At 46.7% G+C, this 66242-nt stretch overlaps 10 protein-coding genes and 1 long non-coding RNA gene across 12 annotated transcripts in view; 6 read left to right on the forward strand and 5 right to left on the reverse strand.

Moving 5' to 3' along the window:
- LOC134029635 (protein jagged-1) overlaps nucleotides 1–3510 on the reverse strand; it is a 27163-nt gene extending 23653 nt beyond the window's left edge. The window contains exon 1 of the mRNA XM_062473889.1: nucleotides 2709–3510. Coding sequence (XP_062329873.1) covers nucleotides 2709–2852 — 144 coding nt within the window. The 5' untranslated portion in view covers nucleotides 2853–3510. The remainder of the gene's footprint in view (nucleotides 1–2708) is intronic.
- A 3893-nt stretch (nucleotides 3511–7403) lies between these two features.
- Nucleotides 7404–10097, reverse strand: snrpa (small nuclear ribonucleoprotein polypeptide A). Its single transcript, XM_062472243.1, has 7 exons — nucleotides 9943–10097; nucleotides 9514–9589; nucleotides 9231–9403; nucleotides 8919–9095; nucleotides 8617–8784; nucleotides 8408–8496; nucleotides 7404–8319 (listed from the first exon to the last, which is right to left on the reverse strand). The coding sequence occupies exons 2-7, from the start codon at nucleotides 9584–9586 to the stop codon at nucleotides 8160–8162; spliced, it is 840 nt and encodes a 279-aa protein (XP_062328227.1). The 5' UTR covers nucleotides 9587–9589; nucleotides 9943–10097; the 3' UTR covers nucleotides 7404–8159.
- Nucleotides 10098–10219: 122 nt separating this feature from the next.
- actmap (actin maturation protease) lies at nucleotides 10220–14256 on the forward strand. Its single transcript, XM_062472242.1, has 8 exons — nucleotides 10220–10413; nucleotides 10592–10783; nucleotides 11034–11102; nucleotides 11290–11414; nucleotides 11551–11680; nucleotides 11888–11958; nucleotides 12052–12387; nucleotides 12791–14256. Exons 2-7 carry the CDS (start codon nucleotides 10602–10604, stop codon nucleotides 12378–12380), a joined length of 906 nt encoding a protein of 301 aa, XP_062328226.1. The 5' UTR covers nucleotides 10220–10413; nucleotides 10592–10601; the 3' UTR covers nucleotides 12381–12387; nucleotides 12791–14256.
- On the reverse strand, nucleotides 13187–26301 carry itpkcb (inositol-trisphosphate 3-kinase Cb). The gene is made up of 8 exons (XM_062472240.1): nucleotides 26165–26301; nucleotides 23457–24759; nucleotides 17771–17870; nucleotides 17276–17489; nucleotides 16342–16546; nucleotides 15520–15621; nucleotides 15358–15429; nucleotides 13187–15148 (listed from the first exon to the last, which is right to left on the reverse strand). The coding sequence occupies exons 2-8, from the start codon at nucleotides 24591–24593 to the stop codon at nucleotides 14933–14935; spliced, it is 2046 nt and encodes a 681-aa protein (XP_062328224.1). The 5' UTR covers nucleotides 24594–24759; nucleotides 26165–26301; the 3' UTR covers nucleotides 13187–14932.
- Nucleotides 24829–25965, forward strand: LOC134028611 (uncharacterized). The gene is made up of 3 exons (XR_009931560.1): nucleotides 24829–24944; nucleotides 25044–25134; nucleotides 25226–25965. It is a non-coding gene; the product is annotated as an uncharacterized LOC134028611 (long non-coding RNA).
- A 1187-nt stretch (nucleotides 26302–27488) lies between the features above and the next one.
- On the forward strand, nucleotides 27489–30929 carry lamtor1 (late endosomal/lysosomal adaptor, MAPK and MTOR activator 1). The gene is made up of 5 exons (XM_062472939.1): nucleotides 27489–27768; nucleotides 28608–28753; nucleotides 28833–28910; nucleotides 29017–29140; nucleotides 29424–30929. Exons 1-5 carry the CDS (start codon nucleotides 27727–27729, stop codon nucleotides 29514–29516), a joined length of 483 nt encoding a protein of 160 aa, XP_062328923.1. The 5' UTR covers nucleotides 27489–27726; the 3' UTR covers nucleotides 29517–30929.
- Nucleotides 30204–33928, reverse strand: lrrc51 (leucine rich repeat containing 51). The gene is made up of 4 exons (XM_062472938.1): nucleotides 33521–33928; nucleotides 33196–33401; nucleotides 32902–33050; nucleotides 30204–31313 (listed from the first exon to the last, which is right to left on the reverse strand). The coding sequence occupies exons 1-4, from the start codon at nucleotides 33570–33572 to the stop codon at nucleotides 31181–31183; spliced, it is 540 nt and encodes a 179-aa protein (XP_062328922.1). The 5' UTR covers nucleotides 33573–33928; the 3' UTR covers nucleotides 30204–31180.
- An 855-nt stretch (nucleotides 33929–34783) lies between these two features.
- Nucleotides 34784–45892, forward strand: numa1 (nuclear mitotic apparatus protein 1). Of its 2 annotated transcripts, XM_062473829.1 has the most exons (24): nucleotides 34784–34835; nucleotides 34967–35052; nucleotides 35162–35238; nucleotides 35326–35414; nucleotides 35506–35580; nucleotides 35666–35756; nucleotides 35859–35988; nucleotides 36233–36369; nucleotides 36471–36582; nucleotides 36661–36778; nucleotides 36866–37006; nucleotides 37430–37543; nucleotides 37655–41929; nucleotides 42048–42257; nucleotides 42484–42641; nucleotides 42744–42881; nucleotides 42987–43122; nucleotides 43418–43643; nucleotides 43736–43872; nucleotides 44071–44343; nucleotides 44454–44552; nucleotides 44645–44971; nucleotides 45083–45115; nucleotides 45412–45892. In XM_062473829.1, the coding sequence occupies exons 1-23, from the start codon at nucleotides 34794–34796 to the stop codon at nucleotides 45113–45115; spliced, it is 7224 nt and encodes a 2407-aa protein (XP_062329813.1). In that variant the 5' UTR covers nucleotides 34784–34793; the 3' UTR covers nucleotides 45412–45892. The 2 variants fall into 2 exon arrangements, with proteins under 2 accessions (XP_062329813.1, XP_062329814.1); XM_062473830.1 differs by lacking the exon at nucleotides 45083–45115 and having other exon boundaries at nucleotides 45414–45892.
- A 31-nt stretch (nucleotides 45893–45923) lies between these two features.
- nlrc3l (NLR family, CARD domain containing 3-like) lies at nucleotides 45924–53241 on the forward strand. Its single transcript, XM_062473831.1, has 13 exons — nucleotides 45924–46124; nucleotides 46351–46394; nucleotides 46606–46767; nucleotides 46878–46979; nucleotides 47105–47294; nucleotides 48310–48457; nucleotides 48598–48690; nucleotides 48884–49236; nucleotides 49493–49702; nucleotides 51060–51235; nucleotides 51354–51630; nucleotides 51760–51972; nucleotides 52219–53241. Exons 2-13 carry the CDS (start codon nucleotides 46363–46365, stop codon nucleotides 52588–52590), a joined length of 2328 nt encoding a protein of 775 aa, XP_062329815.1. The 5' UTR covers nucleotides 45924–46124; nucleotides 46351–46362; the 3' UTR covers nucleotides 52591–53241.
- Nucleotides 53242–53621: 380 nt separating this feature from the next.
- Nucleotides 53622–60392, reverse strand: naalad2 (N-acetylated alpha-linked acidic dipeptidase 2). The gene is made up of 20 exons (XM_062473833.1): nucleotides 60199–60392; nucleotides 59680–59791; nucleotides 59209–59398; nucleotides 58609–58710; nucleotides 58409–58534; nucleotides 58005–58085; nucleotides 57665–57770; nucleotides 57421–57514; nucleotides 57183–57278; nucleotides 56672–56757; nucleotides 56094–56213; nucleotides 55913–55995; nucleotides 55769–55832; nucleotides 55620–55687; nucleotides 55423–55514; nucleotides 55077–55167; nucleotides 54694–54958; nucleotides 54521–54602; nucleotides 54203–54295; nucleotides 53622–53912 (listed from the first exon to the last, which is right to left on the reverse strand). Exons 1-20 carry the CDS (start codon nucleotides 60278–60280, stop codon nucleotides 53723–53725), a joined length of 2223 nt encoding a protein of 740 aa, XP_062329817.1. The 5' UTR covers nucleotides 60281–60392; the 3' UTR covers nucleotides 53622–53722.
- Nucleotides 60393–61730: 1338 nt separating this feature from the next.
- LOC134029544 (NADPH oxidase 4) overlaps nucleotides 61731–66242 on the forward strand; it is a 17664-nt gene continuing 13152 nt past the window's right edge. Inside the window, exons 1-7 of the mRNA XM_062473694.1 lie at nucleotides 61731–62109; nucleotides 62443–62538; nucleotides 63351–63461; nucleotides 63844–63925; nucleotides 64961–65058; nucleotides 65153–65180; nucleotides 65714–65786. Coding sequence (XP_062329678.1) covers nucleotides 62053–62109; nucleotides 62443–62538; nucleotides 63351–63461; nucleotides 63844–63925; nucleotides 64961–65058; nucleotides 65153–65180; nucleotides 65714–65786 — 545 coding nt within the window. The 5' untranslated portion in view covers nucleotides 61731–62052. The remainder of the gene's footprint in view (nucleotides 62110–62442; nucleotides 62539–63350; nucleotides 63462–63843; nucleotides 63926–64960; nucleotides 65059–65152; nucleotides 65181–65713; nucleotides 65787–66242) is intronic.

The following is a 66242-nucleotide window of genomic DNA, read 5'->3' on the forward strand; positions in this document are numbered from 1 at the left end:
CCACACACACGTACATTAAACGCTCAAATACACGCACTCCTCAGAGATCAGTTTCTCGATACTCCTGTTCATCTCACGTTATCTTTCTAGATCATCCCCCTCTCTCTCTCACTCGTTCTTATTTATCCTCCTCCCTCTCTTTGTCTCCTCTGCCATCCACTCCCCTATGTCACATCCTCCTTTCACCTCTCCATCCAGCTCCTTTCTTCTGTTCTCTGTATCTCCGCTGCCTCTTTTCCCTCCCTCTCTCCCAAGGGAGGTGTGCAAACACAGGCTCTTTCTCTCCTCCTCTTCACGTCTGTGTCGATCAGGGAACGGTTGTTCACTTTTGCCCTCTGTCACCCTCTCTGCAGCCGCTCCTCTTCAAAAAATGGTAGCAGTTCTCTTTGTCATCTTTCACACTTCCAGAGTGCTACGGACACGGGGTTGTTAAAGCTAACAAGCTAACAAGCTAACAAGCCCCAAAGAGAGAATCAAACAATATCACGGAAGGTGTGTGTGTCCATGTGTGTGTGTTCATGAGCACAATATTCCACCACTGTGGGCACACCAATTGTTTCTGCTCTCAAAGAGCCCCGTCCTCATCTATAAATAAGCTACCCCATTCCTATAGGATCAAAGTCAAGCTATAATAAATGACTTTAATAACGTTGCTCACTCTGCAAGGACTAAGACCCAAGCTACAACCTGACCATGGCCCAAGTTACAACCTAATGTAAACCATGTGACCTCAACCGGCGTGAGAGATCGGCCTTTCAGCCAGGCCCTTTGTTGGTGCTGGCCCTGGGTCCCTCCGCCGCCCCTCTCCTGGACGGTCTTACTCCCCAACATCAAAAGGCCTGTGGAGATACAGCGCCACTCATCACCCTCCATCCTCCTTTCTTCCTCTCCTCTTTCCCCCCCTCTCTCCACCATTCCAGGAATACCTGTGTTTCAGCAGTGCTCCAGGGACAGGACCTGCAGGAGAGCCACGGTTATTAGATCCTCATTAGAACCCAAACACCGGGCTTGACCACACCCTGACCACAACCTGACCACAACCTCAACACTGGAGCCTCCTTTGGCTACTCACGCTGACTAAAGGCTATTCACATGAAGCCTGCTTAGTAAATGACTTAAAAAAGACATGTTCATCAAGGTATATTACCTGCTAGAAGAAAATAAAACTGCATCAATGCTCCACTGATTTCCTACATTATAAATGGGCCATGGTACAGTAGCTAGACTTTTTTTACATACTGCAGTGCAGGGGAAGGTAGGCTTCTAGTGGTCTGTCAGGCAAGAGAGAGACAGGGAGAAAGGGAGAGAGAGAGAGACAGACAGACAGAGACAGATAAACAGAGAGAGACAGACAGAGAGACAGACAGAGAGACATAGAGAGAGACAGAGAGAGAGAGAGAGAAAGAGAGAGAGACAGAGAGAGAGACAGAGAGAGAGAGAGAGAGAGAGAGAGAGAGAGAGAGAGAGAGAGAGAGAGAGAGAGAGAGAGAGAGAGAGAGACAGAGAGAGAGAGAGAGAGAGAGAGAGAGAGAGAGAGAGAGAGAGAGAGAGAGAGAGAGAGGCAGAGACAAAGACAGAGAGAGAGGCAGAGACAGAGACAGAGAGAGAGAGAGAGAGAGAGAGAGAGAGAGAGAGAGAGAGAGAGAGAGAGAGAGAGAGAGAGAGAGAGAGAGAGAGAGAGAGAGAGAGAGGGGTGTGGAGCTGACTGTATGTTCACACGCCCTCAGTGTTTCTCTATTATGCCCCCTGTCCCAACACACACCCCTAACCCATACAGAATACACTCCGAACATAGACCCCTGTGGAAAAGCAGGACACACACACACACACACAGACCATGCTCTCCTCCTGGTCTGATGTTGCCCCAGCTGTGGGAGCTCTGTCAACCCATCTGGGTGACCTAACCAGGCCAGTGTACCTGCAGACAGGCAGGTTGGACTGGAGCAGGGTGCACGTTGACTCCTCTGCCCGCCTGCCTCTACAAGCCGTGTGTATAGTCAATACATGGTTGTGGAACTTAACTTGAATGTGTTGAAGTGTGTTAGAAGTCATCGTTCATAATGGGCTTCTTGAAAACTCGTATTATAAGCAAATCATCATTATGGTACAGGCCAATGTGTGACCATTTACTGAGAACAAGTATTCAACAAAGGCTGTGACAAGGTGGCATCTGGCGTTAAACACTCAATAAACAACATTTGATGTAATAAATCAGTATTCTAAACTGATGTAGCCTATTGTTATAGCTCATTAGCATTCAATTATGACGACTGCGTTTTCAATTTTTCTGCCAAAATAGACCAACACGGAATATGCTGTTTTATCACAATGAGACAATAGTGCAGTTACACAAAAATTAGGTGGAAAAAGCTGAGACTTCGCGGAGAACAATACCGTAAAAATCACGTTTTCGCGGGGTGTCGGGCATCGATTTTACAGAGAAAGGATATACGCCCATTGAGCAACAAGTGCATAGCCTCGTGCACACAAGCCCAACATCAGGTAGGCCAGCTGAAGTGCCATATTATTACACAGGCGCAGTAGCCTACGTTGGGACGTATTGGCAAATTAAGGACAAAAATTAAGGAGCAACGTTCACAACGTTACTGTTTTCATTAGGCTGTGAGGGGGATGAATACACCGCCAATAACAGTCAAAGAAGGGTTAACGAGCCCTCCGAAAATAGATCTTAATTAGTGGCGGCTTACCTGTGGTTGCAGTGCAAGGATGACGAGAAGAATCACAGTCCACGGCTGGCCCCGGTCCCGATTCATCTCAGTCCTCGCGCTGCTCCCTGCTCCTCCACTCTTATGACCAACCGGGTTTCGCCCGTGCGCTCTTTCTCTCCCCATATCAACGTCACGGGTTCGAGGACTTATAACGACGCGATGTCCCAGATATCCCTTATTGGCCTCAGCTATCAGAACGCCAGTTCATCGTGTTGGACGTAGAAAGCATATCCTACACGGACTGTATGGACTGTTACCCGCCGTGAGTAGGCTGACACCTGCCCGCCAGCCACTACAAGCTTCTGGTACTGGCGCTTCTCCCACTTGGTGCGGTGTCCAGGGTGGGCATCCACGGGGGGGGAACACTCCCACAGCCACACACCAGCTCGATCTTCCTTCCACCTGCCGTTAAGAAGCTTTGAATGTCCGTCTGCTGGCTCACTGAGCTCTCATCCCTATTACTCACTCACTCTCTCTCTCTCTCTTACTGGCTCTGCGCAACGTGCTACTCGCACTCTGCTCCTTCAAGGAAGTCCAACAGACACCAAACACACGCGCTCTCTGGTAGTAAAACACTATTCTCGTCTATTGCTCAATGAGCGAAAAAGTAACAGGCTCAAGTCAGTCACAACTATGTTTCATCCAACGTTTATGTCCATAAAGTGCCCATCCGCGTGCAACCCAGCATATGGTCACTTCTCTCAAAGTCATCTGATAAGAAACACGCCGGAGAATCAGTGATTATCCGCTCTGGGAGCGACACAATAAAAAGAGTCGGCTATTTCAACCGGAGTTGAGTGTGTGTGTGTGTGTGTGTGTGTGTGATATCTAGTGTGTCATGTGTGTATGGCGAGGAGGGTGTGTCTTTAGGCAGGGGAAATCCGCCAGTCAGCCAGCTTTTATGTGCGCGCTCTACATCCCCCTCAAATTTCAATTTCCCTTGAATGATTATACATTAGGATTTAACTAACGTTTTCTATACCTTTTTGGAGTTTAATTTTTTTATTTTATTATTGCACATTCATCATTGCGCATACATTGCTTGTGGCTTGCATGGTACTGTGAACATGATATATTAAAAATCACAGCGTGTACCCCGGCTTTGTATTAGAATAATAGGCCTAACCCACATTTTAAGGCCTCTAGGTTAATCCGGCAGAGATCAAAGCGCCGCAGTGCCAATTAAATATCTGTCGCTGCCCTCCACTGTCACTTGAACTGCAGCCCTGGTCGTCTTCCTAGCCCGAATTTATATTGCGCTGCTGCACAATTAGGCCTAAGGAACCGCTTAGGCGGTTACGTTCATTCACAAACAGGCGACAATCTGGACTATGGGCAAAACAAAGCCTAGCACTAAATGGTTGAGCTTGGGGTTTAGAGAGGACCCCACGATATTCAGAGTAGTCCCATACGGGTGGCTGAGCAAAGTAGTCTGTGTTTATGATGTCTTCTCAAAACCGAATTAGGTCTACAAATGATTTAGGACTGTTTCGAATATTTTTGATTAGATGGACAAGGCACATCCCAAAAACAAAACGTGTCAAGAGCGATTAGTGCTAATGCCTCCTGCAATTAAACTTGCTCAAACACCTACAGCACATTCAACCATTTTATGCTCTGAACCAAGAACAAATGGGTAGGCTATGTCTTGAGATAAAAGAGAAGAGTGGGCAGGGTCTTTTTTGCATTTTGGCACAGGTTCCATTGCATATTTTCCATGTCCAACTAGTTCCTGTCTGATTCCATAGACCCAAGACCACCACACAATGTGTCTGCTTCAGTCCTGTAACATAATGAGCCAATTTTAGTTACCCTCTCCTCCCCCTTCTCTCCGCCTCCCCTCTTTCCCTTCCAATCCCAGGAATGGAATGACTTGTTGCTCACGATGATGTCCCTAGCAACCAGCGGTGCCTCCGTGGCCTCGCGCTCTTTACTGACCCCTGCACAGAACAGAGGGCTCTTGAGAAGCGCGCTGCACTGCTTTGCATAATGACCCGAGAAATCCGGAGAATTTAAATTAAGAATCCGCCGAATGACAACACATGCAGGTCGTATTGGCACCTGGTGCCTTCAAGAGTCTGCCATCATCATCCGCCACTATGGTGACTGACCCCACCACACTGGACTCCAGAGTTTAGTGGTTGGCGCCATCTCATGGCAACAGTGAAGTTATTAAGTGGCCCCTTAACTGTCAATGGTTTCTATAAACCATGGATGGATTTTCTAGAAGGCAGAATAAGAGTCCTTCAATACATTTTGTATTGAAGGGAAAAAAACTAGCATACAATAGGATGGCGTCCAACATGGTGATCCACAACAGTCACACATGCTGAGATGTCCCAGTTGATCTGTTTAAATAAATGTTTTACAGAACACCAGTTCAAATGTAGTCCTCAGTTTTCATTTATACCTGCCGTTTGAGATTCATTGAATTTTTTTTCTTATTTTATATAGATGCTCTTGGCTTCTTTCAGAATATGGCAGCTCCCAAGGAATTTTATAGCACACACCAAGTGTGTCTTTCCAGTGTCCCACTAACATCAAACTTTCCTTGTAATTACTTAATATGCTTCACCATTTACAGTAGAGATAATACTGTTTATACTCTGTTTAGGTATTTGGTGTCTACTGTGTATATTATGGTGTCTGTCAACAAACTAAAAAGGTGATATTGAAATACTGTAGAGGCTATAACGGTGCACAACAGGCTTACACCATGAACACATTAATATTAAGGTTGGTACAGTCGATAGGTGCCACAGCAGAAACTTCCGGTATGACTACACATGCTACAAAATCAGTAACACGGCAAGGACCATACGTTTTCATGAGAACCATGGGTTTAAACAGGAAGTTCTGGTTACACTAAAAGGGCCCAAAGGTTAGCACATAGCTTTAATATGTCAGTAGCAGCAAAGTATGTAGAGCCATTTAACTACTCAATCTCCACAGATCTCTTCTGTAAAAGGTAGTGGAAGAGTTGCCATGGCATAGACAGGGATAACTGCCACTGGAACCAACTTGTCGTTATTAATGATGGTCTGCATCTGTAATCCCATTAAGTACAACTATTTAGGAGCAGGAATGTCAAGCCCTACTATTTTCTCCACATTGATTTTAAACGAAACAACCTCATTTAAATCTTTATGGACATCCTCTTATTTGTGCTAAATAACATTTCATGCCATAAAAAAGGATAATTGGGGATCCCATTCCTTCATTTGGAAATCATTTACCACACTAATACATAAAAGTTGAAAATTGCAATTAAATAAGTATTGCCACACATGCTGTGCTATTTTTGGTTCAACTTTGTGTCCTGTCATACTTATTTACTTTAATCAGAGATTTCCTATATAGTAGCATGCCACATTGTTATCCAATGACACTAACAAAGGATGAATAGTAGAGGAAAAAGAGGATATTAACTCCTTGAGGGTTAGTCACTAGCCTTATATATGGGTGCCTATCAAAAGAAAAAAACAATGACCACATCTTACAAAAATACAAGTACTAAACCTTCTGGCACAGTGACAGGTACGTTGCAAAGCATTGTGGTTGTTTTTGACATAATGATTTTAAGTGTTAATCTAAAACCTGCCTATAAGGAATATTTTACTTTATATATTCAGATGCACTAATGCATCAGCCAAAAAGGTTGGCACAGCTTATCTTTGGAATTCGATTGATGTTTTTGATCTTAAATCCCGCTGACGCTCTGAGAGATGTCCCACGCATGGGTCTGTGGATAAGCTTCCTTTTAGTCTCCCGACTGAAAGGTTGCAGTGTTGGTGAACTGGGAGTCGCTCGGCATGTCGCCAAGAGCATGGGACACAGACGCTCACACACAACACCCTGGCAGCTAAGGTCAGCGCTTTCTCAAGGCAAAATAAGGGAGTGTGGAAAGGCATGGGAAACAGACAGAAGAATGTGCATTCTGTATACACTGTTAAGCTGACCTGAGGATAATTATTCAGGGCACAGTATAAGCTGACAACAGGGGGCCTTGTGTGTGTCAAGACAGTTAATGGTACAGGCCTAAATGAACCATTTTAACCTTAATTCAACAAGTCATTCAGCTGTGCCTAGTAAATCCAGAGAAGGACAGAAGGCCCTCCTACTTACAAGCATCATCACTCTGAAAAACGTTAGTGGGTCTGATGTAAGAAGAAACAGCCCCCAAGGAGTATCTGTAACAATTGGTTCCATGAATGGCAGGCAGACTTTATGTTGTTAGCGCCAAGGTCCATCTATTACATGTGAAACTAGGAAAGCAAGAGGGGTCCATGTGAAAACCCTTTTCTTAAACTCTTGAATAGAGTAGAAGTTTAGGAAATAAAACTCTTTTAACGACTCAAACCCAAAGTTCAAGTATGCGTATACGAGAAGTTGTATCGTCACGTGACCCAGCGGTTGACTAGTGGCCATCGCCCTCTCCTGGGTCGCATAATCACTGCAGTCACCACATGCAGACAGCAGCTAAGAGTTTGGGTATCCTGGTTCTGTAGTAGAAGACGTGCCGGCTGGGGTTTTATACACGGGGAGTGCCGGGTCCCTGAAGTGCAGGCAAAGGATCATGCGATGAAACAAACACTCCAATATATCCAGGACAAAATGGGCTATTTCCAATCTTTTTTTTTAAGAACATTAAAAAAGGAAAAAAGTCTCAAGAAGTAATATAAAATGTTTTAATCAAAACAGAAAAGCGCCAGGTACAATGTCTGGTGAACCAGACGCTGGGTGCAATGCTTTAAAACAAAGAGTTGAAAATGAAAATATACTTACAAACCCTACCAGATACTTACAGACACCAGAGTTCATCGCCATGGAAAGCCTGAAGATGGAGACCTTCTCATAGATCTTATATAATGTAGTCGGCCAATGAAATGCTGACACACAACACTCCCCCCTCCCCCCCCCCCCCCCCCACACACTACTAGCTTGCTAAATTAGATGTACTTGTGACTAAGAAAACGGATTTAAAAACCTGCCCTTTACCTAATAGCCTGTAATCTCCTCTGAGAACTATTGTATAGTAAGTGTCCAATAGATCTGAGAGGGGACGACATCGCCAGGAGGACGATGGAATGATATTGCTGTTAAAGTCTTAAGATTCCTGTAGAGGTGAAACAGTGTTGAGGTTTGTCTTTCTGTAGCATTTGACATCAGAGAAGACACACATCATTAAAAGAGGAGAATGAGATCAGGAAGTTGTGCCACGTGCCTGAATTGAGTGTGTGAGTGTGTGTAAGCAAGTGGTGATTCAGTCTTGGGCTGTGATTACGTTCCAATAGCTCCCCCTGGTTTGTCCGTGACTACAGCTCATCTGCATGTGCCTTCTCTGAGGTGTGTGTGTCTGTGTGTGTGTGTCTGTGTGTGTGTGTCTGTGTGTGTGTGTCTGTGTGTGTGTGTGTGTGTGTGAGAACCAGGCTATTTCTTGGCAAAGGAAATCTTCATGGCGTTGGTCTGGGTGATCTTGAAGCCTTGCAGCGCTTCTCGTGCAGCACCTGCCTGTACCTCGTTGTCAAACTCCACAAAGGCGATGTCGTGGCGACCGGGAACCAGACGTACCTCTTTGAACCCTGGGAACCTGGGAAGGAGAAGCAAGCATCCGTATAAGTACTGTACATGTACCACCTATATGGTCAGAGTGCGATGACATTAAAGCAGGTACTGACTGGTTGAACAGCATAGACAGCATGAGTTCGTTGGTCTCCTCTGGGAGATTGGTGAGGAAGAGGATGTGATTGGGTGGGTTCTCCGACACCTGGCATGGAAGACATGTTATATTTCCTTATCAGAAAATCGGTGGGAACTGACGACATATTCGGTAACACCAAATGAAAGTGGTAAATTTGACTTGACATCTCACAAACACGCTCCTTACCTGTTGGGGCATTTGCCCAGGCATCTGTCCTGGCATCATCTGGCCAGGCATGGCACCAGGGGGCATCTGGCCCATCCCTGGAGGGGGCATCATGCCAGGAGGGGGCATGTAAGGGGGCTGGCCAGGCATTGGCATCATACGAGGAGCTTGGCTCATAGGAGGCATTCCCTTTAAATGAGAGGGGAAACGAGACCGTACATAGTTTGAACTTAAGATACCATAGATTGATGAAGAGATTATTAAAGATTATTGGGCAGATATTGAAAACGTTCACGGTATTTAGCTTGGAATTAGTTACTGACAGGCATTGGCGTGGGTACCCCTGGGCCCATGGGTACTGCAGCTCCTGGGACACCCTTCTTGGCACCTGCACCCTCTGCTCCCTTGACCTTTCTCTTCTCCTTCTTCCGATCGCGTTCCACATAGGTACCTTTCATCTTCGCAATTATGTCCGAGTCCAGCTTCGCGTACTGAATGCGCTGAGGTAAACAGAGGAAGTTTTGCAATTAGCCTACACGAGACCACGCTCTTAAAGTCATGCTCTTTGGAAAACAGTACACGACTGTTTGCCTTTAAACAAATTTGTGCTCAAGTGCAAAAAAAAATAATCTCACCATGGGTTTATCATAGAATGGAAACCCCTGCATGGAACGCAGAGCGTTTGAAGCGCTGTTGACTTCTTTGAAGATGACGAAAGCTTGACCCCTCATCTTCAAGGTCCGTGATACTAGAATGTCTAAAATCTGCCCGAACTGTGAGAAGATGGCGTATAGCGACTTCTTCAGTTCTGGGTAAAAACAATTAACAATCAAACCGTGTAATTGTGGCATGAAACTATGGAAATGTGCAATCTGTGACAGCCGGGTGCTATTTTGTTAAGCTAGCAAGTTAGCTTACCATCTTTCTTTATTTTCTCGTTGAGGTTGTTGATGTAGATCGTGTGGTTCAGTCGCATATCCTGACCAGCCATTTTCTGGTGATAAAAATTAGATAAAATAGAAGTTAGCAAATAGTTCCCACCGGCAAAGATTCCGATTTAAATCAAGAAAGCTAGCCCGCCAAGTCATCGTTCCACTAGATGACCAGTAGTGGCAGTGCTGCTCCTACTACTACTAGCACGAGCTAGCAGGGCACGAGTGCAGAAGTCTTCCGTTCTAGACTACGGTGTAGTAACAAAGCTAATGCCATGTGGCTAGCTAACTGCATCAGGCTACATGGTCTACCAAACATCTCATTTGAATCTGTAATCGATTGTTATTTAATTGTTGTTGACCGTCGTAATGCTTCTGAAATAGATTATGTCAAACACAGCAAAAAAAATAATACCTCGGCGTTGGATGCAGCAACAAACTAGAAGTTGTTCGATGAATGAACTGACTGTCGTTAGCTTGTGTCCACGAATTGTTTTCCGCTTCCGCGTTTCCGTTTCCTGTCAAATTATGTTTTCGATATAGTGAGCTGAACAATCCTGCGGTGAACATCCACGCATTTTGTTGTCTGTAGCTCCGCCTATTTCAAATGCAGTCTGGCCTGGCCCTGGCGAATGAGATCGTAATACACGTCCAGACAAATAAAGGGGGTTATACCAAAACGAATGTACCTCGTCAGATACTGTTTCCGGTGCATTGAAATCTCACAGTTATTTCAGTTGTGAGTCTGAGACGTGATTGAGATGTTTGTCGCCAAATATACTATTTAGCATATGTAGAAACTGTTAGCTAGAGACTAAGGTAGAACACGTCCACCACATTTGATGATTTTGAACTAGTTTGGGTTTCTGAACAGGATATAAAGTGAGTGCTAATCAAACGCGCTTACAAGCTACGTGTCACTGTCATACGTGGCCGTCGTACAATGATTTGAGACAACTAGCTCTGGACCTGTGATGTATGCCATGTCAACTGGTTCGCTTTCCAGATCAATACGTGTCATGTAATATGTCTGAACATTTTGTCTGAACACCATACTTTGGCAGGGGCCAGGAAATGTCCATAGCGCAACCCATTCAACCACCACCTCCCCCGCCCCCTCCACCTGGACCACCCCCACCTGTAGCCACTAAAGTACCCAGCAAAAAGAAGCTGTATCAGGCTATCGCAGCAGGAAAGGCCCCCGTGGAAGGCGATCATACAGAGGCCAGGCTGCTGCTCACCCAGAGAGAAAGTAGGTGAGAATAAATGACGTATGAGTAAACCATCTACCGGGCCTTTCTGCGTGGGGTTTGCATGTTTCTCCTCATGCTCACATGGGTTTCCTCTGCAAATAACTCGTGTGTGTGTGTGTGTGTGTGTGTGTTCATCTGCTCCCTGCATAATGTGTGGCTGGGGGCTCCAATCATGTGACGACAATCCCTTCCTCTTTTCACTGAAGTGGTGGTGATCTTCTTTGTTAAGGAGACTAATATTTCTGTTCTTCAGCTTAAGCAAAGACCTGCAGTGGATATTGTTCAACAAGTATATACCTTCCCTCATCCAAGACGGCCCTCAGTAAGTATCCAGGCCACCACAATTAACCTGCTCCATTCATAGACAAAATGTATCCTGTTCATGACCCAGTCCTTTCTTTGATAGAAAAACAAAACAAAAAAACAGTCAGGTCTTTGTGCCTTTATCAGGTGTTAGTCACTGGGTTGTATTCTTGATCACCTCCATACCAATCTGTGGTCCCCTGTAGGTGTGGTCTAGTTGCATTGTGGATGGCAGCTAACCTACGTAATCCCCCCTTACATGTTTCCATGGAAACTGTAGTCCAAACAGCGGTGGGCAGGGGATACACTGCCCAAGGGGAGATGTTCTCAGGTAACCTTTATGTACAGATGGTAATGTTAGTCAAGATACTGCTTAGTAGCTGTATACCAGTAAGATAATAATAAACTATTCCCTGTGCAGGTCAGTACTTTTAAAACATTCTAAACAATCTGTTTTCGTGGTTCAGCCCGTGACATGGCCCTACTGGCAGAGGAGGTGTGTGTGTGCAGGGTGGAACTCCTCTCTGGGGGAATGGGAGGAGACAACTCCAGAACCATCTTGACACATCTGTGTGAGGGACAGCCTGTCCTCGTCCCGGATCCTTCAACACACACACACACACACACACACACACACACACACACACACACACACCCTACAGTATCTCTGTTGTCTATCGTTAAAGAGGGTGTTTAAATCGTATGACCGTGTTGATAGCACAGCAGTATGTGATAGTATGTGACTTATTTCGCATGCTGTAACAAAATGTGCAGTGCCGCAGTTCCTTGACTGCTTCGGCACAGATACGACGAGGACTTGAACCACGAGCCATGCCAACGCAGTGGACACAGGGCGCACTGGGCTGTGGCCTCAGGTGAGAATGAGTGACACACACACACACACACACACACACACAGAGGAAGACAGTCTTTATCTATGGCTCTGACTCACTTCTCCATAACCCCAGGTGTTTTGCTCGGCCTAGCCCCGGGGACTGTGAACAAAGAGCACACAGAACCAGACCCCACCCTGCCCTGGCTACTTCTACCCAGGGTCAGCTCGTTTCCCTGCCCCAGCCCAGGGATCAGGGAGGCCTACATACTGGCCAAGCAGGGGAAGAGCCTGCGTTACCAGTTGTGGAGCCTGGACAGCTTGGCCCAGAGTAATGATCAGCTTAGAGAGATGGCCCCCCTGAGGGCTGGGGATGGTACCCCATACGTAGTCCCCCAGGAAGGGGTGGAGGGTGGTCTCTCTGGCCAGGTGGTGCTGCTCTACACTGGGGCTCTGACACAGTGATCAGGACTTAACCCTTGTGTTATCTTCGGGTCATTCTGACCCATCAGTCATTGTGACCCACCGTCGTATTACGACAACTTTACCGCATACAAAAACAAAGTGAGTAATTTTCTTTTAACCGTTGGGCTGTCTCAGACCCCCCACATTGCGAAGGTTAAAAGAAAATTATTTTTATTTGTTTTTGTATTGGGTAAAATTGGGTAAACACAACGATGGTTCGTTATGAACCTTTGGGTCATGTGACCCGAAGGCAGCACGAGGGTTAACCGTTGGGCTGTCTCAGACCCCCCACATTGCGAAGGTTAAAAGAAAATTATTTTTATTTGTTTTTGTATTGGGTAAAATTGGGTAAACACAACGATGGTTCGTTATGAACCTTTGGGTCATGTGACCCGAAGGCAGCACAAGGGTTAAAGGACATGCTGTGGGATGTACTAGGTGCTGTTTGTTGAGTGTGTTCTGCCTACCAAACAACAATGCAAGTTACTGTTCTGGCATTCAGATATATTATCAGGGGTTTCACACACTAGAGCTTGTAAAAAAGTACTGGACTATGACACCAAAGATGGTGACAACCAAGCAGCATTGTTTGAAAATACCACAATGTGCCTATTTAAATCCAGTAAAGTCAATGTGTTAAAATGAACCTTCAACTGGAAGGAGTATCCAAATGCACTCGTTTACATTCTGCATCAAATATAATCAACTGCTAACATATTTTAACAGGATGATACATCATTGTGTCTTTTGAACATTAGCGACAAAGAATGTGAACCCCGGCTTGGAGCAGAAAATACAACAATTCCTAAGATCTTCATTCCAGTTTATTGCAATCAATGGTGTTCTAGACAGAGACTCAGTCCACCCCATCAGAACAGTGTGTTCTCTTCCCAGACAGTCCGCAGAATTCTGAGATGCAACACAGGGGTTATAAAAGCTACAAAAATACCTCCGTACCCCACGACCCTGACACACACTGGCCAGTTCCCAGCCCGACCACACAAACAGTATGAAAACAGTCAGCTGGCTATTATAAAGATGAGGACACATAGAAAGACATATAATACTTAGTCTGTAAACAGAAAATCATTCCAGAAAATTTACTTTTGTGGTGTAGGTCCAGAGATGATATTCCAGCTCTATGATGTCAATGCTGACATATGCACCACATTGAACACATTTCTTTCAAAAAGAGGGCTACCACACAGGTGTGTACACACACACACACATCCACACACACAGAGAGCTGTGCGACACTGTGGAAGAACAGAGTACAGGAAGACTTGGACTGGAATGTTATCTGAATGACCAAAACATTGGAAAGAGGTAAGCTCTGACACAAATCAATACCATGGTCACATTTGGTCATCAGCATGGGCTTCCACTCACCTCAGTCCAACCCAGTTCTTTGTGGTCGATGAAATAAATTGCTTGTCCACAGTTGTCTAACAGACAGTTTTCTCCATTAAAAACAACCAATAACACAAAGAAAACTCCCTTCAAATCAATTATTCATCCAGTAAGACTCATCATTAAGCTTAAAATATTAACCTGTTCCAGTTTTGTAACACAGACAGCCACACATGCCATTCAGTTTAGGCACCAAAAATAGTTGCATGGAACTGAATATCTAAGCTGAATCAACCTTAATTAAATAAACACAATTACTAACCATGAGCCCAGGACACACCAGGTAGTTAAACACACATACAGAGCTTGCTTTGTTCAATGGCTTTTTGCGACAATCATCTGCAATACACTGCAGTCCGGTCATGGCCAGAGTCATGGGCCCAATATAAAAGGAATGTAAAAGATAGAAAGGCTATTTGCCATTTTTTGTATTTTCTCGACCATTTACCAAGAGAAAAGTGGTTTTCATTTAGTTGGAAAAAACATTTGATCTTTTGTTGACTATCCTATCAGCGAACTTGCTGTCGGAAAAACAACATTCTCAAATACTCAAACCTAGGCACAGAAATGTATACAGTAAAAAGGCTATGTGAAGGCAAACAAATTAAATATATCTATGTACATAGAAAAGCTCTGGGTCAATTCAAACATACAGGTCTGCCCGGAGTATTAGTGTTGGTGTATACTAGTACACTGAGTAGGAAAAGACAAAATAATCAATGGTCCATCGCAAAAATAGAATTCTCTCCATTGCTCTTCTAAGGTTCGAAAGTCACTTCAAAAGGAAGTGTTGTATATGTTTCCATTCAGCCAGCAGAGGGAGAGAAGGGGAGAGAGAAGTTCTGTGTTTGTGTGTGTGGCAGTGATAGTCAACATTGTTAATGAGAGAAGTGAAAGAGATGAGACACTGCTCGTTGTGTGGCTAAGATCTCTCTCTCCTGGAAAGGCTGAACAGGAGTAGCGTCATCATCCGGAGATCTGCAGTGGTGCTTATTTTCTCTCTCTCTTCCCCTCTGGCAGGGCGGTTTACTACCAGTCCCACTGACGTCCATCTGTAGCAACCCCTCCGCTTTGCCTATGTTCTACAATGTTTTCCATCTCTACTGCTCCCCACCCCTCATCGCTCCTGCCGCCTCCCCCTCTCAGGGCTCAGAAGCAGAGGGCTGCATGGTGCTGAGGATGTCTATGAGGTTGTCGAGGCCCCACAAGTATCCGTCCTCTCGGTTCCCCTCCACCCAGGGGCTCCGGTGGTCGAGGGTGAGGGGGGCAGGCAGGGGAACCGTCTTCCCAAAGTCAATCATCCACACGCGGGCCTGTCCTGAAGCGTCGTGAACGAACAGCAGGGAACTGCCCACCACCTGGGGCAAGAAGACAGGGGAGATGAGCGCGTGTGTGAGAAAGATAATGATGTGTGTATGTGTGGGCATGTGAGACATATGTTAGCTTCATGTGCCTGTTTGTGTGTTATCTAACTGGATAGATACATCAATAATAACCCAGCTGGCAGGCTTGTTGAGGAGGCGTAGTACGAAGGGTGGGAGCAGGCTTAAAGAGATGCGTGTCTCACCTCATGTGTCCTGAAAAACGGTGATTTCTCCAGCACGGAGCGTAGTTCCACCAAACGCTGCAGGTAAAGTTTCTGAAAGAAAGGAAGGAGAGAGTCATTAAATAACTCCCATGCTCCACAGACTTTAGGTACGTTTGAGTCCATTCCGCTGGAAACACCTACCAGGATCTCAATGTTTCCGTCCACAAAGTCCCCCAGCGCCTGCTTCACCTGCTCTTGCTGTTTTGTCTTCTTGAAGTTGGTGTTGCACGTCCCGTCTGCTCTCTAAGGAGAATCACAGAACCCTCAGTTAGTGACCATCAGTTTCTGAACCATGTACTACAAAAAACAGGGCATATTTCTTGTCAGTGTTTGGACCAGAAGAAGCACTGGTTTATCTAGATCTGGAGCCTGACCACAAACCGATACGTCCACATTATTGTATAGGCATGTAACGAGAATGGAGAGTGAGACTGGGTATGATGTCACATGCTGATACTAAATGTGTGTTGTGTTTTGAAGACTGACCACCTGTTTTGCAACTATTTCCATATAAAGCAGAGGTGAGCGCATTTCCATTGTTGTGACGTGCCTCCAGCACATGACCTCATTCACAGAGGTGTGTATGTGTGTGTGTGTGTATGTGTGTGTGTGGGGGGGGGGGTTAGATGGCTGAGTGGTTAGGGAATCGGGCTATTAATCAGAAGGTTGCCAGTTCGATTCCCGGCTGTGAAAAATGACGTTGTGTCCTTGGGCAAGGCACTTCACCCTACTTGCCTCGGGGGGGAATGTCCCTGTACTTACTGTAAGTCGCTCTGGATAAGAGCGTCTGCTAAATGACTAAATTTTAATGTAAATAACTTTTCTCCCATCAGGAAAAGTTGTTGAGTTGTCGTTCCTCATCCAAGGATCAACTTGGACTTTGAAATAGCCTCTGGAGTTTGTAACCCCCCCACAGAGTGAGTAACACCCCCCCCCCTCCCCCAGGTTTACTACCGGCCTCACCTTGATGCCTTCGATGCGGAACCCCATGGTGGCGGTGGAGCTAAGGGTCTCCCTCCACTGCATGTATCTGGGTTTGAGGACCCCCTGCTGGGCCCTCTCCTGCTCGGTCGGGGCCGCTGGGTCCACGGCCACCATCTTGTCGTACATGTCCCTCCGTAGGCGTGGCCTCTCCTGAGCCTTCCTGAGCTCCTCCTCCAGGTAGGTCCTGACAGGCAGACGAGGGGTTAACGTACCTGCCACCGAGGGCCGCGTATGTTACAGTCTAGCTGAGAGATTCAGAATGCTACAACTACGTTTTCCTTCTCCGCGTCCTCCTCCACGACCGCCCCATTCCCTCCTTCCCTTCCCTCCTCCTGCCCTTCCCCCCTCCTCCTCCCCTTCCCTCCTCCTCCCCTTCCCTCCTCCTCCCCTTCCCTCCTCCTCCCCTTCCCCCCTCCTCCTGCCCTTCCCCCCTCCTCCTCCCCTTCCCTCCTCCTCCCCTTCCCTCCTCCTCCTCCACTTCCCCCCTCCCCCTGCCCTTCCCTCCTCCTCCCCTTCCCTCCTCCCCTTCCCTCCTCCTCCCCTTCCCTCCTCCTCCTCCCCTTCCCCCCTCCCCCTGCCCTTCCCTCCTCCTCCCCTTCCCCCCTCCTCCTCCCCTTCCCTCCTCCTCCCCTTCCCCCCTCCTCCTCCCCTTCCCTCCTCCTCCCCTTCCCCCCTCCTCCTCCCCTTCCCCCCTCCTCCTCCCCTTCCCTCCTCCTCCCCTTCTCCCCTCCTCCTCCCCTTCCCTCCTCCTCCCCTTCCCTCCTCCTCCCCTTCCCTCCTCCTCCCCTTCCCTCCTCCTCCCCTTCCCCCCTCCTCCTCCCCTTCCCTCCTCCTCCCCTTCCCTCCTCCTCCCCTTCCCTCCTCCTCCTCCCCTTCCCTCCTCCTCCCCTTCCCTCCTCCTCCCCAGCCTCACCTGCTGCCCATCTTGCAGTCCATGATGGAGGGCGAGTCGAAGTCAGCCAGGAGGTCGTCCATCAGGTTGTAGTCCTGCTCGTCCTTCTGCACCACGCCGTGGTATCCGGGCACGTGGGGCCGCAGGGCGTCCTGCATCAGCTTCTCCAGACACAGCTGCTCGCACTCGCTGTGGCGCTTCAGCAGGCGGCCGTACTCCCCGGCCTGGAAGTTACCTGGGAGGAGAGAGAGAGAGAGAGAGAGAGAGAGAGAGAGAGAGAGAGGGGCGTTCGAGAACAGAAAAAGAAGAAAAAGGATTCAAACGCCGGACAACTACTGAGATTACAAGTGGAAAGAAGGAGATATGCACTTTGAGGGTTTTGGTTGGTTGAGGGGCAGTTCTATGGGCGTATGTGAAGCCCTCTGTGACATGCTCGCGTGTAAAAAAGGGCTATACAAATACATTTAGATTTGATTTGATTGGCCACTGTGTGTGCGTGTGTGCGCGTGTGCATACCTGCATGGCCAGCGAGCTGCACCCAGGGGTATCTCTTCTTGAATGACACCACAAAAGGAGTCCAATGGACCATGGTCTTCACCTTCTGCCAAGGCTTGTTCTGGAGGGAGAGAGCGGGATGGTTGAGTGACTATGCCTGTTCATGAGAAGCCTCAGGCTAAAACCTGAAACTAAATCTCACACAGGTCTCTGCTATGTCACAGGTTGAGAGAGAGAAACACTGACAAAGGGAGAAGATAATCTCTGTAGCAGTCGTGCACCAACCCCCCCCCCCCTCACCCCCTCTTCCCACACACACACACACATTTTTGTGAAGCCCACCCATCTCACATCAAGGACAGGCCGCTCACGTCACGTGCAGCCCATTCATAAAACATTTACCAGGACTCAAAACAGACGTCCCACTGTGTCTGCGAGTTTCAATGACTATTTGTGTCTGGGTGTATCCGTGTGTGTGTGCGCACACGCAGGGGAGTCTGTTTTATCTGTTGGGAAACACAGGACCGAGGTCACTGTGCACTGGGCTCTGACGCAAGCAACTCACCAAAGTACACCACATCCATTGCACACAGACGGCGAAAGAATTAGCAAACGTGTGTGTGACAAATCGTGATCAGAGGGAACATGTGCAAGAGTGCTGCCATCAAGTAAGATGAGTGTGTTAGCATGTGTTTATGTGTCAACGTGTGTCCTTAAAAGAGAGAGACAAAGGAAACCTAGAGACGGTCTACGAGACAGGGGGCTTACGACATTGTAATGCTGTAAAGACAGCGTAAGTCAGGAAGACAGAAGCGGACACAGAAAAGGGCGAGGCCATGGCCGATAGGCAATCAAGTGGAATAGCAGGGCCCCCATAAACTAGGATTTTATGGCAAGTGCAAAAGAATGCAACACTGCAGTTCAGGCGGCCGTCTGAGTGTGTGTGTGTTTGTGTGTGTGTGCCTGTATGTTTCTGTTTGTGTATCTGCTTCTTTCTATGTGTGTGTGTTTTGTGTGTGTGTGTTTCTGTGTTTGTATGTGTGTGTTTCAGTGTGTGTGTGTATTTGTGTTTCAGTGTGTGTGTGTGTGTGTTTCAGTGTGTGTGTGTGTGTGTATGTATCTCCACTCCCTGCATTCTTCTCAAAAGCTGTCTCAATCTATCAAAAGAACTCATGGTGAAACAGCAGAGACGGTTGGTCACTACTTTCCTGTAAGGCTTGACAGAGAGGGTACATAGCTGCTAATGACAGGATATAGATGTTACACACCTGCTGTAGTGCTGTATGGTGAACATGGAGCAAACAGAGGAGTCTTAGTGCCTGTGGCTTCGTAGGACAGCCAGTCAACTTCAAACACACCTGACACTTCAATCTCTTTAGCAGCTTAACCCACACATGGCCCTGTTGCTAGGGACAACAACAGCACACTAAACTGCCTCCCGCAGAGTTAACACACACACACACACACCTCACTCAGTGTTGACAGTGTATCTAAAAGGGAGTCAGATGTAATTTCACCTTTCTTACTTTCATTGTCATCCCGTCTAGCACTACTAGCCTTAACAAACCATGGCATGAAGCACAATCTCACGTTCTGTTCTTTCTTTCTTTTTCCTTTTGCTTTCTTTCTCTCTCCTCTTTTATTTAAATGCTATAAATCTTTATTCATCTCCCACTCATTTCCTCAATCGTCTCTCCTTACATTTGCACCAGAATTCCTCCATCGCCTCCTTCCCAGATTGAATGTCATCCTCATTCCTTCTTTTAACTCGCTTTTTTACTTCTCCTGTTTCATCTTTTACCCCCCTCTCCCTCCCCCTCCCCCCCCCTCCCCCTCTCCCTCCCCCCCCTCCCCCTCTCTCCCCTTTTCTCCCTCGCGTACACCCTGTTTCCTCACAGTCTATTCCCCCTCTGCCGTCCTCCCTTCTCCATGTGGTGTCTGCTCTTCAAGATCCTCACCCCCCTTCTTCTCTTCCCTCCCTTCTCTCCTTCTTTACCACCTACACTAACTAAATGCTTGGAATGCAGTGGATGTCTCTGGTCTTCGTCATCGCTCGTGACAGCGCCCATACAAAAACAGACACACACACACACACAGCAAGCACTGACATTTTGCCACTGGGGCCCCCCCGTTCCTATGACGACAGCAGTGTGTCAGGGACCATGTTGACCACAGAAAGGCTTTTGTCCAAACACCAGCTGATCCCTTGTCCCTCAACCCAGACAGCTGTAGCAACTGAGAGGATTGAAAAGGTGACAGCCAGAAAGCAAGGATTAGCGAGAACCAGGAAGCAGTACGCTGTGTTCATTGCCCAATCCTTTCTGATTGACAGGAAACACATAAAGGTACATTACGTATAATAGGCAGATGAACTGTGACCTGCGTTCTGAGGTCAAAGGCCATTGAAGGCCTACTCTGTCTAATCCAGTGCAGGCCATCATCCTAAATCCTCTCAGCTTACAGAAATCTTAAACCAAAAAGGTTGGGGGTGGGAGGGTGAGGTCTCACAAACAACAATAACAGAACACCACACCTGAATACCCCAAACATGTCCATGCCTGAGAACATTTGGGGCTACTAAGCAGCAAGACTGGAGCACTAGTCATGCAACAACTTGTCCCTCTCAGACCGTCTCTCTCTGCAGTCTCTCCTCTGAGTGATGAGTGGAAATTATTATTATTCATCTTTCAGTCCCTCATACACTCTCACACACGTTGACTCTCGGGACCACTCGAATTCTAACTCCCACTGACCTTTCCTCTCACCTTAACTGTCGCTAGAACTTTCGCACTCTCACTTCTACTCTCGGCTCCAGTTCTTACCTGCACGACGGAGCAGTAATGCAGAAGCAGGCCGGCGGTGACACAGGCACACACAGACACGGAGTGCAGGTTAGAGCGGAGCAAGCAGCACACACTCCGCACCATAAGCACGGGGTCTCGCCAGGTGACACCCTGTTGCATCTAGCGCTCCGTTAGCCTAGCTGCATTATCGTCTATTCATTCCTGTCCTGATCTGTCCCTCAATTAGCACGTTGTTAGCATGAAGCTAACCATGCATTTGTCTGTGCATGTCTGCTGTGGTGGATTTCAGCCAGTGGGACTGCCTTTCAGTGCAAGCACTGAGGTAGGCTACTATACAGCAGCTTATATTGTCGGGTGAACATTCCCCCCTCTATGAGGTAACACTAATCTCTCTCGCTGTCTCTCTCCATCACTCTGACCTCCTCCCTCCCCTCTCGCCCCTGTTCCCTTTCACACCAACACACCATATCTCTTGTTTCAACATGCTGTCACACCTCCCTTTCTAACTATCAGATATCCTGTCTCTCCCTGGCTTGTTGTGCTCCTCCAGCTTGCACTGCTTTTACTAGCTCGCGAGTCCTTTCACTCTATCCCTCAGTCTCAAGCGGTCTTTAGCTCTATTTTTCGTCTACTGATCCCTCTCTCTCTTCCTCGCCGTCTATCTGCTTATGCTGCCCTTTAACCGTATTCTCTCTCTCTCCCTCTCCTTCCCTCTCTCTTCCTCTCCCTCTATCTTTCTCTCTCTCCCTCTCTCTTTCTCTCTCTCTCTCCCCCTCTGTTTCTCTCTCTCCCTCTCTCTCCTTCTCTTTCTCTTTAATCCCCCATCAGCCCGCGCCCTCAAAAAGCCCCATGCAGAGCCAATCTCTCATCACAGTCACCAGCGACAGACATGACTGTAATACCATGCTACCCCCGAGGCAGGGGGTAGGGTGGGTTCCAAATCGCTCAGACTTTTGCAACCTGTGTGTGGGCTGAATATTAGTCTCTTTCCCTGCTTGTCATTGAGAGACAGAGAGTGAGAAACCTGTCAGACGACCAGTAACAACTATCAGATCAGAAAAGTTCCGCAATTGAAGGGTGCTCAGAGTCTCTAAAAGAGCTGAAGTTAAAATAAAATGTCTGTGTAACAACTTGAAGGTGTCTTTCAAGTCTGGTGGTAAGCTCCTTTCCAGGCCTTGTTTACTTCAGAGCCACTTCCCCTTACTGTTCCACAGCTCGAGCAACATGGCTCACACCTCGACCACAGCCCTGTGCATGCGCCTGTGCATGCGCATGCACGCGTATGCATGTGTACGTGCGTGTGAGTGTGTGCGTGGGCAGGGTGTTTATCCTCCACTTATCTCTATTTTCCTCTCTCTGTTCCACATGTTTCAAGGTGTTTCAAAGTATTTGAGGGGAAAAAATAGGGCCTTACTGCAAAGTTAAATAGAGGGAAATACAGAGTCCGAAAAAGACATCTAAGAATCAGAGAGACAGAGAGAAAATAATAGTTTGATACAAATTGGTTTTAAGGGAATAGAAGATTCAATATATGCAGAACATTTAACTGCAAAAGACTAGAGAGACACTGGTGAGACAACAGAAAAGAAAGAACTTCCAAATAAGGCAATGATGTCACCTAGCAACTGAATTGCCGTCGGCCCAATTTTCCATGACACACATGCTTAGCTGTGAATGAGCGATGGCATCCGATTGTGTGTGTGTGTGTGTGTGTGCACCTCTACTTCTGAATATAGCTTAAGCAAGCATATGCTGGCGTCACTGAGCAATGCGAGCACTTTGAGTATAACAACTGGTTTGGCTACACTCTAAAGGTAGAGACAGCTTATGGCTGGTCAATAACAATAGACGCCCTATTTGTACCGCAAGCCCTGACACTCCCCTCCATCTAGTACAGTCAGCTTTAACAACCATGGATGACAGCATGCACAACCAGTCTCATACAACCACGTTTTTCAGAGCTCACTATGACCATTGAAATATTTCCTGCAGTAGCTGTCCTGGTTATTTGCCGACTGGCAGAGGGGCCTTGGTCTTTGGCCGGGAATCCTGATACAAGGTAACACATTCCAACAGGTTTAACAAGATCACAAAGAAAACTATTTCCATATATCTATCTGGGTGAGGAATGATTTAGAGATAAACAGCATGTGAGAGGATGAGAGAGAGAAAGAGAGAGACGGACAGATAGAGAGACTGAGAGACAGAGAGTGTGTGTCCTATGCAGGAAGACAGCATGTGCCGATATTGTTCTATTTCCAGGAAAGACATCCTGCTTTTAAGGACTAGTCACTCCAGCCATGTCTCGTTAAGATGCATCAAAGGGGTTTGCCTCAAAACGGAAACATCAGAACGTCCCATAGGAACAAGGGAGGCGACCAGTTATTCACAACATCTAGATTATTACTAGCATTTTTTACATTTCAAATGTGCTGGTCTTACAACCCCAATTAACCTCAACAAGAAAGTGACTGAGTAGTATCTCGCTCCCAGTTCCACACCCACCAAACCTCTTTAACAGCATGAGAAACCACAAGGCTGTAACAACAGTGGGCTGGGGTAAACCCTTTGCAGATCATTCTCGTTCCATTCCAGTTTCCACCACTCAGAATCATTGATTCATGATACTGAATTCAATATTCCAAGCCTTGAAGCAAACACTACCCTATTCAACCCTCCACTACACAACCCTCCTCCTACCACAACTGTATGGTATTCAGAGGGGAACTTTTGCATGAATCAGAAAAAGTATTAGTGTTTTTGTGTGTATTGCTCTTTGTACTGTTTTAGTAGGCTAGAAACATACAGTTATAATCATTATGCCTACAGAACACATATTACCCAATTAACCTCAAGTCTACCATAGACATTTTCCACAGAGTGAATCAGAGATGTTTACTCACCCCTGTGCCCTCGTCCGGACTGCGAGAGTAGCACCTGGTCGGGGAGAGGCTGGATTCGATGTCGCTACCAGTGAAGTCATCCTCAGATTCGTCAAACGATGAGGCGGATGATAGGCCGGCCGAGGACGAGCTGGAAAGCTTTCGGGGAAAGCGCATCAGCGCGGGGGAGCCTCCACAGCCACTGTCCGAGCAGGGCGATTCGTCATCTGGGTGAGGGTCTACGCACGATCCCCTGTTCTGGTGATCCAGCGTTTCCTGAAACCCACTTGGACTCGGGTCACTGGTTATGATAAGCTTCGGTATTGTACCGGGGAAACTTTGGCTACCCACTGGACAATGTATCTTGGTGGTCGATGTGTCCTTTTGATTGCTGCAATCAACTGAAAAGTTATTTTGTTTGGACGGCCTGTCGACTCTAGGCTGAGACGAAACAGTAGTAGATTTGGTCATTTCTGTACAACTTGTATGCTTCTCATTCTCTGTGGATAAGGTTGAGTTCAGCGATGTGAAAGATCTGACATCTTCGTCAGAGGTGCGCAACTGTACAGAGCCTACAGCCCGTGACAACTCCTCCACTTCGGAATTAACTCCACCCTGACAACTGTCTCCGATAGTCTCGTTTTCCATTGTCCTTGTTGAGGAATCCCAGGCATGATCCTCTCCTGTAGTCGTTCCTTGGCCGCCGTTCGGCTTGGCCACGAAGCCGGTTCTGTTGAGTCCACTGGCCCGTCTATCCAAACTCGACGCATCGGATGACGAGTTCGCCGCTACCCGGTTCACCTTGTCAATGTTAAGATTCCTTATCTGTCCATGATGTATTCCAGCTGGGCTACCTCCAACCGGGGTTTTGTGGCATTCACCCTCTAAGTGGCCTCTTCTGAACTTTTCTTGTCCGTATTCAAGATGTGTTTCCGAAACTCCGATTAGACTCACCGCGGACTGACATGTTGATTGGTTCTTCCTCTCGAGGCACGGCAACACCTTATTTTTCTCCGAAGTCCTGTTGAACCGGTCACCCCCAGGCTTCGCACTCGTAAATCTGCGGATATGGAGTTGTTTGGCTGTCTCGCTTGGTTTCCATTTCGCTTTGCTTGGCGTGGATGGGGAGTGTAAGAGGCCAGAACGAGTTTGACCCATTCTGTATACCGTAGTTCAGACACAGACCTTCAACGATGGGTTGTTATAGTTTGTAACTATTCGTGCTTCAGAGCAGCATAAGTCACGTGATCCAATGATTCACATTTTCGGGTGGTGAGTCGTAAATGTGATTAATTTTCTCCTCTTTGAGCGCGGCTTGTTTTTTCTGGAACAAAATGATTTTCATAGTATTTTATTATAAAACATCACACATGGGCTCCTTTTTTTCTTTCTTTTTTTAATTAATTTTTTCATCAATGTGCCAGTAAACAAACGGAGAAATACTTCCCAAACACTTAGGAAACTTTTAGACATCTTAATGCTGCACAGTAATGTTGGGCTGATGAAAAGGTGAGATTATTCGCTCTGTTATCAACAGGTAACACTCATGCCAAAATATAACCATCCCACTTATGTTTTGTTCTATATTTAAAATGACATTCCAATCAGGTTTGTTGACTGAGATTTATGAAGTCTATCAAGCAATCAATCTGGTTTGAGGCAGAAATAGGGATGTCTTCCTGAAGTAAAAGCCAAGAAGGTGAGCTCAACAGCCAACATAGATCAAACAGTCCAGAATTCTGCTGCCCCCCTGTGTTTGTACATTGCCTGACTCTTTTTTTGGTTTTCAGGTATCATGCAACATCAATGACAACACAGAGGAGTTTAAGAGATTCAGCTATATTAAAACATAATTTACTGGACCCTCCACAAGTATCAGTCTAGCAGCCACAGTCCTCACAGAACATCAACTCTGCCCTAGTTTCAACAGAGCTATGTAGAGTTGGAGTGGGCCGGTGGTAACTGAAATCTATATTAAAAAATAAATCAGTTTACTGTGGTATTGGGCATATGTTTGGTTTTAAAATAAAAATTAATGCTGGCATTTTTATGGAAAATACGTCCTATTGTCCTCAGCCACATTTCACACAGTCAGTAATCATTATCTTTGCTAATATCAAAATGAAACTAGAATTACATTACTGCGGAATTTGGCCTCCTTGTCAGAAAGGAATGCTTGTGGACAGGAAGTGTCACAGCAATGGAACAAATAACTCAATAGAACTCTCTCTCACACACACACACACACACACACACACACACACACACACACACACACACACACACACACACACACACACACACACACACACACACATACACGTTAGTTGTTTCTTGGTTGGCATGACTTATAGGACTTAACACAAATTGCTCACTGCTGCTACTGGCAGTTTAAAAAGTCCCTTATCCCTGAATATTTTGTATAAGACTTCATGTTTAGAAATGTCCTTTCAGAAATGACCAAACTGAACACAGGGAAATTTTACGCTGATTCAAAAGCTTCCACATCATGTAGACATGTCACAGATTAAATAGTGTCTAAAAATATACAATGATCAGGGGGGATAGAGAATAATTGCATTACAAAATGTTAACACTTCACAGCTGCATTCTTCTATCTATATAAATATGGCAGCCTTAACGGATACATTCTGAAATTGTATACTTGAATTACAACTCAGAAATACAAAAGCCTACATACAATAAAAGTTATATTTGAAAAGACCTACCATCAACAGAGCATCTGTGAACTTCACTCCTCTGTCAGTAACTATGGGGAAGTGTGTTTGTGTAGTGTCTGTACGTAGTAGTATGCCGTTGCATGACTGTGTGGCTTATCTATTTAGCAATGTGTGCAATAATCTTGTGAGGTAAAAACATGTGGTGAAGTGAAAGAGGAAGCCCATGTCAAAACACTTAGACTGGGACACACCCTCAACATGAATTAGGACAAATCCCCAATCAGACTTACAGAGTTACAATAAAGAATTTTCAGATCACGCAAACACAAACAATTAATCTGCATTTAATTAAGGGGAACAACTAGAGTCTTAAGTATAAGGTTTTATACTCATGTTTATTTATAATGAATCAATATAACAACGATAACAATTATGTATATGTTTTGGATGTAGAGGTTTCCATATTGAAAGCTAATTAATTGACTGCCATTTTTATTTTATACATGCTATGTAATTACTGTAATATGGATTACTGTTTACGGGTGAAAACTATTGAAAGGTGCATTCGTATTTTCACACCGCTCGTACTCCCACGAACAATCATTTCACAATGTAGCCTACCCGAGTCTGTCAGGTTGGATTGGATTAATGTTCTCTACTGCTTGAATTCAGTTAAATTTGTATTCTTGCACTTTTTCCATTAACAGGTTTTATTTATTTTTTGCAAACTGATGTACGAAAAGAGATTTATCAGTATGAAACCCAACCTAATAGTGATGGGTCGTTCGCGAACGATCCGGCTCTAAGAGCCGGCTCTTGAAGGTGAACGTCGGGAGCTGGCTCGCATATCTGAAGAGCCGACTCTATTTTTAATAGATTAATACAGCCTATAAAAACGAAATGATTATGAAATAATGAATTTTAATTGTATTTAAAATAATTGACTAATTCAAAGAACAACAAAAAAATACTTGTAGGCTTAAAGGCGCACATGATCATCCTCACATTCTGTTCCTGTCAATCCTGCATGAGGGAGGGCCGAGCCAACTCACACACAAGAGTAGTCAAAACTTGGAGGAGAGCCATGACAAATCAATGCATTTTTAAAGATATGTGGTTACGGTCGAGTATGATTTCATTTCATAATTTAATTCAAATTGTTTTCACACCCATCATAGTCAAATTCCTAGTTAAAAAATGTATCTTTTAAAGAGCCGTTCGGGAGCCAAAAGAGCCGGCTCTTTTTGGTGAGCTGAGCCATACGAGCCGGCTCACGAAAAAGAGCCGGAATGCCCATCACTACAACCTAAAAGTGTTTCCAGGTCACGTGTTTAGTGTACGTGCAGTTCCGTTCTGGATTCACTTACGCCGGAAGTCAAGTTGTGTTATTGCTCAGCTCCAGTGTGCCCGTCATGTGATAGTTGTACAAGGAGTAGCTGACAGTAGCAATCAAGCTACCAGAAGAAACCAAACCAAGGAAAGAAGTTGGATTTTGATCCACAAGGGCCGATAAGTGGTCGGTTTCTCTTTTAAACCGTTTTTTTGCGAAGAGAAGCTGGAGATAGGGGTCGCATAGTTTGGCACAACGCCGAACGCCCTGAGAGGACGACATGGGTTGCTGTTACAGCAGCGAGAACGAGACCACAGAGCAGGTAAGTAGCCGCTAGCCGATTAGCTTTTAACAATTATGTATTCGTAATCGTATTTGTGTCGATATTGAAGATACCCAAGTGCTCCATATTCAGCTATTTTTCTAGTATCGTCGTAGGCAGTGTCAAAATCAGTTCTGGTGGTTTTGGCGTTTGAGTATATGAAGATAGCGAAATTTGTCACACAACAAGTGCTAATAAGATACCATGCCTAGCCGAGCTCCCTGCTCGCCACCCAAACATGTATTTAATATCTAGGTATCTGTGTGTCGGAATATGTGTGTCCAGAATGAGTAATCCATGCCCCTACTGCACTGCATGAGATTACATTGACCAAGATTCACGTAGCGTCGCATATCCAACATAATCAATTGCTGATAAGCCAGTTGACTAGCTAACAACAGCCAGACACTGCGTTTTAAATTGGCATAGTCACATGTTCACTTTGGACTACAGTCCTGACCAATCAACTTTGCAGTTGTTGTCATATGATCAACAACTTTTCATACTGTTGCGAGGAGGGTGGCCAACACAAGGAGTCAGCTTTACTTCTGGAAAATGTTTGTCTTGTTAAAGAACACTTATGTTTGTCTCGGATAATGACTGATGATGTCTGAAATCAGACTTGGTTTGTTTGGTGCTGGTGAAATGCACAATACGTACATGATCAGGTGTATTACATTGCCTTTACTTTAGCACCTATGCTACACGGTGTAGCCTACAGAGAATTATTGATGGCTAACACCTTCTGATCGATATGAGGAAAGACAAAGGAACCGGGGAGTTGTGCCTATGGATGTCTGGGGTCATATTTGGTGATATTTCTATTTCCTGTTCCTCAGGATCCGGATGAGCGTAAGCCGTTGATTCCACACCCGAACCCTGACAGCAAGCCCCTCAATGGCACAGAATGGAACCCTGCCAGTGTTCCGTCAGCACGAACAGACGAACAGGCACTCCTGACTTCCATCCTTCACAAGACAGCTCTGTAAGACTCACACAGATGCAAACTGCAAGCAACGTTCCACTGACTGACTATGCTAACTGTTTTGCCCTGTTCCTTTCAGAAACATCATTGATGTGTCGGCTGCAGACTCCCAAGGCATGGAGCAACATGAGTATATGGATAAAGCGCGGCAATACAGGTGTGTTAGGTTGTGGTCAGTCACAGGTATATAATATTAGATGTTTTGATTTGTGACTGTGTCTAGTCTGGGCTTAACGTGTTCTTTGTGCTTGTCTTGTTTTCAGTACAAAGCTGGCTGTGTTCAACAGTAGTCTCTCTCAGAAGAAGCCCCAGCTACTCCCGTCCCTCACCAGCCAGCCCCACCAAGTGCTCGCTAGTGATCTAGTGCCATACTCAGATGTGGAACAGGTAAAAGACACGCGCCGTCAATTTACGATTCACACTTACATTTACATTTAGTCATTTAGCAGACGCTCTTATCCAGAGCGACTTACAGTAAGTACAGGGACATTCCCCCGAGGCAAGTAGGGTGAAGTGCCTTGCCCAAGGACACAACTTAATTTTTTGCACGGCCGGGAATCGAACCGGCAATCTTTTGATTACTAGCCCGATTCCCTAACCGCTCCCTATATACGGTTGTTGGCTTCACACGCTGTGGTTTACCTCAATATTATATCTATTTGTTTTGCAGGTGTCCAAGATTGCAGCATATGCTTTCAGTGCAATCTCTCAAATCAAGGTTGACGCGAAAGAAGATCTTGTGGTTCAGTTTGCTATCCCCTGAATCTGTGACACGGCCTCGACATGGCGCCCCGCTTCCACTCTCGCTTTGTCGCCTCTTCGCATCCCCAGGTCCATCATGCATACATACACCTCAACCCCTGTGCTACTTGGTAATGTTACTAACAGCTACAGCTCAGGACAAAACTGATAATGGTCAAGTCTCAAATGATACCCTATACATACACATATAGCTGAACCAAGACTGCGGTCACCATGGTGTGATGAGCGATGAGAACCATGAACCCCCCTCTGAGAAAGAACCCCCCCTCACACACACATTTAGAATCACCTCTGGAAAACCATAATTTTTTCATGTTTAAGACTTGTCCAGATATTTTACAATTTTTTCCAATCATAGTAAAAAAACAACAACAAAAACACAGTATTTTTACGTTTTTGTTTTGAGAAATGAGCTGCCAGGCGTTACCTAATTGATTTGCACGATAGCTGGCATGGTCTGTTGTGTACTTACTGATGTGTAGGTAGACAGGGATTCTTTGCTCTTCTCCAGAGGGCACTTGCCACCATAATGGAAGATTTGCATCCAGACCTAGCATACATTATTCTAATTCATCCAGAACAGACACGCATATAAAGAGCGCAGTTACATTCAGTGTGTGTGTGTGTGTGTGGGGGGGCGTTAGGTTAAATGCCTGAGTTTACGAGGAGAAATTCTTTCTTTTTGCAGTTCCATAGCTCAAATAAATGTACTAGCTGGCGGTTCTTCAATTTGTATCTTTAACAGATTCATTAAGGAAGGGGGCAGGATACGGATGAGGGGCTTGTAAATGTATGTCAATGCCTTTGTACATAATTGTGTGATTCCCTCAGAAGCAGGAAATAGATTGTATGAAGCTCCCCTTAGTTGAGAGTTGGTTGGTCAGAATGGGCTGAGGCATCACTGGGGTTGTGCAAGTAGCCAAGCAGTTTTTCCAGTCACTAAAACACCTCAAACACAAAGGTGGAAGACTTTTAATTTAAAAAATCAACAGATTGTAATAAGTAATCTTTTATTTGTTGGTGTGAAAGCAGTAACTAATGGCCATAACAGCAGTTTGAGAGATCAACATTAATATGATTATCCCTCTGCAGGGTAAAGGAGCTCTTGTGATTATTTATTTCTGTTTTAAGTGTATTTATCCTCTTTGTGGGGAGGGTACAAGTGTGTGTGGTGAGAGACTTGCCTCTTTGAGGTCTTTAAAGGGATGATCTGCTAGGCTGTGATTTTTTTTTTTTTATATTAATTTGGGCTTTTTGCTGTGTGCTCATAGTTTTTTGTTTTGTTCTGTTACTTCAAACATTTACTACTACCTGGATTACTTTGTACATTTTTAGGCTAGTACCAAAAAGTTTCAACATGTGTTAATCCATTTTCCCAATTTATTGATTAATGCATTAAAGACTTTCAACAATACATTTTGGTTTGTGTGATCCTGAATTTGAGATGAGAGAGAGAAACTGAAGTGAAAGTAGTAGTTCTGGTTATCTGCAGTTCTGTAATGAAACAAAAACTGCACACATCTACTAGCTTCACCACAACAAAGGCGAAAATAAAATTCATCAAACAAAATGTACATGATACTTTATTTAAAAGCTTCCCAGCTTGAGTTTGGGATCAAGGAACTTCTTGCTCAAGTTCTCTCGCTGCCTTTCCATGGATACAGGTCAGGTTCCCTTCCTACCGCTTTTGCCACGGTTGCCAGGGCGCTGCCAGACTTGAGCCAGTGTTCTCTCCTGGCATGTTATAGCACTGAAGTCAAACTTTTTCAATTGAGGCAGAACTGCAATCACATACCTCCTAACAGACAAAGACACGTGATACAATATTATGGCATGACTCTAATGTACAATAATACATGTGTTAGGCAGATGCCTCTTAACCCTAAGTAGTATTCAGAGGTGTATAACCGTACTTTCATTTAAGACAGAGCCTGGGTACTGTTCATGTGTAAATGGTGTTGCTAGGCAGACAGCAACACTGTAACTGGACCCTGATCTCTGCTCCTTTTAAGCACCTGTCAGAAATCTAAACAGCTGCGAGCTAGCTCAGCACCGGTTACACATAGCACACACATACAGCTCTCAGATGGTGCACTCTCAAAACCCTTTGAGGCTGAGGACAGGATGAGCTATGGGTGTCTGACAGGGTCCAGTTCACTTCTACCCGACATATTGGATGATCACATACAGTTAGGTCCATAAATATTTGGACATTGACACAATTTTCATCATTTTGGCTCTGAATACCACCACAATGGATTTGAAATGAAACAATCAAGATGTGCTTTAAGTGCAGACTTTCAGCTTTAATTTCAGGGTATTTACATCCAAATCAGGTGAACGGTGTAGGAATTACAACACATTTTATATGTGCCCCCCCCTTTTTAAGGGACCAAAAATAATTGGACAAACTAACAATCATAAAGTCTGGAACCCATAGACATCACCAGACGCTGGGTTTCGTCCCTGGTGATGCTCTGCCAGGCCTCTACTGCAACTGTCTTCAGTTCCTGCTTGTTCTTGGGGCATTTTCCCTTCAGTTTTGTCTTTAGCAAGTGAAATGCATGCTCAATTGGATTTAGGTCAGGTGATTGACTTGGCCATTGCAGAACATTCCACTTCTTTGCCTTAAAAAACGCTTTGGTTGCTTTCGCAGTATGCTTCGGGTCATTGTCCATCTGCACTGTGAAGCGCCGTCCTATGAGTTCTGAAGCATTTGGCTGAATCTGAGCAGATAATATTGCCAGAAACACTTCAGAATTCATCCTACTGCTTTTGTACCAAACAGTTGATTTGGCCACACCTAATGTTTTTGCTATCTCTCTGATAGGTTTGTTTTGATTTTTCAGCCTAACGATGGCTTGCTTCACTGATGGTGACAGCTCTTTGGACTTCATATTGAGAGTTGACAGCAACAGATTCCAAACACAAATACCATACTTGAAATGAACTCTAGACCTTTTATTTTATCTGCTCCTTGTCAATGAAATAACGAACTCCCATGAGGGAATAACATACACCTGGCCATGGAACAGCTGAGCAGCCAATTGTCCAATTATTTTTGGTCCCTTAAAAAAAGGGGGGGGGGGCACATATAAAATGTATTGTAATTCCTACACCGTTCACCTGATTTGGATGTAAATACCCTGAAATTAAAGCTGAAAGTCTGCACTTAAAGCACATCTTGATTGTTTCATTTCAAATCCATTGTGGTGGTATACAGAGCCAAAATGATGAAAATTGTGTCAATGTCCAAATATTTATGGACCTAACTGTATAAATAGATGCTACAGAAGGAAAAGATTAAGCATCGCTAGGCCTATGATACAGTGCCATTCACACCAGGTGCAGGGGGGGGGGGGGGGGGGGTTATTTGTGTGTCGTACCTGTAGCCTTTCTCGTTTTCTACAGAGTTCCCATGCATGGTGAGTGTGTGCAGGAAGGGCAGGGCTCCTAGTTTGTCCACCTCTGAAAGGTTACAGATGCTGTTACCATGGAGATACAACACCCGCAGCTCTGGAAGCTCACAAAGGACCTGAGAGACAGTTTCATTTGATAGTTTAATGATTTAATCATTTAAAAAAACACACACTGAGCATAAAGTTGACGGTTGGTGACAGTTGGTAGTAACCCGATATGATATGGACTACTAGGCCTACACCATGACGACGAAGACTCACTGCGTTTATGTGTGATATGTCGTTGAAGGAGAGGTCCAGCCAGGACAGCAAAGCTGGTTCAGAGAAGTAGTGTTTGACAGTTTCACAAAGGCCACTCAGCTCGGTGAGGAAGTTGTTGTTGAGACGTAGCGAACGGCTGCAGAACTTATTCTCCGAGTTCTTTCTCACTGGCCGCAGTCCGTGATTGGGCTCCTCGTTCAGTGCATCTTAGAGAAAAAGTGAGAGAAAGTAAACGTTGAGAGACAGGCAGATCGAGAGTGAGAAAGGCGAACGTGATTAGCAGTAAACTGTTGGCGGAACAGTCACATTTGAATTAAATATTTACCTGCCACTGAACTAAGGCTTTTGAATGAAAAATCCACCGGAGCTCCATACATTTTTCAGGCTTTTGAAAGTAAAACAAGTCTTATAGTAGACTTATAGACTTAAGTCTTATATAGATATTCTAAGAACCTACATGAATTTATTAACGTTAGCAGATCATTAGCTATATATAATGCACAACAACTTGAAATAAGCTTCTCCCATCGCCCTGCTGGTTAGAAAGAAACTTAGGATTCAACAAAAGTTTCCACATTAGCCATTCAATTTGCTAACAGGCAGCATCCTATTGAGATAAAGCTGCAAAATATAACTATCACTATCATCTATAACTATGAACAATATATTGACTGGTATACACGTTGCAAAAACATATTTATAGGAATTTAGTCAGGTAAACGTGGCGCAGAAAGCTTTGTTTACATAGAGAGCTCACACTGTTTTTGGAACTACACACTCCAACAAAACCTGTTTCCAAGGTGACGGGGGTGGGAAATGTAGTTTGTTGTTTACTTTTAATTGTCCTTAATGTGTGGTTTTACACCAAATCAACCTGTTAAATACCTCCAACCTTTGTAATAAAATGTTTATACATACAATATGTTGATTTATATGAAGTGCAAAGGCACAAATAACACGTACATAATCAGGAAAACTGTATCCAAGAACTACAGTGACTGTGTATTGGCAAGAGCCCGTCTACGTCCGCCCGTCCCTTAGTCAACTTCCGGTACAATCACCAATCAAAGCTATGCAGCTTCAGTTGCGCCGAAATTTAAAAGAAGGACGGGTCGAAGAATACGAAAGGGTCAAGCTTTGTAAGTTAGCTCTCTTTGGACGATTACTTTTTCGGGCTGACAGGCAAGTTCAGTTTATTTTCTAAATATGCTCTGAGTCTAGCTATCTATAAATGTTTCCTAATGGTGCACATTTTCATAGAAGGTTTAAATAAAATAGTTTCTGCACGTTAGAGAGTGACTGCAAACATTTGAAACAAGTCAAGTTTTCTGACTACACGCCTCGGTTCTGGATAACTAGCCTAGCAGACACTGTTAATGACTAAGCGTAGCCTGGTACTGAACTGTATCCTCCTTGCTTGTTTTTTATTTATAGTTTGTAGATTTTAGGTCGACTGTTAATGTAATTGGTAGCTAGTAGCTTAGTTAGTTTGTGCCAGTCACATCTAGTTAGCTAGCGAAATATTGTGTCTATTTGAGTCTTTTAGCTCTACAACTTTGCTTACCATCTCGCTTGCACATCTAGCTAACGTTCGTGAAATGTCCATCAACAAACTGAAAGAAGAGGCGATTTTGGAATGGGTAAGATGGCAAATTTAAAAACTAGTTAGCGCTAGCAAATATTAGCACTACCTGTTGGAGAAAACGGTGCATACTTGACAATTGTTTTGTTACTGAGTAATGAGTACAACAACTCGCACTGATCCAAACAGGTCAACAGCATGAAGTTGGATCTGCCAGTTTTTAGGATCATCGATTTACAAGACGGACTTTTACTGATGAGAATTGTGCATAAATTGTAAGTTGAAACAGATTTCCTTAACCAGCAGATGTTGTTTTGTTTGTTAATTTGACCATTAGACCTGGTGACCTGTATGTCATTATCTCTCCTGCTGTCTCAATCTCAGAAAAAAAGAAGAACCCCCTGAGAGCATTCTGGAGCTGCCTGAAGACAGGTTCCAGTTAATCGCTGACTTCTTGCAAAGTAAATCAACTTTTACTGATAAGGAATGTCCAGGAACATCACAAAGTACACCCAAACTATATGATTTTAATCACTTCTATCTATTAGGAGAATGCAGATATCTTGCAAGCCAGGGAACTCTGGTCAACTGGGAAAACCTTTTACAAGGAATAAACCTTGAGGTGGAATTGTCAAAGGTGTGTCATGCACATCGAAAAATCATATGGGATGTCAGTTCGCTGTCTAATTGTATGTTAAAATGTCTCACTTTTCCTGTTGTGTTTTTAGGTTGTTTTGTTGCTGCTGTTCCAGGCTTCTATGAAAGGCTCTCAAAGTCTCAATGTTCTGGAGTATAGAATTGAGGTAGGAGGATTCCTGATCCATGTGATGCACAATCCATAAACCAATAGAGAACAGTAGTGATTTGTTTTTCTTCCCTTGACTTTAGCTTGAACTTGCATCCATGCTTCGCTTTGTAATGGATAGTGAGAGTGAAATCAGCATAAGCAATTGCCTGGAAAAATACCTGAAAAAGGAATGTAAGTTGTGAAATATATTTTTCCTTCATGAATATTAATGGTTTACGTGGCTTTCCAAATAAAAATAAAATAAACTGTTTCCCATGGCTCTCTAACCTTCAGCGGTGGTGTCCAAGCTTGTGAGGAGTGACAGTTCCACTGCCTCCTTCACAGACGACGAGTCACCTGTCTTCCAGCGCTCCCAGAGTGTGCAATTCCTGGAGCTCAACACTGTCGCCACCTCTTCTGTGAGGTAGCATTAACTTGACATGCATGCCTGGACATCCTCATTTCTCTCAGGGATCAATTAAGTTCCTAATTATTTAGAATACCTTATCTGACAAATCGAATAGCTTACAGCTTGTTGAGAATTTGGACCAATTATGTAATGTACTTTGACATCTGTTATATAATTTTTGAAAGAATCTAGCTTTAGAGTAGGATAGCTTTGCATCTGTGCTTAATAAAGACACACATCCTCCTCCTTTTCTCCGAAGCTCTCCTCTGCAAGATATCATGAGAACTCCTCAGTTCCAGCGGAGGATGCGGATAAAGGAGCTGGCCCAAGAGAGGGAGATGAGGGACGAGTTGGAAAGAGAGCTGGCCAACTACAAAGCCACTATCCAACAGAGAGGTATCAGTCCAAGATCACTCTCCTGTAAAAACCTTCAGCTTTTTGTTTCAGAAGAACTTCTCAAATGTTCTTGCTCTTCTGACACACTTGTGTTCTTCCAGAGACTCAGATCCACCAGCTTCAGCATCGTTTGGAGAGACTGCAGAGGGAGCAAGCAGAGCTGGAGGAGGGTCCTAGAGCAGAGCTGGAAGAACTGCAAACCAAGAACCAGCGGTAGGGTGAATAGAGCCTGTGTGTTCTTCAAAGTTCAGTCTCTGTAACTGTATCTGGTAAACAGAGTGTCTCTCACAGGCTGCAGTCTCGTCTCCACGAGGTTCTAAAACAGAACCAAGATCTGAAGACCACCTCCTCTCACATGGAACGCAAGGTGGACGAGCTCACAGAGGAGAACGGGACTCTCTCTGTCCAGGTGATGACTGAAAACCAGTTGTGTGTGTGTTGGTGTACAGAGTATAAGGGCTTTTGGTGAACGTGTGTGTGTGTGCGCACCTGTCAGGTGGGAGAGGTGTGTTCTCGGCTGATCAGAGCAGAGACTGAGGTTGGGAGGGTGACAGAGACACAGGCGTCAGCTCAGGAGAAATGGAGGAGCAGAAACGGACAGCTTACGGCGGAACTCAGGCATGCGACTGCAGAGAAGGTAAATGGGTCTCGACCTTAAAGGCAGGGTCTGGAAGTTTGGCGAACCTAGCAATTTTGGCTTGAATTTGAAAGAATTCACACCTAAATATCCCACCCCCTCCCTTCAAAGACACTCCCCCAAAACACATGACTTCTGCCGGGAGGTAGGTAGGTAGACAAGTAGCCTGACCAATTTGCTCCATCATTAAGTTCAGTCCAAACTAAATGATGGTGATTATTACAATCCTGCTACGCTCACAGATATCAGATTGATGTCAAACCTGTATGTTTCTCAGGATGTGAAGTTTATTTAATCAAATATGACAAAAGAGCATCTCAAGATTTCCCCCCCCAAATAGAAGTGTACATTATACAAAATACATGTTGGTGTTGCTTCCTGACAAGTGATATCATGACGACCTGTGTAATCTGTTCCCTTCAGGAGTGTTTGAATGAAAAACTTGAGATCCTTCAAAGTAAGATCCAGTCTCTGGAAGATGAGCTCAGTCAAGCCTTGGCCCAGGAGAAAGGGGAGAGCATGGGACCCATAATGGAGGTAAGCAGAGGCATCACAAATGTATTACTTCTGAGTCTGTCCCCTGTCTGATAGCAGATGTTATGAATATTGACAGTTTTTTACTTAAAACAAATGGCCTTTTCTTCACAGTGGGAGCAGCTAAGACAGGAGCTGGTTGCTGCCACTCTCAGACACACTGAGCTGGAGGTCACCATCTCCAGTCTGGAGGGGCAGATCCAACAGACCAAGGCCCAGCATGCAGAAGAGAAGACCCAGCTTCAGTCAGAGAGCCAGCTTCTCCAGGAGGTTGTGTCTGACCTCCAGGGGACCCTGAGTGCTCTCAAGGCTGAAAAAGAAGCTCTTCAACTGGCCTTGAAGGAACAGAGCGACTCTCTGAACGCCCAGCTCCAGAGCCTGAGCCAAGAGTTGGACCGCCTTACCACTGCCATTCAGCAGAAGGAGAAGGAGGTGCAGGCACTAAGAGAAGAGGTTCAGGAGGAGAGGAGGAAGGGAGGGGAGCTGAGCCTAGCCTTAGAGAAACAGGGGAGAGGGGCCAGGGAAGAGATTCAGGGTTTGAAGGTCCAGGTGGAGACCATGGAAACATCTCTCAAGGGGGCCGAGGATGAGATCCAGGCCAGGGAAGGGCAACTGGTGAGGTATCAGAATGAGAGCTCGGCACAGAAAGAGCTGCTGCGAGAGGAGATCCAGAGTCTGAGGGTTCACATGCACAGCATGGAGGAGTCCCTGAGGAAAGCCGAGCAGGACATGAGGGCTAAGGAGGAGCAGCTCACAAGCAACCAACAAGAGAACACCAAACAAGCGGACATGTTGCAGGAATGTGTGGCCTCTACCAAGGAGGAGGTTGAAAGACTAAAGGAAGCACAGAGTGAGAAAGAGGTTCTCCTCCTCCAGGCCACAGAGAAGATGGAGGCCCTCCAGGCAGAGATCTCTAGTGTCTCGTCCCTCTCTGCAGATAAAGACATGCAGCTCAGCAGCCTGAGAGAGGAAGTAGCAAACCAGAGCAAATCACTGAGGAGCACTGTGCAGGAGGTGCAGGCCAAGGAGGAGCTGCTTGCCAAGTTGCAGGAGGAGAACATCCAACAGAAGGAGGTGCTGCAACAGGAGATCCAGTGCCTGAAGGTCCAGGTGGAGAACATGGGTGACTCCCTTAGGAGGGCTGAGGAGGAGATCCAGACCAAGGAGGAGCAGCTGGCTAGGAGCCAGGAGGAGTTTGTCCACCAGAAAGAGGAGTTTCAGGATCATGTGGCTTCCAATGAAAAGGAGGTGAAGAGCATAAAGGAGGAGGTGCAGGCTAAGGAAGAACAGATGGAAGCATTGAAACTGGAGATCTGTTCCCAGAAAGGCATGCTGCAGGAGGAGATCCAGTGCCTGAAGGTCCAGATGGAGAACATGGTAACTTCTCTCAGTAAAGCTGAAGAGGACATCCAAGCCAAAAAGGAGCAGCTGGCTAAGAAAGAGCAGGAGCATATCCAACAAAAGGAGGTGCTACAGAGCCATGTGGCTGCCACAGAGGATGAGGTGAGAGAACTGAAGCTGGCTCAGAGTGAGAAGGAGGTTCTCCTCCTCCAGGCCACAGAGAAGATGGAGGCCCTCCAGGCAGAGATCTCTACCGTCTCGTCCCTCTCTGCAGATAAAGACCTGCAGCTCAGCAGTCTGCGAGAGGAAGTAGCAAACCAGAGCAACTCACTGAGGAGCACTGTGCAGGAGGTGCAGGCCAAGGAGGAGCTGCTTGCCAAGTTGCAGGAGGAGAACATCCAACAGAAAGAGGTGCTGCAACAGGAGATCCAGTGCCTGAAGGTCCAGGTGGAGAGCATGGGTGACTCCCTTAGGAGGGCTGAGAAGGAGATCCAAACCAAGGAGGAGCAGCTGGCTAGGAGCCAGGAGGAGAGTGCCCATCAGGTGGAGGCTCTCCAGGGGGTGATCCAGGGTCTGAAATGCCAGGTGGACAGTGTAGAGGCTTCACTGACAAAGGCCAGTGATGAGCTGCAGCAAAGAGAAGAACTGCTGGCTAGCTTGCAGAATGACAGTGCCCGGCAGGAAGAACTGCTTCAGGCAGAGATTCAGAGCCTGACTGTACAGGTGGGCAGCATGAGTGCCTCTCTTCAGAAAGCCTTGGAGGACACCAAGGCCAAAGAGGAGCAGCTCGCTATGCAACAGCAAGAGAGCACCCAGCTAAAGGAGGCATTGCAGGAGAAGCTGTCCACGTCTGCTGAGGAAGTGCATAGGCTGAAACAGGAAGTCAAGACCAAGGAGGAGCTTCTAGAAATACTGAATAAAGACAACTCGGCTCAGATTGTGCTGCAAGAGGAGATCCTGTCTGTCAAAGAACAAATTGGGAACCTGAATGCCACTTTGAGAAAGGCTGAGGTGGAGATAAGCACCAAAGAGGAACAGCTGGCCAAGACCAAACAGGATAGTGCCCAACAGTTGGAGATGCTGCAAAACCTCTTGTCTACTACTGAGGGAGAGGTGGGAAGGTGGAAGCTGGCTAAGAGTGAGAAAGAGGTTCTCCTCCTCCAGGCCACAGAGAAGATGGAGGCCCTCCAGGCAGAGATCTCTACCGTCTCGTCCCTCTCTGCAGATAAAGACCTGCAGCTCAGCACCCTGCAAGAGGAAGTAGCAAACCAGAGCAACTCACTGAGGAGCACTGTGCAGGAGGTGCAGGCCAAGGAGGAGCTGCTTGCCAAGTTGCAGGAGGAGAACATCCAACAGAAGGAGGTGCTGCAACAGGAGATCCAGTGCCTGAAAGTCCAGGTGGAGAGCATGGGTGACTCCCTTAGGAGGGCTGAGGAGGAGATCCAGACCAAGGAGGAGCAGCTGGCTAGGAGCCAGGAGGAGTTTGTCCACCAGAAAGAGGAGTTTCAGGATCATGTGGCTTCCAATGAAAAGGAGGTGCAGAGCATGCAGGAGGAGGTGCAGGCTAAGGAAGAACAGTTGGAAGCATTGAAACTGGAGATCTGTTCCCAGAAAGGCATGCTGCAGGAGGAGATCCAGTGCCTGAAGGTCCAGATGGAGAACATGGTAACTTCTCTCAGTAAAGCTGAAGAGGACATCCAAGCCAAAAAGGAGCAGCTGGCTAAGAAAGAGCAGGAGCATATCCAACAAAAGGAGGTGCTACAGAGCCATGTGGCTGCCACAGAGGATGAGGTGAGAGAACTGAAGCTGGCTCAGAGTGAGAAGGAGGTTCTCCTCCTCCAGGCCACAGAGAAGATGGAGGCCCTCCAGGCAGAGATCTCTACCGTCTCGTCCCTCTCTGCAGATAAAGACCTGCAGCTCAGCAGTCTGCGAGAGGAAGTAGCAAACCAGAGCAACTCACTGAGGAGCACTGTGCAGGAGGTGCAGGCCAAGGAGGAGCTGCTTGCCAAGTTGCAGGAGGAGAACATCCAACAGAAGGAGGTGCTGCAACAGGAGATCCAGTGCCTGAAGGTCCAGGTGGAGAGCATGGGTGACTCCCTTAGGAGGGCTGAGGAGGAGATCCAGACCAAGGAGGAGCAGCTGGCTAGGAGCCAGGAGGAGTTTGTCCACCAGAAAGAGGAGTTTCAGGATCATCTGGCTTCCAATGAAAAGGAGGTGCAGAGCATGAAGGAGGAGGTACAGGCTAAAGAAGAACAGTTGGAAGCATTGAAACTGGAGATCTGTTCCCAGAAAGGCATGCTGCAGGAGGAGATCCAGTGCCTGAAGGTCCAGGTGGAGAGTACGGGTGACTCCCTTAGGAGGGCTGAGGAGGAGATCCAGACCAAGGAGGAGCTCATAGCCAAGCAGCAGCAGGAAAGGTCCCAGCAACAGAAGGTGTTGGAGGACCACGTGTCGGCCTCTGAGGAGGAGATAAAGAATCTGAGGCTTGATGTCCGGGCCAAGGAGGAGCTATTGGATAGCTGGCAGAAGGAGGAAGCTCAACAGCAGGTCAAGATCCAGGGCCTGAAGGTTGACATGGAGAGCAAGGACAACTCCATCAGGAAGGCCAATCAGGAGATCCAAGCTAAGGAAGAGGAACTTTCCAAGCAAAACCAATTTGACACCCAACAGAGGGAGTTCCTGCAGGGGAAGTTATCTGCTTCTGAGGAGGAGGTGAGGAGGCTGAAAGAGGACATTCAAACCAAAGAGGAGCTACTGGCCAGGCAGCAGCAGGAGGTGCTGCAGCAGGAGCTGGCAGCCAAGGAGGTGAACCTCAAGGAAAAAGATTTTGTCCTTCATGAGAAGGAAGCTCTGGAAGCCAGGGTCCTCCAGGCTGAAGGGGTTCAGAAGGAGCTGGAGAGGCAGCTTGAGGTGTTGCACCTAGAGAAGGAGAGCTTTGCTGCAGCCAAACAGGCTATGGAGAGGGAGGGTCGCGCTTCCCATACGCTGGAGGAGGTACTGCAGAGGGAGATGGCTTCTCTGCGCTCGGTTGAACACTACAAGGCACAGGTAGGCCATCAGCCCAACTGCATCAGACACACACAGACGTCTCTCTCTTAGCTACACGTTTGCCACACACACACACACACACACACATGGCAAACGGACGGTCTTGTGGCATTGACAGATGGAGAAGGCCAAGGCCCACTACGATGGGAAGAAGCTTCAGCTGCAGGAGAGCCAGGGCCAGGTGCAGGAACTCCAGCGCTGCCTGGAGGTCAAAGAGCTTGAGTTCAAGGCCGTGTCTCAGGAAATGATGCTGCTGAATATGGACCTGGATAAGTTTCGGAGCAATGAAAGGCTGCTTAGTAATCAAGTCGCCAGTCTGGAGGCACAGGTACTGTATTTATGCACACACGTACGTATGTACAAGCTGTTGGTCTTACATTTAGTCATTTAGCAGACGCTCTTATCCAGAGCGACTTACAGTAAGTACAGGGACATTCACCCGAGGCAAGTAGGGTGACACCCCATACATACACACTAAAATGTGTGTATATGTGATTTTTGTGAAAGTTATTATATTATTTATTAATTTATTATATGTATATTGTTTTTAACAGCTGGCATTTGCTGACCGTAACTTGCGTGAGCAGGGCAGGTATCGGGGGGGTTTGGAGAGTAACGAGGCGGAGCCCCAGAAGATCCACACCCACACGCAACAAGACAAAAGCAACGACAGTCTCGATTACAGCTTGGATGACTCGCTTAACACCACGCGGTAATCTTGACCATTCACCTCCACTATACCTGAATCACTTTGTGGGATTGAACTCCCTCTTAAGACCCAGGCCAGTGTTTAACTTCAGATCTGCCCGTACAGGAAACCATCGTTTCCGGAGGAGTCCAGCACACCTATGGTCCGTAGCTCAGAGCGCCTGGCCTCGAAGCGCCGAGCTCTACAAGGGGAATCCCTGGAGACCCTTTACTTCACCCCCATGAACTCCCGCCAGCAAAACAGGTAAGTTCATCTCTCTGAAGGTCCATATGCAACTCTGGTTATTGCACAAGCACCTCCTCTGAATAAGACGTTAACATAATGTCTGTGTGTGTGTGTGGATACTAGGACCAGAACAGACAGTAGGCTTGAGGGCAGCATCACCTCTCTAGCGGAGCTGGCTCTGGATTCAGCCCGTAAACCGCCCACCTCCTCAGCCAGACGCCGAAGAACCACCCAGGTTATTAACATCACCATGAGCAAGGTAGATGGAGCATGTGTCTCACGCTCTAAGCAGGGAATGCTTAGAGTATGAGACACACATTTTACATTTACATTTAGCAGACGCTCTTATCCAGAGCGACTTACAGTAAGTACAGGGACATTCTCCCCGAGGCAAGTAGGGTGAAGTGCCTTGCCCAAAGACACAACGTCATCGAACCAACAACCTTCTGATTTAATAGCCCGACTCCCTAACTGCTCAGCCATCTGACAACATCTCTGATGTTTTCGCTAGTGGCAAGTCCTCTGACTCCTCTCCCTCCCTCTGTGACATGTAGAAAACTCCAGGCCGTGAGGAAGCAGTGACAGACGAAGACAACGGGATGTTCTTCACCCTGCCGGCTGCTCGCTCCCATCCCAACCTGACACGCTCGCAGGCTTCTCGCCCTGTCTCCGTGGAGATCTTCAGCACGCCAGGAAAAGCAGGCTTTGGCTCCAGCGACCAGCTCCTGAGCCTTCCGGGATACAGGCGAAGCACTGCCCACAGCATGCCCCCTCCACGGAGTGAGTTGGATGCACACCCCACCAACAAAGGGTGCAGGGTTTCGGTTGATAGGGGCTCAGTTATCTAAATAATGTGCTGTGTGTGTTTGCAGGCACCAGCACGTTCTGTGTCGGGGCAGATAATGAGCCTGAGCAGGCGGGTGATGACTGGATGCGGATTGCGGAGCTGCAGGCCAGAAACAAGGCGTGTCTGCCCCATCTCAAGAGCAGCTACCCCCTGGAGGTCAAGGTACGGAGTACTCAAATCAAAATGTATTTGTATAGTCCTTTTTTACAAGCAGTGAGTACTCACACACACGTTATGTCACAGACACACAGTTGCCGTTCTGTAAGATTGGCGTGCGTCTGTCAGCTGCATTTGCTCTCGCTGAGAGGTGCTGTAGTCTCTGTGGACATCTCCATTGAAGCCTGGCTTCTGTTCCCCCAGCCCGTCGCCACTCCAGCCTTCACCCTCACGGATGACGACCTGCGCATGGGTGACCCCACAGAGACCATCCGCAGGGCCTCCATGATGCCCGGCCAGATCCTGGACTCTGTCTCCTCACACCGCCTCTCCATGATGCCCGGCCAGATCGGGGCGGGTGTCAGCTCTCACCGCCTCTCTCTGGCGCCCAAAGCCAGTGGATCCCACATCAGCCAAACCCACGGCCGAGCCAATGGCAAACGGTCGGCTGACCAGCTACAGACCCTCTCGCCGCAGGTGGGCAGAGAACAGGGATGGAAGGGCAGCTAGAATACACCATGTAGACATGGTGTGGTTGAAATCTGAGCTTTTTTGAAGGTCTTCCCTGCTTTTCTCGTCTTTCTCAGTCTAAGCGCCAGGCCAGCTGTTTCCCTCGTCCCTTGACCCCCAAAGATAAAAACCGGGTGGTGTCCTCCAGCACCCTTAAAAGCCAGCCGCTCAGTCCGGTGAGTGCCCGGATCGTTCACACTTCGACATCGTAAACGTCCCTCGTCTCCTGTCCTTAAGTCCTTCCTCTCTCCTCTCCACCCCCACGCAGGCTAACAGGAGAGAGTCAACAATGTTCACCATCGAGAACACTCCACAGAAGGCCTCCAGGAACCTCCTGCAGCGGGGCATGAACAAGCTGCGGAGCTCGACCAGGAAGTCTCCTGGGAACTCCTCCAGGAAGTCTCCTGGGAACTCCTCCAGGAAGTCTCCTGGGCAAGTTGCTCGTAGGGGGTCCCCCAGGAAGCAGGTGGGGGCGCCCCGGGTCGGAACAACCAGACCCGCCGTCAAGTCTCCTCAGGTGGGAGCTGGGGAGAAGAGGAGATCCCCTCGCACCAGCAGGAACACGGCCCCTAATCTAACCTCTAGCGCTCGTAAGGTAAGCCAACACACATGCAGTAACTGACAAGTAATCCTAGATGGATTGGACACCCATATCAGAGTTATCTTGACTCTTAACTTCTGAGTTATATTGTGTGTGTGTGTTCAGGACCTTGCTGTTTCCGGAGCATCTGGTCATTAAAAGGTCTTTACTTGTCATTTTATTCAAACAGATTGGTCTTCAGGGGCTCTTGCTTTACACACAATCTTTTGTTTACCTTATGATTGAGAGAACCATGATGGAAGTCTCTTTATTTATTTATTGAACTACACTTTTTCCCTCCATTATATCTAGTGGTGTGTATGCATGTGATGTATTTGTGTTTATTAATATCATACTGCACAGAACAATGAGGTATGTGGTGTCTTTTTCCAGAAGTGGGACTGATGTAGTGGACTGTTGTCTGATGAATCACTGATTTCCTTTGTTTCTCCCTTAGATGATGAACTTCAGGATGAAGGTGTGAAGAACAATCACTGATAATATGTGCACATGATACTACTATGTGCACATGGTATATAATTTACATACAATCCACATTATTTTCTTTTAAGAATCCAATCTTATTTCTCATTATGTGCAATTTGGATACAGTGATTTGCATATTGCATACTTTTTTGCATACTTTTTTTGTAAAAGGTTTGTCTAAAAGGCTTCCTGTCTCTTGGTATGTTTAATCATATTTCAATCGCACTTATAGACATCTACATCCCATATGTAGAATTACTTTATCTTATGGTTTAAGGAGCACTAGGTTGGGTCTCAGTAAGACATAGATGCTGCCAATGTCATTTTTATGTGTTTGTGTGTAGACGTTTTACTTATTTTTCTCTTTCTTTCCTTTTTTAAAGCTTGTATTAATGACATTTTAATTTCTTGATTATGTAATATATACATGTTCTTACTGGGCTTTAAATAAATAAAAAAATATATATAATGGATGCGTATCCGTATAATATTTTGATTAAATCCAAGTTTGCACCGAGTGGGAAAATTAGGACACTCTAAATAACCTGTTATGGAGCCACCTAGTGCTCAAGCGGTTTCAAATCAACCAGTTACCTACTATTTATTCTTCCTGAAACTGAAAGTATAGACCGACATTTTAAATGCGGAAATAGAATCGCCAAGAACGAGGTAAGAACGTGTTGTGGAGTGTCATGTATGAAATCGTACGAAAACAAGATTATTTTTTAAGTAAAGATTGCATAGTATAACTACATTGACGCGCACATCCAGCTCATGCATTCAGGTGGCCCAGTGTTTACTAGAAGCGCGAGGGAAGAAGCCGTCTTGCTCAAAATTGATCCGAACTTGACGACAGATTTTAATGGTGAAATTGTGTTTCCGCCTTCTAAAAGAAAGGGGAGGAATAGGTGTCAGAGGCCATGGACTCGGACTCGGACACAGAGGTTAAAAGGTGATTCATATCGTTTACAGATCTGAAAGACAAGTAGTTAAATGGCCTTTTCTGTCTAAAAATTACAAAACATAATCACACAGGAGCGGGGTGAAACGTAAATGAGGGTGTTTGCGGCAACCATTTTTGTCAGTTTATTCAGACCCAAGTTGTCACATACAGCTGGATATCTGCTTAACTTCTCACACACCACGTTTTGGTCTCTTTCAAGGATCCTCAGTGTGAGGAAGGATTATGGTCATGAGCGACCAGAAGCCCCTCCCTCTAGTTATGGCTCAATGAAGAGTGACGAAGAGGAGGAGGAAGACATCACAGAAACAACCGAGTCACTGGCCAGACCTGAGATACCAGAATCAATCTTTGGCACCACATTGTACTTTTCTTTTCGAATACATAGCACCACAAAGAGTTATGAACAAATGTAATCGGTAATGGAAATGTTTTCACATGCCAAGAAGGCATTAACGCTGGTCTGTTTCCCAGGTTACAGCTGAACCGTTCAGACTCACCAGAGACCCTTCACACCGAGTTCACCCAGCAACAGTCCCTCTCTGCCAGAAAACATGGAGCGTATATCACTGACAGGTAACACACCTGCATGGGTAACTAACGCCAATAGAGAATGAAGATAAGGCGCGGCTTACCTCCAAAGCTTTGGACAGGAAGCTTGATGTCTCCCTGTGTCCCTCCGCCTGTCCTTCTGTCTGCAGTAAATCGGAAGATGGTTTGGAGGTGGTGGAGGAGGGGGCAGATGAGGAAGACTGGGACGGTTGCCCCCCAGACTCCCCAGAGCCCCCACCCATCGAGGAGCCCGAGGACCAATCAGTGAGTGATGAGCAGAGTGAAGACTCACGGCTGGGCCAGCTTCACCCTGAGCTCGACCTCCCGTACATATTTAAGGTGAGTTTGAAAACAGATTCTCTCATGGTGTGAAGGAAGGGAGTCAGATGGCTGAGCGGTGAGGGAGTCAGGCTCGTAATCTGAAGGTTGCAAGTTCGATTCCCAGCCGTGCCAAATGATGTTGTGTCCTTGGCAAGGCACTTCACCCTACTTGCCTCGGGGGGAATGTCCCTGTACTTACTGCTCTGGATAAGAGCGTCTGCTAAATCAGTGGTTCTCAATCCTGGTCCTCGGGTCCCCCTGCCCTGCATGTTTTAGATGTTACCCTGCTCCAACACACCTGATTCAAATGAATGGTCGTTATCCAAGCCTGATAACGACCATTCATTTGATCCAATCCTCTCCAATACCACTGTGCTAAATGACTAAATGTAAATGTTAATGTGAAGCAGGGATTCCCAAACTGTGGGCCGCGGCTATCCGTCGGGTTATCGCGATGGTTATCGGTTATCGCCGCGGTTATCGGTCAATGAAAAAAAGCGAGAAGCTGCACCATCTGAGTGTAGGGTTAAGAGAGGATATTTTGACCTTCTTTTCTGGTTATTAAAAGTCATGTTTCTGACTTCAGCTGAAGTTGTAGACCTGGCCTTTCCCAGTCTGGACATACTTATCACTGTCGTGTGCATATAGCCATATTTAACGTTATGTTGTATGGAACTATAGGAATGGTTGTAATTATGCAGGTTACCTCTCTTTGTGTACCTCTCAGTGTGTGCTTTGTGTACTTTGGCTTTTTTGATCTCTCAAAAACAATAGCCTGTTTGTCTTCCCGTGGTGTTGTTAAACGTGTGATCAGCTCAAATTAATTGAACGGATGTGGCGGAGGGCCCCCAAAACTATTTGACCTCTGCAAGAGGGCTGCAAAGTGGAAAAAGTTGGGAATTACTGGTGTAAAATGTACACAAACGAAGGCCATATACAATTCTGTATTGCGAGTCAGTGTGTGTGTGTATGTTTGAGAGAGAGCAAGCGATTGCATTGAAAGGATTCTCTCTCTCTTTCGGTGGGTCTCCAGGCCATACAGAAAGCCTTGTCTCAGCTGACAGACGCTGAGATGTACCAGTACAAGCGCAGCCTGTGTTGGCGTGACCGGCCCTTCAAACTGGAGCAGCTGGAGGAGTGTGACACCCTGGACGTGGTGGACAAGATCATCGAGGCATATGGTACAAATGACTTCCGACACCACGCTGTATAACTCCACATCCTCGTGGAGGTCCATTTCCAGGGCTAACGTTCTACTTTGTGGACTCAGTAACATCCCCTGTTCATCCTGTCTAATGCTCCTGGTGTTTTGGTTGGACAGGGAGGGGTGAGGGGTTGGAGCTAGCCATACAAACCATGCACGATATCCGAAAGCCTGAATTGGCAGAAGAGCTGACCAAGACATGCAAAAGAGGTAAGAGAAGCTGTCCCAGCAGTGAAAGGAGCAGGTAGGATGGTCTCACTCCATGGGTAGAATCAATCTGATGTGTCTTCTCTGTCATTTCTCCTGTTCCTTTTACTCGCCCTCTCCTCTCCCTCTCTCCCCGCTTGTCATCTTCTGGTCAACTTTCCTTGTCAAATCTTTCTGCCCTCCCTCATCACTAAAGCGCTGGTCCAGTTGTCTGTGAAGGTTGTGCTGAAGAGGAAACACAGCGTCATCCACGAGGGCATCCCAAAGGCCGGCCAGCAAGTCAACCTCCGCAAAGTGTACACCGAGCCCCAGATATCCTCCTGTGGCCATGGTGGTATCAGCCCGTTTCATGAGTTCCCTGGCATGCCCCCGCCCCCTGTCCCCCAAGTGGCCTGCCCCGATACGTTTGTCAGAGGGAATGATATATTCCGCACCCCTCCTGGGAGCGGTGCTATAAGGACTGCCCTGACCACAGGGATCCCTGGGATAGGCCTAACGGTCGCCGTGCAGAAGTTCATTATGGACTGGTGCAAAGAGCTAGCCAATAGGGTGAGTAATATCTCTCTAGGGAAGGCCATGATAATATATTTACAGTATGATGTGTATCTTGTGTCATTACAATTACAATATGTGTGTTGCCGGTTTGATTCCCGGCTGTGCCGAATGACGTTGTGTCCTTGGGCAAGGCACTTCACCCTACTTGCCTCAGGGGGGAATGTCCCTGTACCTACTGTAAGTCGCTCTGGATAAGAGCGTCTGCTAAATGACTAAATGTAAAATGTAATGTAAATGTCCCTTTCATTAGGACATCCAGTTCATCTTCAAAATCAACTTCCGGGAGTTGAGGGTGAAAAAGACTCATCACATGAAGCCTGGGCAAACTGTGTCCTTCACCGAAATTCTAACCTACTACTACCACGACTTGAACAACACTAATTTACTGGCACAACCTGACTTCAAGGCTCTATTCATACTGGAGGGAATGGACCTCTACCAATCCCCACTGGACTTCAAGGTACGCTCTTAGTCACTCACAACTAAATACACTCTGTTACACCCTAACTCTGATGCTGTGGCTAGGGAGAAATAGAACGTAAATGTAGGAATACCCGGAAGATTGTGGTAATTGTGAGAGGAGGGATTGGACTCAGTTAAACTCACAAAAACATGTACCTTTTAAACGGATTAAGTATTATAAAAGTATTATAAGGAAGCAAATGTACGATAAGGACATCAAACAGGATGCACCAGGTTGGGGCCTAACCGAGGGTAGGAGAAGGGTCATGAGAGCAGTGTGTCACAAAGAAATATTAAAGACCCGGCACTTTCCTACACCTCTAACCTGATCCTATTATATCTAAACCCTGATAACTAAACCAACATCTACAGAAAAAGGGGTAACCCCCGCTCGCTTATAACCCTTGAATCTAAGGGTATTTAGATTCAAGGTTATCTGGATGATGATGTGTATACCCATGGGTATTCTTACCCAGCCCTTCTCTGATAGTGAGTGGAAAAACGGAACAAACCAAAAGGCAAATGGGGGTCAAAGCTTTGGACTTGATACTGAAAACCTGTCTCACCCAGAAGATGGAACCAAACAGGTTCCAGGGCGAAAACTAAAACCGCACACCACTGACACACACGAGTGGTGGACGCGACATGCGCACGTCTCCCGTTCACTGCCTTCACAAGCCGTGGCCGACCCCAGCACCTTCCACACACACACACACACCTCTCTCTGACTCTCCCTCTCCTCTGCACCTTCCACACACACACACACACCTCTCTCTGACTCTCCCTCTCCTCTGCACCTTCTACACACACACACACACACACACACACCTCTCTCTGACTCTCCCTCTCCTCTGCACCTTCTACACACACACACACACACACCTCTCTCTGACTCTCCCTCTCCTCTGCACCTTCTACACACACACACACACACCCCTCTCTCTGACTCTCCCTCTCCTCTGCACCTTCTACACACACACACACACACACACACACACACACACACCCCTCTCTCTGACTCCCTCTCCTCTGCACCTTCCACACACACACACACACACACACCTCTCTCTGACTCTCCCTCTCCTCTGCACCTTCTACACACACACACACACACACACACACACACACACACACACCCCTCTCTCTGACTCCCTCTCCTCTGCACCTTCCACACACACACACACACACACACCTCTCTCTGACTCTCCCTCTCCTCTGCACCTTCTACACACACACACACACACACACACACACACACACACACACACACACACACCCCTCTCTCTGACTCCCTCTCCTCTGCACCTTCCACACACACACCTCTCTGACTCTCCCTCTCCTCTGTTCCCCTCCAGGCCACTCCTGTTGTGTCTGATATCACTGAGTCGGTCTCATTAGACTCCCTGTTGGTGAACCTGATCCGAGGGTCTCTGATGCCCTCCTCCCTGGTCTGGGTCACTGGCAGGCGTGCCGCCACCTCTCAGATACCTACAGAGTACCTACACAAGGTGTACGAGATACAGGGCTACAGGTAGGGGGTGTGTGAGTGTGTGTGTGTGGGGCGGGGGGGGGGGGGGGGGGGGTGCATTAGCAACGAATGGCCTAAACCAGTGTGGTGTTGAAGTGCTTTTCATCCATCCCTCGTCCAGTAATGAGTTGAAGGAGGAGTTCCTGACCAAACGCTACACAGACAAGGAACTAGCTGCTCAGATCATCAGCCATATGAAGCTCTTGCCCTCGCTGCACGACCTGTGCCAGATGCCCTTCATGTGCTGGATGGTCTCCATGATCTTCGAGAGGGGATTCCAGAACGAAGACGACTACGGAGACAAGCCCCCTAAGCTGACACCCTTCTATGTTCACTACGTGATCGTTCAGACCAATCGCAGGCTGGAGAAATACTACGATGCCCCGCAAAACCACCAGGTTCTGATTGGTCGCTTTGATCATTACAAGTGCCAGCGGTGGCAATGATTTATTTGTGACTGTCCTTTTTCTATTTTTCCCCTCTGTCTCTCTCTTTTTTTGTTGTTGTTGGTTTTCTGTTTTTCTCAGACCTGGCAGGAGACAGACAGAGAGTTCTTGAAAAAGGTGGGCAAGATGGCTTTTAAGCTCCTGGAGAAGGGTCGCCCTGTGTTCCACGAGGAGGACATGAAGGATTACTCTCTGACCTTGGAGGAGGTGGCTGTGTACTCTGGCATCGTGACCGAGTTGCCACCAGAGTCGAACAAGAGGCGGACATTCAGTTTCATACACTACACCTTCCAGGTAGCAACCCCCTCTCTGAAACGACAGAAACTGGTCTTGCTTGTGCTGCCTGCTGAGCATGTTTGCTTCAAGCACGTGATGTCATTGCATTCTTGCTTGCTTAAAAATATTCTGATTTATGTCGGGGTCAGTTTGTGACGGTTTGTTGCTTCATTCATTGCTTATGGATTATTTCTGAATCAGAATATGACAGTTTGAATAAATTCTTGCCCCCCCTGTAAACTGTAATTGTGATGTCATCCTCAGGAGTTCATGGCAGCCCTCTATGTGTTCATGAACTTCCGCGCGGAGGGGAAGAATGTGCTAGACCAGTCCCGCATCATCTCCCGCCTCGTCAAGGACCGCTCCATGGTGGACCTGCTCCGCAGCGCCGTCGACCGAACCCTGAGTGCGCCTTTCGGCCGATACGAGATGTTCCTGCGCTTCCTGTGCGGCATGGCCCAGAGGATCAACAGCAGAGACATGCTGCGGGGGGTCTTCTTCGAGCACGACACCCCTCTGGTGAAGGGGCTGGAGGAGGCGGCCAGGCTGCTGCGGAAGAGGATGGAAAGCGCAGAGCCCGAGAGACAGGCCAACCTGGAGGAGTGCTTCAGAGAGCTGACACAGTCTGATGACTGAACTGACCAGGGGAGGACTTCCTGTGGCGCATGGCTCAGACCCCTACACATGCCCCTACACATGCCCCTACACATGCCCCTACACATGCCCCTACACATGCCCCTACACATGCGTATCCTCTTAACATTTTTACAGTAAGTACAGGGACATTCTCCCCGAGGCAAGTAGGGTGAAGTGCCTTGCCCAAGGACACAACGTCATTTGGCAGAGCCGGGAATCGAACCGGTAACCTTCAGATTACTAGCCCGACTCCCTAACCGCTCAGCCACCTGACTCTCCTGTTATGCTGAAACCTGGAGACACAAAGCCCCGACTCCAAACCACACACTGTCACTATGTGAAGGCTGAGACACGGTGTTGACCTACACTAGTTTTATAGACCAACATAGAGGAATACGATTTTAAGTGTTATTTGGGGGAGTGGCTGTGTCATAATTATAAGGCTTGAATCTTGTGAGTACATGAGGATCAACCCGTTTTAGTGATTGAAGTGTGAATGCAATCAATGATCTATAAAAGTAATAAATGTACTTGAGTGGTGAACTGGGCTCGTAACTTACCTTTTTCCTCACTGTCCCAGTACCGTCCCGAAGTGCAAAATGAACTGTCCCAAACTGAACTTGACCTGTCTCAAAAATGTTAATTCTTGTGTTTTTTTTTACTCTACTGAAAGTGGTTGAACGGCCGACAACAAGACCCACATGGCTAATGTAACGAAAGAAAGAAAACCACCAAGCATCATTTTTATTTATGAAATGGGTAAACTGTTGATTTTCTTTATCTAGAACCTCATGGAGGATAACAAGTGTTAGGGAGTTAGTGACTCATATCTTCCCGATAGAAAAATCAACTTTGCAAACTCAGCACAAAACCTGGAAGTGACATCACCGTGTAGACCTCTAGGCAGAGATCATTACACGGTTCATACAGCCTGTGTAAACCTGCTCAGTGTGAACACGGACGCAACGTTAACCTGCACCATGAGACTCCTGTCGTTTCAGCCATGGAGAAAGAGATGTAGAAACCAGGAGTTAAAAAAACAACAGCTTTATTCTGGACAGACATGGTGAAGCACACAAGGGCTTTGGATGTGTGTGTTTGAATGTTCAGGGAGGAGGTGTGTGTGTGTAGATCAGGCAGGAGGTGTGAGTGTCATGCCGGCAGCATGCACAGTAAAAGCTGCAATACTGATTTGACGCCTCACTTCCTCCCATGCCTTCTCTGGATTGGCTGCGTGTTCTATGTCAAACAGTGAATCATAGATGCCGGGAAAAGACTCGCCTGCATACTTGTTATGGCTGCTGGGGGCAAAGATCACATGTCTGGGGGGAGGAGGGTAGAGAGGGATGGAGGACATGTTAATTTATAGATGAGAGAACATAATCTTGGTGTACGTGTGTATATACATTTACATTACATTTAGCAGACGATCTTATCCAGAGCGACGTACAGTAAGTACAGGGAGATTGCCCCGAGGCAAGTAGGGTGAAGTGCCTTGCCCAGGGACACAACGTCATTTTTGGCACAGCGGGGAATCGAACCGGCAACCTTCTGTTTACCAGCCCGATTCCCTAATCGCTCAGCCACCTGACTCCCTGTGTATGTTACTTGCCTGTAGAAGGGTCTGCCAGGTAAGCCCAGTGGGTCGATGAAGGCTCTTTCCAGATACATCAGCTGGTCATTCACCATACGCACTTGGAGGGAGCTGAGAAACACACACACACAACTCTCAATCGGTGATACACACACACACGCACACCCCGGCCAGTGCCTTGCATGGCATCTCTGCCGTCGTCAGTGTGAGTGTGTGAAGGCGTGAATGAGTGGCAAATGTAAAAGCGCTTTGGGGGTGCCGCTAGGTGGAGCTAAAATGCGCTTTATGAGTGCAGTCAACCGACCATTTATGTACCATGTATACAGACACGCTTACTCTGTGCTGTCCAATGTTTTCAGACGATCATGGAAGTCTGTGGCTGCTACAGTGAAGTTCTCCACTGCAGAAAACAAGGAATCTAGACAAACACAATAAAAATGTTAGTGTGTGCGTGTGTGTGTGTGTGTGTGTGAGAAAATGTGTGTGTGTGTGTGTTGATCATGCCTTACCAAACGTCACTCTGTATGTCACAAGCTCGTCAGGGTGTCTCTTCCCCAGCTGAGCGATGGTTTGGGCGTACTTCCCCAACGCCTGAGCGTACTCGCGGACGTCCAGGGGCAGCAACAGGGAGTCAGCCAATCGGAAGACGAGGCCGGCTCTCACCCGAGCAACGGCTTGAAGCTTCCGGAAGGTTGGGTCATAGAACTTCTCCACCAGCTCAAATGTCTCATAGACACTGTGGTACACTGGGTAGCTACTGTACCTCTCTGTCTTCTACACACACACACACACACACACACACACACACACACACACACACACAACACAAATATAAAGACATTCACAATTAATCTTAACTGCAGATCAGAGAGGCAGTGTCTCTGAGGCTTACCCTGTTCTTGGTGTATCTGGCCCTGCCTGCAGCGATGCCCAGACGGATGAAATAGGCCTCAAAGTCACTGCCTGAACCCAATTTACTAATCCTGCAGAGAGAGGGAAGAGAGAGGGGTTGGGTATAGCTCAGTGGCAGGACATGCAGACTGCAGATGAAGACGTCACAAGGTCAAATCCCCGCTTGCGGTTCACTTTAGATGAAAGCGTCTGCTAAATGAATTCATCATTATAAAAAAAGATTTAGGAGGGAAAACAGAAATGTGCCTGTTCCTCTCATGAAGTCCACATCAGGACGTAGTAGGGGACTAGCTTGGGAGACGGCGGAGGAAGGGGGTGGGGCTCACCTGGGAGCATCGCGGTCGTCAGTCCAGTTGTCGCGTTTGTGCCAGCTCTCATAAAGAGACATGCCTTCCTCTCCCTCCTCTGGACTAGCAATCTGTACACATAACCACAGCCAGGATTAGATGTACAGGAACACTTATTTATAAAACACATGTTAAATGAGGACGTGTTTGTTATATTCCAGGTTTGACTGACGTACCTGTTTAGTGAGGTCATATACCAGAGTGTGCAGAGAAGGAGTGCAGTCTACCCTCAGAGTATACATACCTGCAACATACACAGTCACAACCTGCTCTCTCTTTTACCTACTAGAAGCAGTCATTTTTCAACACACACACACAGTCTCACCTTCTATGGCTGAGTCTGCATTGATGTAGGCCACCGCCCTTTCCTGGAGCAGTTTAGCATTGTCCTACACAGTTGGGAGAACATGCGTTTACTGTTTGTACGTGTGTGCATGTGTGTGGGTATGTGTGTGTGTGTGTCTGTTACCTCAGCCCACTCTGTGGATCCTAGAAGACCAAACTCTTCTGCATCCCAGCTGGCAAATACTACAGTCCTTCTGGGCCTCCAGCCTACAGAACCAAACACACACACACTATTGGTATGCAACCCATTACTTCCAAAGAAACAGAAAACTGAGTGTGTTGATATGTGTGTGTCCCTAACACACCTCTTGTGAGCAGTCTCCCAGCGCTCCTCACAGTCTCATGCACCACAGCGGCTCCAGAGGTCGGATCGATCCCCCCGAACACCCAGGCATCGCGGTGCCCCCCCAGGATCACGTAGCGATCTGGTCACCATGGAAACATGTTGCTTTAGGAAGGGAGGGGTCCAACATCAGAGCAAACACTCCCACGCTTGCTCAAACTAATTTGAGCAAGCAAATAACTGTTCAGGAATCTTAACTCCCAGTGTTGGGAGGGTTTACATTTACATTTAGTCATTTAGCAGACGCTCTTATCCAGAGTGACTTACAGTAAGTACAGGGACATTCCCCCCGAGGCAAGTAGGGTGAAGTGCCTTGCCCAAGGGCACAACGTCATTTTGGCCCTGCCAGGAATCGAACTGGCAACCTTCTGATTACTAGCCCGATTCCTGCACCGCTCAGCCACCTGACTATGTAGGTTTAGCTATGTAGTTAAGATGCCGCTGTAAGTGATAGCACTTCTGGACTGGATCTCTCTGGTGGAGAGTTATGAGTCAGCAGGGTGTCTCTGCGGGGTCAGGGGAGGATGTGTGACGTTCTACCTGGTTCCACCGCCCCTCTGACCCTCCCGATGACGTTGTAGATGCGGGTCACCACGTTGTTGGTGTGGATGTTCATACGGACCTTCCTGGGACAGGCACAAACACATGTTCACACACAGGATTTCTGTTATTTTCTGTTCTGTTATCAACATTACTGTTTGTGGTAGAAAACCTCCTCCCCCTCATTGTGTGTGTGTGTGTGTGTGTGTGTGGAGGGATCGGAGGCTTCCCACAGGACATACAAGGGCCTCTATTCTGTTGCTCTGGGCTTCTGGCCAGAGGGCTTTTGAAGACAAAAGCAAAGAGAAAGAATAGAGAAAAAAAGAATAGAGAGAAGAGAAGAAAGGAGGAGAAGAGAGGAGAGGAGAAGGGAGGAGAGGAGAAGGGAGGAGAGGGAGGAGCGGAGAAGGGAGGAGAGGGAGGAGAGGAGAAGGGAGGAGAGGGAGGAGAGGAGAGGGAGGCGAGGGGAAGGGAGGAGTGGACAGCATGTAACGGTGTAAAAGGAACTTACTGGGCCTGGAAGCCTTCAGTAAAGCCTGGCCCAATCCGATAAGAGATGTTCAGCGCTCCTTTCCAGTTATTGGGTGGAATCTCTCCTCCCATATTCCTATTGGATGTCACATCACACAAGGTATTAGGGAAGTGAGGTACATCTCTGTAACATCGTCAATGATCTCACTTCCTGTCAGCTGTGTCCTACTGCTCGTCTGGCAGAATGTGCTCACACCTCGCGTGGTACTCATACTCACTTTAACAGATGAATGGCATCATGGTAGCCAATGGGATGCACTGGAATCTTAGGAAGCCCCACCCCCTCTTCTTTACTGGTTCTATAGGTGTACTCTGTGTTTGAAGAAAAAACAGTTAGTGCACGAATGCACATACACTTATACACACCTGTCCGAAACGCGCACACACCCACCCACACATTATGTATAATAATGTGTGGGTGGGTAATGTAATGCATTCTCCTTCTCTCTGTGCTGGACACACCTTTGGCAGGGTACCCTGGTGTGAGCGGGTCTCCCGCTCCGTTCAGGTTGAGGACGTTGCCCCGCTGGACTCCGCCCCCTGGTAGGTTCCACCCCCGGGGGTACGTCTGCACAGACCCACCAGCACCACACGCAGCAACATTAGGTGTTCAGAACCACTCAGTATAGCACCACTGGTTTGGTATCTGGGTATTAAAAATACTTCTGGGTAGTGTAGTCAGTGTGGTTTGTATGATGGCTGAGTCAGAGGGACTTCTGGGTAGTGTAGTCAGTGTGGTTGGTATCTGGATGGCTGAGTCCAAGGGAATTCTGGGTAGTGTAGTCAGTGTGGTGCTGTGTACCTCCACTCCTGGGGCACAGTAGTCAGCTGGGTCTGAAAAGAAGATGATCCCACTGGCCCCAGCCAGCATGGCGTTCTTCACCTGAAAGACAGTCCTGACTATGTAACAACTCCTACACATGTTCATCCATCTGAATACCATCTACATTTAGTCATTTAGCAGACGCTCTTATCCAGAGCGACTTACAGTAAGTACAGGGACATTCCCCCTGCGAGGCAAGTAGGGTGAAGTGCCTTGCCCAAGGACACAACGTCATTTTGCACGGCCGGGAATCGAACCGACAACCTTCTGATTAATAGCCCAATTCCCTAACCACTCAGCCATCTGACCCTCCCATCTCTCCAAATCTGAGTGAGTGGCTGGGAGTAATGTCAGACTGGCCTGTTGGTGGGAGTCCTCTCTACCTTGTTGCCTCGGAATATCTTCCCGTATCTGGCGATGGCGATTTTCCCGCTCACGTTGATGCCCATCTCTCGCTCCAGCTGAAAGAAGTCCTCCGTGCGACCATAGTTCACATACACCAAGTCACCCTGGGATACACTGCGTGTTAGTGTGTGTGTGTTTCTGTGTGTGACTGTGTGTACATGTGTGTGTGTGTGTGTACCTCTGGTTGTCCCTGTGCTGAGAAAGCGCTGTACGGAGGTACGATGTCAGACACATGCTCATAGCCCTCTGGAACAGGCTCTGCTAGAGACGTGTTGAACACCTGGCAGATCACAGACCACTCTCATAACAACTCCCATGGTGCACTTCACCATACACAGTTACTAATATTACATGATGCAATAAACTTACTGTTGATATATCTCTCTGTCACACACACAAACACATGAGCGCACACACATGCTATGTAACATATTATCATGTCAGTAACTATCAGCATAAATGGACCTTGGCCTGCCTTGCAGTTTCAACAAGAAACAAAGAGCACTGTGTGTGTGTGTGTGTTGGAGAGAGAGTTAGAGAGAGCGAGAGTTAGAGAGAGCGAGAGTTAGAGAGAGAGAGACAGTTAGAGAGAGAGAGAGAGAGAGAGAGAGAGAGAGAGAGAGAGAGAGAGAGAGAGAGAGAGAGAGAGAGAGAGAGAGAGAGGGGGGGGGGGGGGGGGAAGGAGAAGATAAAGACAATACTAGTAGGTGTAAATGAGTTCCCTTTGTGTGTGTGTGTGTGTGTGTATGCCTGTCTGTATGCCTGTGTGTGCTTGTACCTCATTTCCAAGCAGTGAGTCCACTATAGAGATGTAGTTGGGTTGTAATTGGTTAGGGTAGGACAGCAGCACATCATAGGGCACCAGTTCTACCGAGTCCACTCCAAACGCAAGCCAGTCCTCCTTGATCTGCTCAGCCAATAGCAAATTCTGCTTTGTACCAGCCAGGTGGGGAAATCGTGTGAACTTCCTGCAGAAAGTATGAGAGAGAAACATGAGAGAGAGAGAAGAAGAGAGAGAGAGAGAAGAAGAGAGAGAGAAGAAAAGAGAGAGGGAAGAAGAGAGGGAGAGAAGAAGAGAGAGAGAGAGAGAGAGAGAGAGAGAGAGAGAGAGAGAGAGAGAGAGAGAGAGAGAGAAGAAGAGAGAGAGGGAAGAAGAGAGCGAGAGAAGAAGAGAGAGAGGGAAGAAGAGAGCGAGAGAAGAAGAGAGAGGGTGTCCTTCACCATCGGCTCAGCGTGTTCTACAACCTACCTGAGATGTTCTTTAATGTTCTCCGGGCGCATCTCGTCTAGGAGCTCTCTGAGGTAACGACCGGAGGAACCATCGTCTTGCTTGTATGTTTGTGTCGGCCTGGAAAACCAGCCTTAAATACACACATAACAGACAAAGCGTCTCACATCTCAGTACCTAACACCCAACATCCTAGGTCTAGGTGTACCGTAGAACAATATGACTATGATCCTAAAGGTCAGATCACTGGAATGTTGACACAACTATATGCAACATGTCCCAAGGACCGTCACCTATGGGCCAGGGGGGTTGTATTGACGACCGCGTGTGAGACCACCGCGCATTAAGTAGTAGAATGTGGCATACCTGTGACAGGATAGCAACCAGCAGGCACAGACACGCGCGCACACACACGCACCGTAACACCATTGACATGCAAACACACACATTAACACAGTCAAAAATGTAATGCTGCGACATTAATGGTAGTTACTTTCGTTTTCAGTTATCGAACATCAGTATGACATGACTTGAGCTCACCTATGATGAAACCGAGCAGCAAAATCGCAATTATGACAGTGAGGTAACCGATCCACCGCACGGGCCTGCTTTCGCTTCTCATTGTGTGATCGTCCAGCACTCCGAACTCACTGCAAGTGAAAGCAATGCGTGTAACAAACTCCCAGCAAGGGAGAGGGGTGGAGGACAGTTAGGTCGTCCTGAAGCGAATGGGGGTGTGAATAGGGAGGGAGGTGGGGGAGGGAGACGGTCTGGCGGTGCCTTGACAGAATTGCTGTAGCCAATAAACGCACCTTGGTCTTTGACCGCATGCTGACACGGCCACCGTAGTAGTGATCTTTATAACCTCCCTTAAATTGAAGTAGCATATTCAAATCAGCTCGCCCTCATGTGACCAACAGTGTAGCCTACTGGCACTATCGGCCGATTGTAGATTATAAAATAGGCTATTATCATGAAGTTATAGTATGCGGGAAGGCCAATTCCCACATGTTTTCCTACTCCTATGGGAGTTGGCCTACTGGTCGCGCATGACCGCTTGTTGCTCACTGGACAGCTGCGGCTGCGCTCGGTACATTCATGCAGTGGGCTCGAGCGTGAAGATCTGGAATGACCCTAGCGTTCGACAGCAAACAGGCTGCCGAATGTCAACATGACTGCCTGCGGGATGCCCCGAGTTTTAGAAACTAGATGGGCCGTAGTGGTACTCAAACTGTGGAACGGCCCGGGTAACGTAAGATAGCCTTTATACTTGAACAGTGGATCTGGGAGGCACTATTTCACTCATTTAGAACTATTTTAACCACTGAATGCGGTGCGAAAAAGCATTATTTAATTCGACCATTTGCTGAGAAATAATACCCATAGCGCCCTAGCAGATACAACGACATGATGGGGACACAGTAGCGTATCTTTGATGGAAGTGAATCATAAGTCAGGACAGCTTTTCTTCGTGTAGTTGAAGATAAGATGAGCATAATGTATCTTTTAAGTGTGCTATGGTCAGTCACAGCTCGACTTGTTCTTATAGTCCATGTAATGGGTGTTATCTTAATACTTGTCGTTGACGAAGTCATGATTAAGCATTTCAACTGAAGGCTATGCAGAAAATGTTTTCGTGATAATAAAATAGCCTACAGTTTAACGGAAACTATCCCAATTTGTACTACCAAGGTTTGGTTGGACCCGATGTTAAACTTAACCAACACAATTTAGAACCACTCTTGTAAGGTGAAAACGATTTGTGGTGCATGATTTATCATTTCGATTTTTTTTCTTTTGACATATTTTTTATTGGAGTAACATTTATAAATGGAAAACGCAGTGTAAACTATAGGCCTATATGCCTATGTTGCGATGCAATATGATGAACACAAGATAAATAGAAATAAACCATTAAGCTAATCGTGCTTCCTTCTGTATCAGTTTTGCTGAGGATATATTGATTCATATGACTACCTGCTAAAACGGTGGTACACCGGACAGCCGGTTTTCTTTTACAGGGGACCTCAGGACTGCACCAAAGCATGCACGCACGTAGAGAAGTGCGGTGGCGCCCTCCATCGACACATACTATATACCGACAGAGAAAAAGATGAGGGAGGGGGGTGGAGGAAGAGAGCGAGAAAGAGAGCGAGAGACAAAAATGACCGTCTGACTAACAGCCCATTCTTCACACTGTGCGAGGACGCCGGTACAATGTATAAGGACTGATAAATGGATAATTGAATCCGCAGAATGCCAGTGTGACCGAGAGGAGAACGGGTTTTGCTGCACTTGTGGCGGAACGAAGAGGAGGAATTTTATAGTTGGTTAAACAGGATTGAAAACTTCCAAACTGGAATTTGGTAGTGTTCCGAAACTGCCGGCCACACTATGGCTCTGTCAATCCAGAGTTGGGTCGCCAACGAAGGAGGAAAGCACTTGGTTTTGGTGAGATAAATAGCTTCAGAGACAAGTCTTTGATTAGCTTACATAGCTACAACGATTTTGTGAAATCACTTTAACAGATATTGTAATGGAACGTTGCAATTTGTATCTGACAAGTGGTTGTCATTGTAAATGATAACTGGTTTACAAATTGACCTTTCTTGTTTAAAAGCTAGGTTCAATAAAAAGTTAAACACAAAGCAGTTTCAGACACCGAGTATTGACCACGAAGATTGATGAATACTAGACAAGTGGGATAAAATAGCTATCCAGTCACTAATTCTCTACACGAACTATATTTTTGTTTACCTCTGTTTATGCTTGTATTTTTGCAAGATTATGTGGCTTGGCGTTAACACTTGGCTGTTCTTGAGGACGTTCATGACGTACTGCAGCGGACAACAATACTTCTACCTCCATAAGATGCTCGGGGTAAGAAACCACAGATTGTTGTGGGTGGACACAGGATTTTTCGGTAACACACTGTATCTTAGCCATACGGGTTAGCTGCTTGTCTAGACCCCTGGCTCCTTACAGTCAAACATACCATTTTGTTGGTCTTGGGTCAAGATAACTCCATCTTAATTGCTGTCACAAGTTGGTGTGTATACACGTTCTTGTGTTCGTGTGTGTCAGTGTGTGTGTGTCTTTCGAGTGTGTGCTGCTGAAACAAACTTTTTGTCTGCAGGACTCAAGCTGACATTTTCAAACTAACACCCAATGTTTTCGTACGTAGTTCTGGAGTCTCTGTAAGATGAAGCCTGATACCAAACCTAACTTAAACCCCAAACATAAGGTGTTGAAAGCAGTCATGCAAGCAGTGTCCTGAACTCCTGTGCTTTGAGGGACAGGAGAAGGAGGGCAAGTGTGGGCATGCAGCTGGCTTAGAATGCTTGCCTAGGATCACACACGCGTGTGTCCCCGAGTGTGTGTTTGGGAGAATGTACTGAACACAGGGTATCAAATCTCTCTTTGCTGTGGTTCTACTAACAGCTGTTTGTGGCACACGCTCTGTAGTGTGTGTGTGTGTGTGGTAGTGTGTGTGTACAGAAGCCCTGAATGGGAATGGAGTAAGAGATTGTCTTATGCTAGGAGAATGTAGCCGTTGCTTCTGGGTGTGTGTGTGTGTGTATGTATGTACAGAAGCCCTGAATGGGAATGGAATAAAGGATTCTCTTATGCTAGGAGCGTTTATCCGTTGCTTCTGTGTGTGTGTGTGTGTGTGTGTGTGTGGATGTGTCCAGCTAGGGTTGTGTGTCAGCCGTGCATCTGCATCAGTGCTCAACCTGAACTGCAGTCTGGTCCTGCTGCCCATGTGTCGGTCTCTGCTCACCTACCTCAGAGGAACCCATGCGGTAAGTAGAGAGGGAGGGAGGAGAGAAGAAGGAGAGAGAGGAGAAGAGGAAGAGAGAGAGAGAGCAGGGGAGAGGGAGGAGATAGATGGATAGGGAGGGAGAGAGAGAGCAGGGGAGAGGGAGGAGATGGATGGATAGGGAGGGAGAGAGAGATCAGGGGAGAGGGAGGAGATAGATGGATAGGGAGGGAGGGAGAGAGAGAGAGCAGGGGAGAGGGAGGAGATGGATGGATAGGGAGAGAGAGAAAGGAGAGGTGGGCAAGGTCTGTGGGTTTGGCATGTCTAACTGGTAGCTGGGTCTCAACAAAAGATTGGTTGTCTTGAAGAGATGCTGCCTTCAACTTTAATGAAACACTCACTTACTGACTCCCACACTCCTCCAGGTGAACAGGAAGACACGCAGACTGCTGGACAAGAGTAAAACCTTCCATGTGGCTTGTGGGGTGGCCATCTGTGTCTTCTCTGGTAAGTGTGTGTGTTTGTGTTATTGCATGTGTATTGATGAGCTCTTGGTGACTGAATGAGAAAAATGATTTCTTAGTGGGTGTGTGTGCGGGCCACAGGGGATGAGGAAGACAAATTGACCCCGACTGGCTCTGCATTCCGGGGGTACCAGCTGTGATGGATCTGCTGACAATAGTGTGTGTGTGTGTGTCCTGTATGGGAAGCAGACTTGATAGTATGAGCATACAGCTGCTACTCCACTGATTCCTCTGACGTCATCGGAGATCTCTTCCTCTCTGTTCCTGCTCTCTCTCTCTCTCTCTCTCTCTCTCTCTCTCTCTCTCTCCCTCTCTCCCTCTACCCCTCTTTCTCTTTTCCCACTGTCTTCTTTGTCTCCTCTCCCATAACCCCCCATGCTGCTTCCTGTAGCTGTCGCATTAGAAGGGAGATTGTAGAGTTCCAAAGTTCTGAGACAACCAGTTTCTCTCTCTCACACACACACACACACACACACACACACACACACACACACACACACACACACACACACACACACACACACACACACACAGAACAATGGAAAAGAAAGGGATGGGGGTTCCCAGATAGGAATCAGAGAGGAGGGGGGGGGGAAAGAAAGGCCTCAGTGTCTTATAATTACCCCCCCACCCCTCCCCCATTCTCTATCAGCTGTATGGAGGAACATATTTAAGCTATGATGTCACAGAGGTGTGTGTCAAGGTGTGTGAGTGTCTGTATGGATGTGTGTGTGTGTGTGTGGTGCTCTTGGAATCCAGAGCATTGGTTGTTACGGTCCTTCTAAACATCCTTGTAAAATGTATGTGTATGTTTTGTATGCACGTGTGTGTTTAATTGTGTTTGATTGCATGTGCATGAGAGTGTATGTGTTTATATGTGAGTGCTTGCATGTGTGTAAGTGTGCATGTGTAGGAGTGTATGTGTGTAAGTGTGCATGTGTAGCAGTGTGTGTGTGTGTAAGTGTGCGTGTGTAGGAGTGTGTGTGTACTGCGTGACCTTGGTTCCTCTGCTCTCCAGTGGTGCACGTATCTGCTCACCTGGCCAACCTGGTCAACTTCAGCGTCAAGTACTCAGAGGAGTTCCCTGCTCTCAATGTCGCGCGCTACAGGGGGGAGGTGAGAGGGAGAACACACACACTTCCACATATACACGTTCACACACACACACACACACACACATACTGTAACTCACAAATGTGTTTTTTTGCAGGACCCCAGAATCATCATCCTGACCACAGGTCAGTCCAAGAGTCTGATTTTCACATGGACACTCTTTTTTTGCATGCTGTGTGTGTGTGTGCCTGGGTATCCAAGGTAACAATGAGCTGACAAATGTGTTTAAGATTAGAGTGGCTGCATGCCAAGGAGACAGAAGGAAATTTGTCTTTGTATATCAACACACGCACGCACACACACACACACACAGTCTGGGGTACATCCTTAGAATCCAGATCAACATCTGAAAAGAGCCTGGGAACGCATTTAAACTAAACAACGATGTCATGCTAAAGTACTAAAGTTACATTTACATTTAGTCATTTAGCAGACGCTCTTATCCAGAGCGACTTACAGTAAGTACAGGGACATTCCCCCGAGGCAAGTAGGGTGAAGTGTCTTGCCCAAGGACACAACGTCAGTTGGCATGACCGGGAATCGAACTGGCAACATTCGGATTACTAGCCCGATTCCCTCACCGCTCGGCCACCTGACTTGATCTTTGGTGCCTGACTTGATCTTTGGTGCTGTGTTTTTATTGGTTCATACGATGTAGTTCCTGGGGTTACTGGCGTCCTATTGGTCCTCGTCCTCTTCTTGATGTTTACAGCCTCCTCATACTGCATACGGTGAGATATGTCATCACCAGCAACTTTATAATTATATCTTCATCATCATCCCTATTTAGTGCTCTCTCTTTCCTCTTATTTTTAGTTTCCGCTTTGTTTTGTTCTAATCTATTTTCTTATATCTAGTTCTGTTTTGTTCTAATCTCTTTTCTTATATCTAGTTCTGTTTTGTTCTAATCTCTTTTCTTATATTTACTTCTGTTCTGTTCTAATCTCTTCTCTTATATCTAGTTATGTTTTGTTCTAATCTCTTTTCTTATATTTAGTTCTGTTTTGTTTTAATCTCTTTTCTTATATCTAGTTCTGTTTTGTTCTAATCTATTTTCTTATATTTAGTTCTGTTCTGTTTTGTGCTGTTCTCTTTCAGCCACCAAAGAAATTAGGGGGCCACAGGGGCAGAGTGTGTGTGTTCTGATGTCTGTCTTGTCTTCTGAGAGTGGGTGTGTTCAGAGTGCT

This window comes from Osmerus eperlanus, chromosome 11 (assembly GCF_963692335.1).
Source record: "Osmerus eperlanus chromosome 11, fOsmEpe2.1, whole genome shotgun sequence".
Classification (NCBI taxonomy): Eukaryota; Metazoa; Chordata; class Actinopteri; order Osmeriformes; family Osmeridae; genus Osmerus; species Osmerus eperlanus.

Coding starts and splice junctions, on each gene's coding strand:
- snrpa (XM_062472243.1), bottom strand. CDS start 9,586: ATGGCTGGTCAGGATATGCGACTGAACCACACGATCTACATCAACAAC. Junction 9,096..9,230: donor CATTCTATGATAAACCCATG/GTGAGATTATTT, acceptor TGTTTACCTCAG/CGCATTCAGTACGCGAAGCT. Junction 8,497..8,616: donor CTGGGCAAATGCCCCAACAG/GTAAGGAGCGTG, acceptor CTTCCATGCCAG/GTGTCGGAGAACCCACCCAA.
- actmap (XM_062472242.1), top strand. CDS start 10,602: ATGTCCATAGCGCAACCCATTCAACCACCACCTCCCCCGCCCCCTCCA. Junction 10,784..11,033: donor CTCACCCAGAGAGAAAGTAG/GTGAGAATAAAT, acceptor TCTGTTCTTCAG/CTTAAGCAAAGACCTGCAGT. Junction 11,959..12,051: donor GCACTGGGCTGTGGCCTCAG/GTGAGAATGAGT, acceptor CCATAACCCCAG/GTGTTTTGCTCGGCCTAGCC.
- itpkcb (XM_062472240.1), bottom strand. CDS start 24,593: ATGGGTCAAACTCGTTCTGGCCTCTTACACTCCCCATCCACGCCAAGC. Junction 17,871..23,456: donor GTCCGGACGAGGGCACAGGG/GTGAGTAAACAT, acceptor CTCTCCCTCCAG/AACAAGCCTTGGCAGAAGGT. Junction 15,622..16,341: donor TCCGCATCGAAGGCATCAAG/GTGAGGCCGGTA, acceptor GATTCTCCTTAG/AGAGCAGACGGGACGTGCAA.
- lamtor1 (XM_062472939.1), top strand. CDS start 27,727: ATGGGTTGCTGTTACAGCAGCGAGAACGAGACCACAGAGCAG. Junction 27,769..28,607: donor AGAACGAGACCACAGAGCAG/GTAAGTAGCCGC, acceptor CCTGTTCCTCAG/GATCCGGATGAGCGTAAGCC. Junction 28,911..29,016: donor GATAAAGCGCGGCAATACAG/GTGTGTTAGGTT, acceptor TCTTGTTTTCAG/TACAAAGCTGGCTGTGTTCA.
- lrrc51 (XM_062472938.1), bottom strand. CDS start 33,572: ATGTATGGAGCTCCGGTGGATTTTTCATTCAAAAGCCTTAGTTCAGTG. Junction 33,051..33,195: donor ACATATCACACATAAACGCA/GTGAGTCTTCGT, acceptor ACTGTCTCTCAG/GTCCTTTGTGAGCTTCCAGA. Junction 31,314..32,901: donor GAAAACGAGAAAGGCTACAG/GTACGACACACA, acceptor TTTGTCTGTTAG/GAGGTATGTGATTGCAGTTC.
- numa1 (XM_062473829.1), top strand. CDS start 34,794: ATGTCCATCAACAAACTGAAAGAAGAGGCGATTTTGGAATGG. Junction 35,415..35,505: donor TTGAGGTGGAATTGTCAAAG/GTGTGTCATGCA, acceptor TTGTGTTTTTAG/GTTGTTTTGTTGCTGCTGTT. Junction 37,007..37,429: donor GGCATGCGACTGCAGAGAAG/GTAAATGGGTCT, acceptor TGTTCCCTTCAG/GAGTGTTTGAATGAAAAACT.
- nlrc3l (XM_062473831.1), top strand. CDS start 46,363: ATGGACTCGGACTCGGACACAGAGGTTAAAAG. Junction 47,295..48,309: donor ACCTCCCGTACATATTTAAG/GTGAGTTTGAAA, acceptor GTGGGTCTCCAG/GCCATACAGAAAGCCTTGTC. Junction 51,973..52,218: donor TCATACACTACACCTTCCAG/GTAGCAACCCCC, acceptor TGTCATCCTCAG/GAGTTCATGGCAGCCCTCTA.
- naalad2 (XM_062473833.1), bottom strand. CDS start 60,280: ATGAGAAGCGAAAGCAGGCCCGTGCGGTGGATCGGTTACCTCACTGTC. Junction 58,086..58,408: donor AGATATTCCGAGGCAACAAG/GTAGAGAGGACT, acceptor ACTGTCTTTCAG/GTGAAGAACGCCATGCTGGC. Junction 54,959..55,076: donor CCAGATACACCAAGAACAGG/GTAAGCCTCAGA, acceptor GTGTGTGTGTAG/AAGACAGAGAGGTACAGTAG.